Source organism: Centroberyx gerrardi, chromosome 2, assembly GCF_048128805.1.
Source record: "Centroberyx gerrardi isolate f3 chromosome 2, fCenGer3.hap1.cur.20231027, whole genome shotgun sequence".
In the NCBI taxonomy this organism is placed as follows: domain Eukaryota; kingdom Metazoa; phylum Chordata; class Actinopteri; order Beryciformes; family Berycidae; genus Centroberyx; species Centroberyx gerrardi.
Window position 1 is genome coordinate 12,270,147 of NC_135998.1, and position 71,659 is coordinate 12,341,805.

The window sequence follows — 71,659 nt, forward strand, 5'->3', positions numbered from 1 at the left end:
TGCACCGACCCACGGTGCTGAATGCTCAGCTCAAAGGTAAGGCTAGCTAAAGACCATTCTCCATACGGTATAACAAGGCCGACGTCTCCGGCGACGTCTTTACCGATGAGTAAACGATCCGACCGTTACAACATAACGTTACGACTTGGCATTAAGAAAGTTAGCTAGCTGGTCACAAAGAGAAGCAGATTACAAGCTTTACTGGACGGTTTGCTAGCGGATAGCAAACAACACACCACCAGCTATTTCAAACACCATACAGCTGGCCTGTATACGTAACCAACGTGAGCCGCTGTTATTTTTTTTTTTTGGCCAGCAGCTACCCAAGAGCTAACGTAACCGTAGCCTCCTTGCTAACATTAGCCTGGAATGCTAACACCGCCGGCGCCTGAGAGCTGTGTGTCAGTCAAAATTTTAACCGAAAAAAAAAAAAAAGCTTCGTATTTCATGAACTTACCCATGTCAGGAGACTCTCGCACAGTTCCATTCGGTCCAGGGACTCCGAAGTACTCATCGTAACTTAACGTAGACTGACTTTGTGCTGGGAACGGATCCTGGGGAAGTCACAGTCCGCTTCATACACTTCAGGGAGCTCTCTGGCTGTCTGTCTCTCGGCCAATAGTCGGGTTCGCTGCTTCACAGTCCGGCGTATGCCAGAGAGGCGGACTGGGTGGGCGGAGTCTGCAGTCCATTTAAAGGCGAACTCCATTGAAAAAAAAAAAGTGGATTTTCCGGCTTGTTAGTTAAGAGACATTTGAGGTGTGACCATAGTGTATATGACCATTATATATGTAGAAACCTATGGGTATGACAGGACATGACACATGGAATTTATGAACTAACTCTATTTGCAAAGGAAAAAAAGGGAAAAAAAACTTAATCTGATTCTTGAAAAGGCATATTTTATTGAAAATGATCTACCATGTCACACATGCATACACACAAAATAGCTTGCCGTTCAACTCTCAACTGGTTACCTACAGCTAAAGTCAACATCAACGCAATACGTAACAGGATCCATTTGCTCTAAAAGCCAGTCTACATAATTCCCTGTGTGTGGTGGCGGATATCTTTATTTGACATACTAATAGTTACACCTCCTGTAAGTCAAATCTAGTCTGCTCTTTTCATAGATCTTGCTATTCACCTTCCATTTCACACTCTGGATCTTACATTTTTAACTCTGTGATCATACCTTTTACATTTACATTTTAGGCATTTAGCTGATTCTGTTATGCAGAGCGACATACACTAAGTGCAACAGTAGAATACGCTTAAATTCCAACATCACAAAAATTGCAAGCAACCAATAAAGGACTACAAGGTCCAGAGCCAGGGTACCCTGACAATACTCCTTTGTCAATATATTTCAATAGCTTTTATCACATTAGTTGGTCAACTTACATTTGTTTGCACTGTAGCCTAGCATTAACATAGGCTACCATAAAGACTGGCACTGTAGACACAGAGAAATGTGTATAAAACACATTTTTTAGAATATATAATGGCAAAGACGATTGAATCATATTTATTACTGCTTATAGGCAACTGAATTTTTAACACTCCAACTGACTTTCAGTAAAAGCAGAAGTGGTCTGCTCTGCTAAGAGTATTTAGTTCAAGTTCAAGTTCAAGTCCTTTATTGTCAAATGTGCAGAAACGCAGGGTTATCTGTACAATGAAATGCTTAGGGCGTGGCTCAGGTCAAACAACGTAAACAACCAGAAGTACAGTACTAGAATAAAAGAATAAAAAGAGAAATACAAAATAGGAAATCTTTATTTACAGGGTGTCTGTGAATTCCACCAAGTTAAATGTAAGAATTTCAAAGACCTAGGTCTATTTAATGCCAGTTAGAAAGAAATGTAAGACCAATATGTTCCAATGAAGTAAACGTGAAAATGAAAACACCTGTAGAACCATCAGAATATAATGCCTGCAAATGATGGGCTGATTTCTCACTAGAAAACACAACATTTCTAAGGCCTCTAAAACTGAAGACATAAATGCTATATTTAATAATATATAATAATATTATATTATATATTATTATAATATTTGTATTCGAGACATTTTAAGGCCTTCAATTTAGATAATATAGACATTTGAAGACTTTTTTCAAGCTCTACAGGCACCCTGTATTTATGCAGTGACAGGAAGTACGTACCACTTTAGTCTCTTGCTTTGCTATATTCTCTTTGGCACGTCAGTCTACGTAAGATTCAAAGCGCTGGGATTGGCTGACGCTCATCTGACAACTCTGACAGCTGTTCAGATTGCAGATAAACAGCAGTGTTATTCAGTGTGGAGGGTAAACTTTGCTGACCTTTGGCTGAAAAGGTTTGTCATTAGGCTTGTTACCACATTTTAGTCACAAACGCGAAGGCAAATTCAGACTAATGTCTTTTACAGTGGCTGTAAGTAACTTATAGGCAGAATATAAATAAATAAAAAATAAAGTTAATTTGATTGATTGATTGATAATTCCAATGCATTTTTATGTAAATAGCAAATACTTGAAACTTGATAGGCCAGGAAATATATGAATTATCCAGCCTACATATCCTGCAATTTACTAAAGTTGTTGGCCATTCTTTCCTAAGTTCCCTACACAAACAGGCACCCACAATCCTCATTTAGGATTTCACTCAATACATTTTCCATGTTGGAGTGAAAACGAAAGTGAGTGAGATACATAAGACTGGATTCAAGCGTAGGTATTTCACTTTTTTTTTTTTTGTGTTCCCTTTTGTTCCTCTTGTTTCCTAATGAGCTGTAACACCCAGGGGAGCAGTAGACTACCTGCCCACAGATTTGGTCCTTCCTTGGGCCAAATAATGCAAAATCAATTTGTTAGATAGGAAAAACACCCAAAAACTGTCAGTAAGAGACTTCTCTGTACTGTACATTGTGGCAGACGTTGGATCTGTGTGTCTGTATGTTGTTGTCAAAAGATCTTCATCTTTTTCAGAAAAAGAAAGTATTCAAACGTATGTTAACTTAAGTATTCAAAAAGTAAAGTATTCAAGTCATGGCACAAAGAAGGTGCACCTTTCACAAAAAACAGCCTTCTTGAGCCAGTGGTCTTCTGTGGAGGCTTTCCCCTTTGGGCAGACAGTTGCTCCAAAGTCAGTCTCGATTGTTTTGAAGTAAGTGGGCATTTTTGGAAGTCAACCTTTCTATCAGTTTTTTTTTGCAGCTAGTATTTCATCCAGACACAAAGATGTTTTTAGCAACAGTGTCATCATCCTCTCTTTCCAACGGGGATATCTCCAGCTGATTTGACTTTGCAACAGTTGAGTCTGCCTGTTCGTGCTCTTTGAGGCCCTTTGCTATAGGCTACTTGTGAGGTCTTGAATCTGGGATTTACTGTCCATGTCCCCATGTTCTGTATGGGCTTCAATACAGTTTTCCTCATGACACAGAAGTCTCCATCATAGTCTTCTTTAACAAGATGGAGCATTCTTCAAATCAATTAAAATCCAGGTGAGGTGGAGAAAAGGAAATGTCACAGGAATGATCACACTGCTTGAATAGTGAAGTGAAAATGAAATGGCCATTGAACATCAGGCAACCTTTCACCCAGGATGACAGATATTACTGAACTGAACTGTGCTGCATGTTCGAGAGAAAGTACACAACTGACTCTCTGCTGCAGAAGGACCTGCTTCCTCCAGTTGATGGTTCAAAGATTTTCTCACTAGCCGAGGGACCGCTAGACCCTCAGCTACTTTAATAAACATCTTCAAGTGAGCTGCTGGCTTCGGCTTTTTTTTGTGTGTTTACATGGCCCAACTTTGGAATTTTGTTATGCAATCCAACAAAGAAGGCCGGGAGGATTTTTCCAATACACTCAGTTGCTTCTGTCCTGTAACACCCTCCACTGTAATCTATAGGAGGAGGAGACAGAGAGAAAGTGAACATAGAGAATATAAATGATTTGTGTAGGTGTTTTGGTTTTTATGAGCATCATACACTGTACCTTTCTGCTGAACTGCAGGAGACATATGTATATATCTCCGGCTTTCCAGCGAGTACGGCCTCCATCTGATCAACGCAGAGGCACTTTGTGAAGAGCAGGACAATTTAAAACAATCATTGTATTGACCAAGATTTTAATGTTAAGGGAAAGTTAATCTATGGTGTTAAATACATTCAAACTTTTCCCCCCATTGACTCAATTAAGGTTTTTGCCCATCTCCGCTTACCAGCTCAATTAAAATCAGCTAAGCCAATTTCCTGACACCTTTACATGAACATGGACACGGAGATGATCTATCAAATCTACAACCAAACACTGAGCTAACATAAATTAAATGTTTCATTCCAAATGAATTTCAGTATGTAGTATTTGAAAAATATGCTTCCATCCCCAAAACTTTTGTAAATAGCTAAAAACTGTTAACTGTATTTTGATGTCTACTTTTATGCTAGAAATAATTAGTGTCATGTTTTCAAATGGAAATAGAAGGCACATGTTGGATGGGAATTCGTCAAATGTACATTGCACCAATGCAAATGTCACACACTGTTCCCACAGCTATTTTCCCAACAGGGCGAGACTCTCACTAAACAGGTTCTCAGCTTCATAGCAGCAGAAGCATTTATAACTACACTGCATTCACTGACTTCAGTCCAATTATCACAAGCAAAGGGATGTTGGTTGCCCAAATTTTACTTTACTTTTCACATCTGAGCAAATGTAACTAGAGTTAATTTGTAAAAACCAGTGGAGTAAGGATTGGAATAAAAACTTGTAAGGACTAAAATTTGCTAATATACTGAAAAATGAAGCAACTGAAAGAGGGTTGCAGGGAGTTGGAGCCTATCCCAGCATGCATTGGGTGGAAGACAGGTAAACGCCCTGGACAGGTTGCCAGTCCATCACAGGTATAAAGCCGATGATACACTTGTACACTGGCAAATGTTTATTTGGGGCAAAATTTGCCATTTGGAAAATATTTTGGCCTGAGGACTAACCTGACAAATTTCCTTGTCTCTGATTAGTTGATGACGAAACCCTGCCAGCAAAGCTTGCTCTCAATCAAGCTTGTCTAGATTTCAGACTGATACATTGTTTTCAGTGAGAAAATATTGCCTTAAAAATTTGCCTGTGTATCATTACCTTAACAAAGACAATCACATTCACGCCTACGGATAATTTAGAGTCTCCAATCCACCTGAGTTACATGTCTTTGGGATGAGGGAGGAAACTCATGCAAACACCTGGAGAAACATGCAAATCCACACAGAAAGAGCCGGGGATCAAACTCAAGTGCTTCTCACTGTGACAACTACTGAGCTGTAACAGCATGACACAGCAAGCGGAAACATTATAGTACTATTAGATAATGTTGACAATACCCTTTGCATTTAAAGTACATAATATGAACGTAGAAGTTGTCAGAATTAGTCCAATATAGGTTTTGTGTTTCATTGTTCAGATTTATCCATTTTGTGCCACTATCTGTATCGACTGTAAGGTGCAAAACAGCTGAATCAAGACTGTGAAAACAACTCACCACTTAAAGGAATAGTTCACCCAAAAATGAAAATTCTGTCATCATCTACTCAGCCTCATGCCAAATGAAACACAGGTGAAATGTGTTAGTCCATGTAACACACAGGGAGGTTGCCAGCACAACTTCGTAGCAGCCTTCTCCAAAACAACTGAAGTCAATGGGGACCAGGGGCCTGTACTACGAAGCAGGATTTGGGGTTAGCGAGGTAACTTCAGGTTTAACCCTGGCTTTTCGGTCTCACAAAGGTGGTTCACTTTTAACCGGGGTAGATCACCATGGTAACTTATGCTGCACGGCTAACCTGCTCCGGAGCAGGTTAAGTTCAGGGTATCGGATGAAAACGTATGAAAGGCCCGCCTTCTGACCAATCAGCTCTCTGGAAACAGGGAGTCACCATTCCTACAGGATCAGAGACAGGGAGTCACCATTCCTACAGGATCAGAAACTGAAAACTGTTATTTTTGAATGAACAGACAGTAAGAAGTGCTGTTCGCAGAGCGACGTGTTTACAGACCAGTAGAATCACGTTGTTTTCCATGATAACTTATTATATCGGAGATATAGCAGGTAGGCTATTTAATTGACCATATTATTAATGGATTAAAGTTACTGTTGCATATATTAATTGCGCTGACTTTATTTAATTGGATTCCCAACAGTGTTTGGTTCAATGTCGGCTATTCATATTCCATTACCGCAGCCCTGAAGAACAAGAGACCGACTTTATGAATAGAAGATCTTTTTACAGCCTCAATGTGTCCACAAACTATTTTATCAATGGAAAATATGCCCACTGTGTCCTAATGACGGGGCAGTTCCTCCAGTAATCCTCTAGCCTTGGAAGCAGAAACAACTTTTACTTTTCGTTATGTTTTGTAATGCTGACAGTTATTCATTATAAGAATTTGTTCTTCTTGAGAGAAGAACCCAATGTTAGTAGCTATCCATTTCTTTCCGATACCCATGTGTTGAAAATGTCAGCAGGAAATATTAGGGCTTATATCATCCTATAATTAGGTCTATTGTTTATGGCTTTTATAGTTTGATTAGCCTATTTTATTATTTTTGCCTATTTTTAGGCTATTACTTATTTTTATAGTTTTGCGCTTATATTCTATGTCCTTTTCCCCGCTGAATCATATTACTTTTGCTGCACAACTATCTAATTTCCCCACGGGGATCAATACTTTCATCTTATCTTATCCGAATTGTCTGATCTGGATCTGTCTGTTGCATGTGATTGGCTATTTGTTACAAACCCCGCCTCTTTCATGTGAACGCGCTCATAGCTGGATAGGTAAATCCTGGGTTGACAGAGCCAGTTGATAACCAGCTACGTGAGACCGGTTATCAGGATCGCCAATGTTAGGTTTAGTGAAGCCGGCTAACTCAAACATACCCTGACTTTGTTGAACTTGCTTCGTAGTATAGGCCCCTGTTCTTTAGAGTTCCAAAACAAAAACAGCCAAACAATCACACTGTGAATAGAAAGACCTATACACCATTATTTGTTGCAAATCAATCAGCTGTAGTTAAGATTTGCACTAAATTATGGTGTAAATATACTGTAGGTCTTTTTGGAACTCTGAAGAACTGGTCCCCACTGACTTCAGTTATTTTGGAGAAGGCTGCTATGGAGTTGTGCTGGCAACCTCCCTGTGTGTTATATGGACAAACTTCACCTGTGTTTCAACTGGCATGAGGGTGAGTAGATGATGACAGAATTTTCATATTCTTTTAAACAAATACTGACGTGTCTTTCTGAGCATTTTGAAACTGGTTTTGGACTGTAAATTCTGTAAATTGAAAGCTGCTATCAAATATCCATTCTGGATTGAAATACTTGAAGTTACTGTACTGAAGATGAACATTTTGAGATCAGATTGGTTCAGGGTCTGTAGGTCACGTACCTTGGAAGCAACTGGAGAAATCAAAATATTCCTGTAAATTTATTGAGAAGCAATTGTGCATCATGTGTGTATCTTCCTCAGTAGTTTTGGTGTCTTTTGGTCACGAGATGCACAAGCAATTGAAAAGAATAAGGTATTATCATACAAATATTTACATAAAAATGTAGTTTGTCACTAAACTAAACGCAGCAGCACAGCATATAAACTTAATTTTTGGATAAAATTAAAACTGAATTAAAACTTACTTACAAGCAAATGAAAAAGTAAGACACAGTTCCAAATATTAACTGAAGCACTTAAAAAGCTTTGGGGTGTTCATGGTGTTGTTCATCCTTGGACTTTGAAATGAATTAGGATTGGAAGATCCTAATCATGTGTCAAATACCCAAACTCAAAATATCTCTAGTCTGGTAAGGTCTACACCTCGAGTTAATTAGTGAACATTCATAACCTGAGCTCGTCTACATTCAACATAACTTATGATTACTCTTCTTTTGGTTTTGGTTTTCTGATCCTGGTGGGCATGTCCTTTGTTACATTTTGTATTTCCAAAATACTGACCTGTTTGGAGGCAGTTTTTGTTTTTTTATTTCCTGAATCAAAATCTATTAATTGAAAAGTCAACAAGCAACTTACTGGTCGTCCTGTGCAAGTTATCAGATTTGTTCAATAAATACAAAATGATCCAGGTGATTTTCCCCCACTAGCAATGTGCATCAAGTCCTTGCAAATATGCACAGCATTGTCAACACGGTTACATAAATCAGTGCATCATTACCCCTTGCAGGGCATCGTAGTGGCTGCACGGCCCTGAGCATCTGCTTATTTTGCGTAATGGACCAGGCTGGCGGTGACAGCGATAACAACGGCTCCTGTAAAATAGGTTTTTTTTTTGTGTGTTGGAGAACGACCTTGATGAAGCAGGCTGCCATGGTTGAATTCATATAGTGGAGACACTGCCATTAATATACTGTAGTACTTTAAAAGTCCCTTGAAAGTGAAAACGCTCCTTATGATGATATGCATATTTAACATATGAATGACCCCAGTAAATCCGACTTTAGGGAAGCCATGGCTGCAAAGTGCAATTAAGATTTTTAGTCAATGTCCAACACAGACTGCTACAGACTGAACCTTGGTTTAAATTGTAATACATCAGGTTTTTATTTATTCATTGTAAGAATTTAAAATTTAAAGCTCTGCTGTTTCATCTGCACATATATGCTAGGCTGTAAAGAGAGACTGGTAGCAATGCTCGCTAAATATTTCCCACAGGTAGCTGAATGGGCCATAAGGATCTACATGGATTACTGTAATGTTGGTACGAAGTGGAAATCCAAAACATACCTTATGTTTTGTAGTCTCTTAGCATTGGAATTGTTATGATTCAATCTATGCACAATTAGCAGTGAATTCTATTTACAAAATCAACACATACGATTCAAAGTATTTCGCTAACCCCTGTCAAATCACAACATGACACCCCAGGCCACTAAATAAACCCATTTGAGAGAACCGGCATTATCAATCAACTGTCCTACAACCATTTACTCAGTCTCTCCGTGTCCATAACGTGTCGACACCTCGGATGCAGAGTCCACTCTTCCAGAGTTTCTTTGCATGATAAGAGCAAACCAGAGCCCCGTTTTTTTAACTGAGCACCTAGCCGTTCAGTCTCTGCGTAACCACCTCTCTGTACATGATAGAGATGTAAACGAAGAGGAGCAGGATGACGAAGAAGTCATCCATGAATCCCAGGAGGCCGAAAAGCGCCTCAGGGAGGAAGTCGAGCGGCGAGGCCAGGTAGGTGATCGCACCGACGAGGCAGAGAAGAATCCGGATCCTGAACATCCAGAACAGGCCGCCCACTGAAAACATCTCCCTGAAGGCGTGACGGAGCAGGGTGGGCACGTCCCGCAGCCGGTCCATCAGCTGGAGGGGCAGAGGAGAGACGGGGAGAAAAACGTTTATTATGGGAATGTCTGTCCTGTATTATATTGCGCAACACAAGTCAGTATCTCATACTGCATACTTTTAAACACAATTTTGGAGACATTACTGGAGATATGCATGTCATTTTATCATGCAATCATACATGTCTTGTCCCATGTTTCCTTGTTCATGAAAAGCTGAGGTAAACAAGAAATTTCTCCTATTATGATCATACTGGAGAGCAAAGTAATGGATACTTTTTGAACACATATTGTAAAACATAGACATGCAAAATATATTTAAATATGCATGTGGTATACAGTAAGTCAAATTAACCTTTAAATACTGCTGCCTAAATGTATAAAAAGCTATAGCATGCTCACAGATCTTGGCTGTCCTGAGAACCTGCAGTTGTAATCGTTGATGTCTCTCAGGATTAGCTGGGGCTCGGCCTCCCCGTCCTGCACCCTCTGAGGAGCGGCGTGCTCATGGAAGAGAGGGAACAGCAATGTCACCTGGACAAGGAAAGAAACAGACAAATTACAATCATGACAATACTAGCAATACTAATAAGAACTGTTAATCATAAGACTTGCATCAATAATACATCAACAATAATATTTTCCCAAATAAGTAGGGTAAAAAAAATGTAAACTGAAGCAGAATAGTATTTCAGCCCTACAGCTTGAAACTCAGCAAATTGCCCATTGAGATCACTTCCTTTATCTCTACAGGGATATTTGGCAGCAAGGGACACTGACAGCTACTACCAAAAAAAAAAAGTTTGGATGATATTCCTAGTATTCTATGTCCAACAATTGCTCACCATTTGTCTGCAGATGGGGCAGTTAATAGCACCCAGCCAGGTGCCATACCTCCAATAGGCTATAATGCAGGAACCTGCAGAGCAAGACGAATAACACTGTACTTTATAGGAGAAATAAGTACAAATACAAGATTGGTTAATTCTATCAAACTAGGACATGTATTCCTGAATTATGCTCAGCTTAATTTGCGTACTTGCGAATCAATTCAACTGAATTCTGCCTCATATTTCTGCTTATTATTGTTTGACCCAAACTTTGTCAGCTAACTACTTAAAGTTAAAACCATTCTAACTCCCCTCTAATTAGCACCGGGTATGAACTTTTTTAAGGAAAAAAAAAACAAACAAACACAAATCAACTCAACTTTTGCCAAAAAGGAGAGCTGACGAAATAGATTATCATCAAGAAGTGATGGTTACAAAGTTGCTAACAGAGGGGTGAAGATGTCTCCAGCAGTGATGAGCGTCTCCAATTTGTCTTTACATTTCACAATGTGGACAATCTTTCTTTGCTTATTGCATATTACTAGCAGCTATACAACAGTCTCACCACAGAAGAGGTGTCCACAGTTGGTCTCTACAGGCAGAACAGCCTGCTGTAAACACACAGGACAAGACATGTCTGTGTAATACTGCTGCCTGGCCTCGGATTGAGGATTTTCATCCTGCCAAAAAGGAACAGAATGCATACATATCAAAAATTGATATGAGGGTTATCATATAGCAGCAAGTTATGAAATGACATAAAAGGACATGACATGTATTCATAGCACTATAGTATAAGCTTTGTTGGAGGGATCTCATCTTAACATAAAGGGGGGGACAAAACAATTGTATTATGTATAAAGGGTAACACCAGTCATCACTCCTGCAACACCTCAAAGTAGGGATAGGAATCGAGAACCGGTTCCAGTTGAGAACCGGTTCCAAATTGTCTGATCCATCGGAATCGTATGCCTCCGAGGTTATCAATTCCTTTTATCGATGCTGGCATGTTTTTCTGACAGTTGCGCATGCGCATTGCAAAAACTCATGCGTCATGACGTCAAACTCTGCCTCTACGCTGCTGGAAACTTGCAACAAGGAGTCATGGTGGAGAGGAAGAAACGGTCCAAAGTGTGGCTTCATTTCACGAAGAAAGATGACAACAGTGCTACTTGTAACGTCTGTAAAATGATCATTTCTGTGTTCACACATAGCGTTTTTTGATGTGGAAAAAGCGCTGCCTGGAACGCTTTTTGTGAGGAGAAATAAAAAGCGGATCACGGCAACGTCACCTGACGTTAGCTGAGCCATAGAGATATAACAGTAGAGGGGACATGTCATAGAGAATTCCTATTCTGGAATGGGACCATATGGCAGCCATCTTACCTGGGTACACTTCTCAGCTGACTGTCATTGGAATCAATGGTGAAAGTGGCTTATGCTGCCATTATAATGCTAATTTTTTTATTGAGACATCACTACTACTTTTTATTTAGCTCACTGTATGCAAGACAACTGTGACTGTCTAAAATGGTACCAAACATGAGCATTTTTTGTAGTCTGTAGATAAAAATAGCTAAACTATGTTAAGTAATTATGTTTTAAATCATAAAGATTATCTTCTAGAAGTATTTTAATAGTGCATTTACTTTACAGAAACTATGAATCCTATTTTCAAGAAGACTTTATAATTCTCAGATTTCTTTGGTACTCTTTGGTACTGACTAGTTGTATTAAGAGTATATATGAAAATCTGCTTATTTTTAATGTAAAACCCCCAAATGATCTGTTGTTGTAACAACAGACAGATGTTGGCAGCAATTAAATATCGACATCACTGAAACACACCTAACAATACACCCAGATAAAATATACAATAAAAGGCAAATGTAATGCCATTAAGTGGTTAGTGTGACAGCTTTAAGCCAATTTAAGCAGGTAATAATGGACATAGGCCCTTGTAATGTTTCTGTTGTGTAGTTATACACCAAACGAACGACTTACTGAACAGCAACATGGTTTATTAACCGATGTTTGTACACGCACAGTTATCTGTCTCGCTGACTGTGTTACATCTCTATGAGCTGAGCAGCTGCTAGCTCACTAACCAGCTGGTTAGCACTTCTAGCAGACAGGACAGTGTTGTGCAACAAGCAAAGGCTTACCAGATATTTCCAATACATGTCCAGTATAATCCCACACTGCCTTTATGATCGCTGTTGCGGTAACGGAAATTCACTTATTACAACGACCCGTTTCTCCACCGGCACTTTCACTTTCTCCGTATTTGTTGTTGCTATGGGAAACGGCCAGCGTCTCTGTCATCGCGATTAGTCGGCTGGAAAAGGCGGTTCACGTCACCCGGCGCTTTTCTGAAAAGTTGAACATTTCTCAACTTTTGAAAGCGCTCCGCTCTGACGAAAGAAACGCCGCTGCAGCGCTTTTCGGGAGCGGCTGCCTTTTGATGCGCCTTGCGGCCGCTTCCCATTACTTTTAATGAGAAAAGGGTGCTGGCGGTTGGGGAAAAAACGCTGTGTGTGAACGCAGCCTTAAGGGTGGAAACACCAGCAATATGTTGAAACATCTTAGGGTAACCATCTAAAGATCTAATTTGTTTTCCAAGTTATATCATTTTAAGAAAAGGAGCATTGTAATTTTTTTTAACATGTTCAAATGTTATTAGGCAGACATTCTACACTGTGTTCAGACTCAAGAGATAATAAAACAGCTGCGTTGACGCTGAAAACCTGTGTAGGCCTACTTTTTTTTTCCACACAGAAAATTGATCGGGAATCGATAAGGGAATCGATAAAGAACCGGACCGATAAGCAGAATCGATAATGGCATTGGTATCAATAAAATCTTATCAATTCCCATCCCTACCTCAAAGTGCATTATCTCATTTATACCATGGTCAATCAATCCATATTTTCCTAGAGTGAAATGTCTAGAATTTGTTCACAATTAATTTTAAGAAAGACGGTCCTTTCACAACTTTCTGTGGCTGTTGAGCAACATGCACAGATCTGCTGCTTGCTTCAGCCTTCCAGTACTTTCTAGGCCAAACACTTAACAGATATCCAAAAATCAAATACATACCACACATATAAACACAGACCTGCTGTGCGATCTCTTTCTTGTTGTAAGCCAGGTATTTCCTGGAAACTAGAATTTTTCCCTAACATACATTTAGCTACTGCAGTCACACATTTCACATTAAACTAGTAGTGACACAATATCACTGTTAGGTCAGCTTATGCAAAGGGCTTCATGGGATGATGACAGCATCCGAGTTGCATTGTGATTTTGAAACTGAGGACTCTTTCTTTGAAACTATTGTTTTTTGATGCCATAATCAGCATTTTGAAGACAATTTGAAAACCCATTTATTCAGCTGGCATATAGGCTAATAAAGTTAAAGCTCAAATGTTGCTGGCATCTCAATTCAGAATGGCAATCAAACAGTTGCATCTGAGCTGCTGCCTGGTTCTACTGCATGTTAACCAAATTTAACACCGCTCCAGCTAATCAGAAGTGAGTATTCTCTCAGGCCATGTTATAAGTAAGGGATAATACCAGATGCATGCTCCAAAATTTGAATGGACGCTCAGTCTGCCTCTCCCTCTATAGTGAGACGTGTCTGTGTGGGTGTGAAGTGTGAGGTGTGTGTTGCACACAAGACAAACAGGGAGGCGCTGAAGCAGGGATACATAATAAAAATTAGGGATGCACCGATCCGATACTGATATCGGATATCGGTCCGATACTGACTCAAATAGCTGGATCGGGTATCGGTGACAATGGGGCCGATCTATTCAATTCAATTCTATGTTTATGTCTACGTGCGCATACTACGTCATGCGTCAGCAGCGCGCCGGTAGACCCGGCCATTTGCCTTCGGTCCGTCCGGTGGCTCCTCCGGTCCAGCAGCTCCGGAGGATCCCGGAGGATCCCGCCTGCCGCGCGCAGCGTCTCCCGCACTGAATTCTCGCTCGTGGGGCGCGAGCCTCCCGCAGCTAGCATCCAGGCTAACAAGCTAACCTGGCGCCCAACCCTCATAACAGAGCCGGGGTCGGGGTGAGCTGACCGGGGGTCGGGGTGAGCTGACCGGGGGTCGGTGCTGATGCTCGGTAGTTAAAAACACACCTGCATGAATACTTTGTCTCGGTTATATGTTTAAACTCTCCCGGGTCACCGCGCGGCCGAGCAGGCTGCCATTTAACCTGTGAGGTAAAGTAGTTTTCCACCAATTATACAATCGGCGCGTCCAGCCAGACTCCATTCATAAATCCAAGGTTTACGGGGACTCGGCTGTAGGTCAACGTTGTTTCCTGCCACAACACGATTTAAAGCGTTTTCCGTGTTCGTCAGGTACTGCTGCTCCATTCCGCCGACACATAGTCAGACTAACATACCTTGATTTTTTTTGTGAGGGCTGTTTCATAAAGCAAGATTACCAGTTAAGCCAGAGTTATTTCAGTAATTTAGGTTTATTCTGCATATTTTGAATGTTTTGTTTTTACCAAGTTACTTGTTTATACTACTTGTGTGAATTGTGATTTAATTTATCAAGTTTGTTTGCACTAGTTTGTGACTTAATTGTGATTTAATGTTTACATTTTGTTCTCATTTGATGCAGTTGTATTGTTTTATACTGGAATTTTAATTCCTGACCAATTTGTTGCTGCATTTAAAAGGTTTACACTTGAATTGTAATTCCTGTTAATTTTGAAGATGTTTTACCAAGTTGCTGGAGCACGATTATTTATTATTTTAATAATAAATAACAATTGAGTACATTTATATCTATGTATTTATTTGTTACATTTTGTTTTACAAAGTTAGGAAAGCAATGTTAAAGTCAAGAATGATCCCAGTCTCTTCCACACAGTGAGGCATAGCCTACAGTTTATTAATTAAACACTGGTATCGGATCGGTACTCGGTATCGGCCGATACCCAAAGCCCAGTTATCGGTATCGGTATCGGTATCTGGACTGAAAAAGTCGGATCGGTGCATCCCTAATAAAAATATTACTATTGTGGTCTGTTTAAATAATCAAAGATTGTAGCAAAGCAGATACACACATACACTTCCACTATGTTTGTCTAGAAAGGCCTGAGTTGTAATGGCTGCTTACCTGCTCCGTCTGGAGCTGCTGGCGGACGGCTCGAACATGCTCCTGATTCTCAGGATGAATGTTCTGCTGATCTTCTCTGCAAAGGTCAAATGTCAGATACTGAGTTCAACAAAACAGTCAAAAGGGACTGTTGTCAAAAGACAACTTTGGTGATAGCTATTCTAGGAACCTCCTTCATCCTGCATTTATCCTGTGCTAGTAGTGCAGGATTTTCAAAACAATCTGTCTCACAGGTGTAGCAGCAGCACAACAAGCAAATAAAATGTTTGACCCTGCATGTAGCGGCAGGTATCATCTGAAAGATTTGATACTGACAAGAATTTCACCTGGATGAGCTTACCCAGAACACTACCAAATCTGTCTTCTATCACTGGAAAAAAATATTTTCTGTCTGCATGCATTTCTGTTTGGCAATCTGTTCAGTATGTTTGTCATTGTTCTTTTTTTTCCCTCTTTTTTCTTTTCTTTTTTATATACTGTATATGTGTATATTTTCCTCCCCCTCTTCCTACTTTACTGTCAAGAGAGGGATGGAGAGTGTATGTAAGAGGAAGGGAGGGAGGTGGAAGACCCAGGTATGGGTTTTGTGTTCTACCAGTTTGTATTATATTGCAAAAACCTGAAAATAAAATATATCTTTAAAAAAAATTAAAAGGTGTGTCTCTCCAGATGAAAATGACAGAAACCATCATGTCACCCTACTGTTGTTATGTTAGCGCAGCCCAGAGTCTGTGATGCTGTTTTACATCAATTTAAAGCTGAATTCATGCCGTACCTGCAGAGTAGCGTCAGCAGGCCTCCCAGGAAGGTGATGCTGAGCACAACGACAAACAGCACCTGGTTGCTGACCCCCTCAATGAGGGTGTCCTCATCTTGGATCAGGTAGTCCAATTCCCCACAATGACTGTCCTCCATCACACACACTCATAGCCTACAACACTGGAGAACAAAAACATATAGATTTAGCCCAAACAGAATGGCAGTGTATGAAAAAGCTTGTCAACAAGGTGACCTTAAAGTCCACATTCAATAATGTGCCTTTTATGTTAATAAATAGCTGGATTATGCACATGGTGTAATGAAGATAAACTCAGTACATCATTATTCAAAAGCACAAAATGTATTATTGTACAATAGATCATTAAGTGATACGTTGCATGGGGAAGTCCATGCAGTTCTCTATGGTTGGAGATACAGATCGATACTGTGTATTTTGTGTATTTTGTGTATTTTGTACCTGCTATCCAAATAAAAGACATGTATCTACAGAGGTTGCAACACCAAGGGCTCTGAAACTACTTCAAAAGTCTAACGGTTAAGTCTTCCTTTCTTGAAAGAAAATTTTAGTATGAAAAAATATCAAACAAAATGCTGTTTAGTGTTTGGAAATTTTGCATTTGGCCTGGAAACATTAGCACATTGGACATTCAGGGAGGAACAGTGAGTAGGGAGTAGTGCCCTTGAGCCAGGCACTGGGCTGCTGTGTTGTTGAGCCTGCCCTGGAGGGGTGCAAGAGAAAGAAAACTGTCCTACAGGGATCAATAAAATGTCACATTATTATTATCATTCTATCATTAAAAAGTGCTGGGAAATACTGGGGCTGGGAGACTTCAGGTGCAGCTTGTTCTTTTTACACTTCAGTGTAATTTGGGTATAAATTATTCTGTATGTATGCAGTTCAAGATTCAGGATTATAGAACTAGCATTGATCATCATGCGCCTGCTATCAATTTTAAAGACTAAATTTGATGACCGTTTCTCCCAACTAATTTTAGATTTTCCATTGAACTCTACGGCCAAAATCATACATAAAGTTCATCACTGGGCCTTGCCACTTCACAAACAATCCAATGAATTTAAAATGAACGATTTAAATCCACTTTGTCAGCTGCACAATGAGGAACAAAATGATTTACCACTGTGTTGTGTTTGATGAAGTTAGCAAGGGTCCTTACTTGTAAGCTGCAAACAGTGACTTGTAGCAATTTAGGCAAGTTCTCTATAATTTCCTTATATTTGTTTAAGTAGATTCAAGGTATGAGAACAACTATTTCAATTTAAGCTGGCATCATTATAGACTTGTTTCACTTGTATGACGTTACGTCAAATGTTAATTACATTATCGTTAAATACCTTGACTTGTCATCTGTCACAACTCTAGCTACCGAGCAAGCTAGCTAACGGTAACTGTTGACCACTTTACTGTAAGGTACTCTATAAACACCAACCTAATGTCGACATAGCAAATACCCAAAGATCTGTTTTGTTTCTGTTTCGTTCCCGATCTCCTCGCACATTAAAAACTAGTACTGGTGTTTGCCATAAGCTTACAGTATCGCTTTCTGCTAGCGTTAGCCTAGACTCGCGAATGCGCTGCCATTCATTTATCGATACCACTAATGGTGCATTGGTTGCCACTAAAAGCTACTCGATCAGCTAACGGCAGTGTTATGAAACACTGCTAACATATCAAACACTGTAATTCTACATCCAAACGCAACTGGGTCCATTAGCTCTCATGAATCATAAACATACCTTATTGACTTGCAAACCAACGTCTTGAGTTTCCCTTGCGCTGTGTATCCAAAGAGTATAAGCGACAGACAAGATAGTGATCCAGCTGGCCGTGACGACATCGCAACACGTAGGAGGAAGGGAAGGAAGTCCAGACGGTCCGGACAGTCGGATGCTTGTTTCCAGTCTAATTTTTACACAATAATAATAATAATGATAATAATAATAATAATAATGATAATAATATTAATAAAAAAATAGAAATTAAAATTTTAAAAAAATAGAAAAAATAAACAGCCAGTCTAAATACTGCAGTCATTTCCCAATTTGTATAGGCTATATTCGATTTTGAATTATAACATTATAGGCTATTAAACCAATAAGATGTGGACCGCATCTTATTAGTATTAAGTTGCCACAACCTGCGAGTGACTAATACACACACACTGCTCACTGCATATCTCTTACCGCACCTACTAGAAAATCATTACCTCATCTCTAACCTCTAGTTGAGGCAATAGCGACATCTAGTGGACACACACTGAACAACATCTTCCCCGTTTAGTTCTAATCTACAGTATTTTGAAGAAACTGTAACTAGAAGGTGAAAGTACAAGCAATTAAAACTGCCTTTCTGTAAAAATTAATTTACTACCAATTACATAATGATGTGTTTATAAAGCAATATAAAAACTGAAATGCAATAAATCACTACATTAGTTTAATGCACAAATCTAATCAAGTGAGTACTGATGATAATCTGAAGGGCTAAAATGTTTGTTTGTGGGGGTTTCTTTTCCCTCCTGATGGTGTTTGGACATACTTAAGAAAGGAAATCTTCATGAAACATTTATTTGTGTTCTTTGTTACGAACTTCATATAATAGCATGGTGAGGTGAGAGGAAAGCACCATCTGCTCTGTCAACATGGAAGTTCATTTCAAGGAGAATGTAATTACCACAGTCCTAATGCTAATTTAAAATAGCCAACAGCACATCCGTAATGAGAATGCTGGCTTTGTTCAGAGCTTTTCATTAAGTCTTTGTTTATCCGGGGAAAGTTTTGCGGAGCGGGCAAGGTCTTTTCCAGCAACATCCTGCTTCGATGTCAAACACATTCAGATCTGCTCAGTTCAATCACAGTCTTACAAATGACAAAAGGCAACCTGGCATTGTAGGCACTTTTCAGATTACTAGGTAAATTGCTCAATACAAATTCCTAAAATGATCATTCTATTTCTATTTTTTTTAGCCTATCCATGCAGCTTGAGGCCACTTCCCCTCCAGTGCATGTGTGTGTGTGTGTGTGTGTGAGTGAATGAGAGAGAAAGAGAGATACACAGAAAGAGAGAGGGATAGCGAGATGCCAGCTACATGTAACTCCTGTATTTTGATTTTAACATTACACATTCCTGTGTTCACTGCAGTATTTCATATTATTGCAGTTTATATCTTATAACTTCATTGCAATGTGTTATTTGCTTCCTGTTTGGGCCTCCAGCCTGTGAGGAAGACTTACTTGGGTCTTGGGGGGGGGAGAGAATCAGGTTTAAACTGTGCCAGGTAACTGAGGTAGAACAAAAGTCACAGACAAACAATGAAGATGGCGATAGATTGTGAGTTGTTGTGAGTTGATTGTGAGTATTAAAAGAGGGTTTTCTATCATCTCAGGCCCAAGTACAACAGCAAAATTTGTACTAGGCTATCTATCTATCTATCTATCTATCTATCTATCTATCTATCTATCTATCTATCTATCTATCTATCTATCTATCTATCTATCATTTAAAGATATTGTGAATAGGCTACTCGGTTCACTCTCTATATCAGTAGGTGGCAGTATACACTTATCTATCAGTTGTTTGTCGACCGCAATAAAACAAACGAAGAAGCAGTAGCAGCAGCACAGCACTTGTTAGTTTGTTTGTTTTTTAGTTTTACGGGAAACATGGTTAATAAATATAATCTAGTAAGAGTTCAAGAGTCTAGATCATCCAAGTCTCTACCCACACTCCAGCCCAGTAGATGTCAACCGCCTCAAAACTAAAGAAGAAGAAGCCGTAGCAGCAGCGGTAGGTGGCGGTAGCGGAGTTTAGCGTGTAAACCGCCCTCTTCAAAACAAGAAGAAGAAGATAAACAAGACGTGTGAGGGCTTCCGCGGTACATAAAATATAATTTCCGACGTGGGAGAGGGGGTTTACAAAATCCTGAGACGGGAGAGGCAAAATGCCTCGCTACGCACAGCTAGTGATGGGCCCGGCGGGCAGCGGCAAGGTAAGCTAGCCGGGCGGAAGGCTAAAAGCTAGCGGCCGTCTGCTATCCAGCCTCTAAGTTTACTAACGTTAACTTAAAGCTGCTGAAGTGCCTTGCTGTTCGGCTACGAGTCTCCCTATCTCCCTTGCTTTCTGCAGAGACTAGCCCTACTTTAATGGCTCATATTATATTTTGCTGATTTGTTTTTCCTCACAAGCGCGAGTTACATAAACAGAAATAATGATACGTTAGTGGACAGCAGAGGATACACTTCAACACAAGTTTATACGTGAGGGGATGGGATTCATTTTCTGAAATGTTGGTTGATTGATGATTAATTTCTTGTTGCATGTATTGGCAAATATGGTGTGTTTTTAACCTGTAATGTCAATAAAGCACATTGAATTGAGTTGAGTTGACTAGCGTTACACTAGCAGTTTTGTTTAACTGCTCTGTCCCTTTCTTTAAATTTCAGAGTACCTACTGCTCCACTCTGATCCAGCATGCAGAGGCCATAAACCGGTCCGTCCAGGTGGTGAATCTGGACCCAGCTGCTGAACACTTTGACTATCCTGTCATGGCAGGTGAGAAGATAGAAACTACCAGCTGTTAGTCTGACAGCCAGGTTTTGCACTTGCACTCTGTACCAATCACATGTGCCTTTGACTGATGCTGTCCGATGTATCCTCATTGTGTTTATTGTGTTATTTTAAATCGTGTCTGCAAACCAAGTTTCCCCTTAAGGGAGAATAAAAGTTAATGTTACTTTTTTAAGTCTTTGAAGCTGTTAGTTCATCACGTTATCAGGAGTTTGATATCAATTTGTTCCATCAATAAGGTAGAAACAGTAGCAGCATCATTTCGTCATGATGTATAACCAGTAGAAGTATACTGAGAAGGATTGGGGGTCAATTCATGAATGAACTCATCAATCCCAATTCAACTGAGGAATTGGAATTTGACAAAACCTACAAGAAACAGAATTGCAATTGAATTGGAATTTCAGTTAGTTGAATTTAATTCAGTTAAATTATGTGAAATTCCATGTTTTTTTTTTCTTGCCATATATTTGAGATTACACAGTGTTATAGATTATCAATACTGAATATAATAAAATGTTAAAAGTACCGTTCAGATGGTATTTGATGCATAACATGTAACCGCAGTACATACATTATGATTGAATGTATTTGATTTGTTTAACTGTCTTTTATTTGATTCATAATGGTTGATTTATAATGTTTAGCGAGTCAAGACAACCTCTCTTAGAAGTGGAATGTCATGGAATCTAATGGAATTCAATTCTGTTTCATGTCATTCCAATTCAAAAGTTTCCTTAGAGCTGGGTGACATTCCAATTCCAATTCAGTTCCTGGAATTGGAATTAACCATGCATTCTCAATTCAATTCATGAATGGTCCCAACCCTGATATTGAGTACACAGTTACACACAGTTACACAGATACAGGTTTTCTAGACTTGCTACTCTGTCTACACAGTATATGATAATACCCTATGGTGATCCTGCTAATTTACCCTTTGTATGATACATGTTTCTGTGTCCTCAGACATCCGTGAGCTCATCCAGGTGGACGATGTGATGGAGGACGACTCTCTCAGGTTCGGCCCTAACGGAGGCCTGGTCTTCTGCATGGAGTACTTTACCAACAACTTTGACTGGCTGGAGGAGAGCCTGGGTCACGTGGAGGATGATTACATACTGTTTGACTGCCCAGGTAAGTCCCAGTACAAGGCCGTGTGATGAAGGTGTACAGAATTTACCCGCCTCTTCCTGTGAGAGTACTGGGTTTGCTCAGTATCTGACAGTTGACCAGGTGCGATTTGATGGGTGATAAAAGGGGATGACTGGAAAAGTAATTGAATTTTAAAATAGTATTTTCCAGGCCTGGGGAAGTGATGAAAAATAATAAAAGGAAGAAAAGTTTTAGAAAAGTCCTGAAATTTTATTTGTGAAGTTAATGATTTTTTTTTTTCTTGATTACTGTCAAATGTCACAAACAGCTGTGGCTGGTTCTGAAACAGTCTAGACCTGTTGGAGGAAAATATTGTTGGTTGCTGACTGTTTTGTTGGCAGAGTTAAAATTATACTAGATTCCTTGATTTTAAAGTGGAAAAAAAACAACAAATTCTTAAAGTTAGGGTAGTTGATGGTTAGTAGGTAGGTAGGTAGTTTTTAGTTCAGTCTCATTAAAATTTGGTCATGGAAATTTGAAAAGGGGTCATGGAAAAGTTTTGGAAATTCATCAGTGAAAAGATGTGGGAACACTAATGTGATTATGTTTGCCATTGTATTGAGTATTGCACTGATGATGGTTGTGATGATTATGAGTTACAACGATAACGGTAGTTGTATTTCCATCAGAACTATAGGTAAGGCTTTGTTCCATATTTGCAGCCACCACTTCAAAGTTTTGGAAATTTGGCAGCAGCATGGCGCCTACAAAACACTTTTTTCACAGACGACTTGATTTTGCAGGTCAGATCGAACTTTACACACACCTGCCTGTAATGAGGCAGCTGGTGGAGCAGCTGCAGCAGTGGGAGTTCAGGGTGTGTGGCGTCTTCCTGGTAGACTCCCAGTTCATGGTGGAGACGTTTAAGGTAACTGTCCATCTCTACAAAACCTTCATTCATTTATCTGACACACTCACTTTTGCTCCTAAATATATTGTATTAGTGTGTTATAGTGGAGTGTAGATATTGTAATGACGTTCTAAAATTTGTAACGACAACAAAGCTTAAGTCTTGTCTCCTCCTTCCCTGACTACAGTTCATCTCAGGAGTCATGGCGGCCCTGAGTGCCATGGTGTCATTAGAAATCCCTCAGGTAAACATTATGACCAAGATGGACCTGCTGAGTCCCAAGGCCAAGAAGGAAATTGAAAAGTAAGTTTGGTTTGAGTGTAGTTTTTAATGTTTGCCACATGTCCATGTGTGTCTTCATACGCTACTCTTGAGTTCACATGAAACAGAAACAGAAATCTACCCATTAAGGCTGGATCCCTATTATTGTAGCTACTGAGACCCAAATAAGGGAAATTAAATTCACACACACTGATGCTTTAGTTTGCATTATGGTTGAAACAATATGTCAGATAAATAATTTTGTGAATATTTTTCTTAACACGATAAAGACATTTGCCTTTATTTGTATTTATCTCTTACCTGCACTTAGGTATCTATGTGTTTTTTCATTTTATACGATGTTTGCAACTGCTTTTTATAATGCAATATACTGGATGTCCCTGTATGTTGTTGACTGTTTGACTGCTGGAATGAGTGACTGAGTTACTCAGCAGCAATGTTTATGTTTTGCTGTCTTTTCCCACTAGGTACCTGGACCCAGACATGTACACAATGATGGAAGATAACTCCGACTCCATCAGAAGCAAGAAGTTCAAGAAGTTGACTAAAGCCATCTGTGGTCTGGTAAGTGAAATCCTTACAGTCTGTCTGCAGATGGTTTTGGGAAACGTTCCACTGATCGAAACTGAACAGAAGCTATTCCCATCAGCAATGCGATTTATTGGAAGTTCCTGCTTTTTGGACTCGATACTTGCATCAATTTTTTGACAGATTTCTAATTTTTCTGCTTTTCTCCCCCTTTCTGACTGAATGACTGTCTGTCTGTCTGTCTCCAGATTGATGACTACAGCATGGTGAGATTCCTGCCTTTTGACCGCACCGATGAGGAAGGGATCAACATAGTACTGCAACACATTGACTTCTCTATACAGTATGGAGAGGATCTGGAGTTCAAGGAGCCAAAGGTGAAAATAAAAAGAATAAAATATAATGTCATGTAATATAGCGTAAGGTCATGTAATATATTTTTATTTTATTTTATCCAAAGACGTTATCTTGCATTTGAAGCACACATATTCACCGTTAATTCACTTCTGTCTCCCATCCTTTCTTTTTTCCACAGGAGCTTGATGAAGAGCCTAGTAACACAAATTATGATGAATTCTTTCAAGACAAAGTGGACGGCTAAGGTGTGATGTGACTCCAGAGGATGCTGAGGAAAAGAGACTTTGTGTGGGACACGTGAAAGTCAAAGAAAAAAAACATCTGAGGTTGATGAAGAACCTAGGAACCCAAATTCGATAGGCTAAACACTTTCAAGTCCACGCGGAAAGTTGAGATGCGATGTGATTCCACGGATGCCGAGAAAGAGACTTTGTGTGGGGCACGTGTGCGCTGAGAGAGGGGAAGAAAGCATTCATTGCTGACTCTGAATATCTGCGTCATAATATTTATTTTCATAAGTTTTTTGTTTTTTGCCTGTTGTTCTGATGACTCAAGACGTGTGATTTCAGACCATTCAACTCTGATTATTTTAACAGACAACATTTGAAGTTTGAAGAGCTGTTATGCAAATGCAGTTATTAATGCTATATTTTTAAATAAAAAAATGAAACAAAAACACAAATTGCCTGGAATGTACCTTACATGTACTACAGAAGACGATTGGGGCCACATGAATAAATTATTTGAGTTCTGACTTTTTTCTCAGAATTCTGACTTTTACAGTCTATAGTCTGTACAGGGGGTAAAAAACGGTTTGTTGTCGCCTCCTTGTGGTCACTACAGCGCATAACACCTGTCCACTTCCTGACTAGCTCCGTAGGGTGGGACAGGCGGAAACAGCGTCCTGCAGCGCTGACATTTTTCTTTCGCCGAGCAGTAGGACAGATATTTATCAATCAAGATGCCGGTGAGTAAAAACCCCAAAATACCGACAAGCATAACCAGCTTTTTCTTGCGAAGGTTGTGAGTAAAATTTGCACCGAAACTCCCCTCGGTGATGGAGGGGCCTCCGAGGAAGAATGACGAGTCTTGTGGCTAGCCGAGTTAGCATGCTAGCTCGGAATTAAGTGATGATGGAACTGCCAGAAAAACATACAAATACGTGCTTTCATACCTTCAAAAACGGTCATTTTACGGCTAATAATGGCATCATTCGGCGATGTGATAGCATAACATGGGTGACAACAGTCTTAGGTGTTATTCATACTGTGATTTTGCTAGCCAGGTAACGTTACTCAGTACGAAAATATGTGACAGCAACTTACTTGGTCTCCTCTCCTCTCCTCTCCAGGCGTACCACTCCAGCTATGTGGGTTCTGAGACCAAACCGGTGGGGAACATGGCTTTGCTTCCCCTCAAAACCCAGTTCAAGGGACCAGCTCCGAAACAGAGTACGGTTAAGTTATATTATGTCTTTGTTTTTGCTTCTTCTGATGTGCCGTGACAGCAAAGTTTTCCAGGAAGTCCTCCTCTTGTTCATAGACATTAAATAATTGTCAGTTACTTTAAACGATGTAGTTATTTACCCTCTTCAATCAGCTTTTCCAGGGTTCATTCCCTGTTGTGACACGTTACTCAGCTGCAGATGCATGTCGCTTCCATATAAGGTCTGGTGTGTGCCTCCTCAATTTTAGCCTCTTTAAGGCAGACTGTCATAATTGTCATCTGTCATTTTCAAATTCTGCATGAATTGTATGTACTGTATTAGATTTTGTGGACATGGGGCACAATGTCAAGGTTTAGGATTAATGTCTTTTAAAAGTTGGAGCTAAGTGTTTGTTCTTCTGTGTGTTGGCAGATGAATAATTTCACACACCTGAGTACTCAGCCTTGTTTTCTGTCATTGCAGCCGCAGACTCAGATATCATCGATGAGGCTATCTACTACTTCAAAGCCAATGTCTTCTTTAAGAACTATGAAATCAAGGTGAGAAATGTATTGTCACTTGTGTTGGTCTCCGATGCATGGCAGCTCGCATGCTTGCTCTATTTGAGTCCGAATGACAAAAGTGTTTTAGGGAAGTGAATGTCTACATGCATAAACCTAAAAAGATTAGTACTGACGTAGGATGTTTGATCAGTTGTCAGTTCTTCTTTTACAGTCTGTTGACGGTGGAACCAGCCAAATATGTAAAAGTAAATCCAACCATAAACAAAACAGAGGTTTAGATTTTTTTCACTGACAGTTAAAATATTCAAGTGAGGGGCAAGTATGTCTTTTTCCTGTATTTAAAAAAAAAAAAAAAAAATTCTCGTAGACCTGCCTCTCTGTTTGTGCCTTGAGGCCGTTGTCTCTGCTCTCCCACATGCCCCGGCTTGCTTGTGTTCCCCTCAGCAATACAATCTTCTCATAGTTTCATAGCTTTTTAACTACACAGCCCAATACTGGTCAGGCCAGACTGGAACTGTACTGATCACAAGTCCACCTTTTGTAAATATCAATGCATTAGACAAAATACAGGATTTTTCTGGGTTATTTCAAGTATTGCAACCAGTGAGATGTGTGTGTGTGTTTGTGTGTGTTTTTCAGAACGAGGCGGACAGGACGCTGATCTATATCACACTGTACATATCTGAATGCCTAAAGAAGCTACAGAAGGTAAACTGCACAATTTGTTACAGGATTTACAGCGGGCAACATCTGTAATTTACACTGGCTTTATTGAAGTGACAGTGATAAGTGAAAGACATGTGCTAAAGCTGTGGTTCTCAACCAGAGGGTCAGGACCCACAAGGGGATTGCAAGATGATCTTTAGGGGCTCATCAGTTGATAATTGAAATGCAAAAAAAACTAGATTCCTCACATACTAATTTATTGTCATTTTTTAAAAATTGTATCATGATAATATGTTTACAGTTTAGGCCCTTAGCTGCTGAGAACAAGGCAAAGTTCAAGAATTGCCAGTAGTTTAACAATAAAGAAGTACAAGGAATCACAATATAGTGTTGTTAAGAATTATACACAAATATAGGGATAATTTGTTTAATGCCTAACTGAATGGGCATAAGTAAAACAGATGAGCTTGGTTTTTTCCTAGTGATCTCACCCTCTGTACTGGTGTTGTTTTGGTCTTTCCAGTGCAGCTCTAGGGGCCAGGGAGAGAAGGAGATGTACACTCTGGGCATCACCAACTTTCCCATCCCCGGAGAGCCCGGCTTCCCTCTCAATGCCATGTACGTCAAGCCTGGCAACAAGCAGGAGGAGGGTAAGAACCAACACTGCACACTACAGAGCAGAAAGGGCACATGGCCTGCTAAGTGCCGTCTGGGAGGTTTACCAAGACCTGAAAGAGTCTTATTCACAGTCTCTCAGGACCAGAGGTGGCAGAAGTACACAAATCCCTTACTCAAGTAAAAGTGCAAATACGCATCTAAAAATATACTCTGGTAAAAGTTGTACCATTTCAAATCCTTTACTCAAGTCCAAGTATAAAAGTACATGGGCTTAAATTTACTTAAAGTGTTAAAAGTAAAAGTAGTCTAAAAAAGGCATTTCTAATGTACTAAACTGGTTCTCTGTTGAATGTTCCTCTGAATCACAGTGGGGAAGAGTCTGCACCTCAAATCACTAATGTTAATTCTAGCAGCTAAATTCACTAATGTTAATTCTCTTCTCTCTTGTTGCTTCTCTCTTCATCGTGGTGCTTCTCTCCCTGTCCCTTTCCCTCCTTTTTTGGTGTCGCTTTGGTGAACAAGCAGCCAATCACATTTGGTTTTGATCAAGATGCAGGAGAAAAAAAAAATCAATTGATTTCCAGAGAGTAACAAGTCTGTTTTGAAAATGTAGTGAGTAGAAAGTATAGATTTTTCTTTTGAAATGTAGTGAGTAAAAGTGAAAAGTCTTAAGTGAAAGAAAAACTTGAGTAAAGTACAAATACTTGAAAATCTTACTTTGTGACTTGTACAGTAACAAAGTATTTTTATTCTGTTACTTCCCACCTCTGCTCAGGACATTACACTAAATTAGCAGTGAGCGTTAGCAGTTAAGTTTTAGCATGGAGTCCCACCAGTGCTGTTCCACTGCCCTGCACTGAATTGGCAACAGTTTCCTTTTCCCCTTCTTACACTGCGAGCAATGCTCTGCCTGAACGAACATCAAGCCCAAAATAGCCATGCTGACCTGGGCCCATAAGCATTAAATATCTGGGATTGGGAAGTGCTGATATATTGATGCTTGTGTGGCCGTGAGCCTCGGTCATTGTGCCAATATCAGTGCTATTATCCTTTGAAGCTTAGATAGATAAATAGATATGGGTGCTGATATTCATTCATGCCTAGAGATGATATGTTGAAGTTAAGACGTGTCCCTCTGAAGTAGCACATTCCCGTTTTGGCCTGGGAATGAACCCCATCGTTGTCTTTACTGTGTCTTCCCCTCACTATATGCCCCATGTCTCCTCTCTGTAAAGATAAGAACATGTTAAAGGTGCATGGTCAACAATTATTGCTATGCCTTAGGTCTTTTCCACCTTTTTAACTTTCAGTGTAGCAGTCATTAACTAAATACCAGATGTACTGCACTGTGCTACTTGTCTCGTAATACTCATGGTGTGAACTCTTAAAGACCCCATGAAACTGCATCTTTACTTCCTTGATTTGATGTATTTCCTGTTGAAACAGGATGTTGAGGTGGGACATAACACAGTGAGGGAGCATTCCGAAGTCTAAACCAATGGAATATCAGTTTGGGAGAGAAAGGCAGTTTTATTTGATGCTACTGGTGCAGCATGAGGTCACCATTAAAGATACTCTGTTTTCCAGGAAGTAAAAGTAATGTGAGTTCACTTCATGGGGACTTTAAACCAAACAGCAGTTGTTGATGTCGGGATGGTAGTGATGTTGGTGGCTGTGTTCCCTTTCCAGAGACCATGAGGGCGTACCTCCAGCAGATCCGCCAAGAGACCGGTTTGAGGCTATGTGACCGCGTGTTTGACCCCCAGACGGACAAACCCAGCAAGGTGAGACAGTCCCCACATTTTCCGAAAATAAAGCCTCTAAAGCTGTGATTGCACAGAGCGCTTGCACCAGGTATTTGGAAATTCGGATCTGGCTTCAAAATCTTAGTAAAGATGACAAGCAAGTATATAGCAGTGTCAAGTCATTCCTGCTCTGACCCACCTTTTGGCTTAGTAAAAGTCTTTCCAGATATCATAAACGTGGAAAATTGCCAGTAACCTTTATCCACAATATAATTATTGAGTCAGTATGTGCGAGGTGGTTTTACTCATGTGAAACACTGAGACTAACATGAAATTTGAGTTGAGCTATTTAGTTGCTGAATACTGGGTTCCTATTGGCCTTGAAAATAAAAATAAAACAAAGCCTTAAAAGCTTTTGAAAATGAATGGATGGCCTTGAAAGTACTTGATTTTTTTTATTATTTAAATATAGCACCCAAATTCATTAATATGCCTCAGCTCTCCATTCTGGCATCAACACTGAGGAAAACCCTGGGATGGAGATTTGTGTTGATTAAACCAGGACTTGTTGACTTGACAAAATCATGATCATCTACAATGTTTAATTGTGGCCAATGTCATGTCTTACCCCAAAACAAGTTTGAGGTCTTGAATCTCACCACACAAGACCTTAAAAGTCATTGTAAAATCCTTGAATTTGATGTTTAAGTGAAGTGTGGGAACCCTGTTAATAGTCAACAGCAAAAAGGGGGTTGCTGTCCATAACCTAAAAGTCTATGTCTAGCAAGGAAAACTGTTCAAAACAAGAGCAGATTCTTTACAGCCCCACGGCACATTTGTGGTGATGACATATAGTTCTTTTTCAATACAAGGACTGTGGGAGTTGTGTGAAATTAGCGGTGATAGTGCGAGGGGAAACCTATAGTAGGAACCATCTTTGCAGAGATGATCAGTCTGCAAGATAGTTTGTCATAAGAGATACATTGTTTCCTGCAGTGTAAGATGAAACGCTGTGTAAAAGTAACAAAAAAAAATGTCAGTGAAAATTGATCATGCTTCTATTTATCCCTGCTCCCTACCTGGCCAGTTGCTTGTGAGTGAGACTGCTCACCATTGGTCAGTTCATGCAGTGTAAAAATTACTGATTCACAAGGCGAATGGTCCCAGGTTACCACAACTACTCTTCATGCCTCTTACTCTGCAAGGATTTGAGCAATTGATGCACATTATGTATAAATACTCCCTCTCCTCTCAGCATTTGCTTGATGGAGCATTGTTTATCTTGCTCACCCAGTATATATTAACATCTTGATCGTCGGTTTGGGAGATAAGTTTTGTACTCTTGACTTGTGATTAAAAAATGATGTTGGTACCAAGATGCTTTTTTTTTTTTTTAAATGTAGCCATGGCTGGTTTAACTGAAAAGATTCCTCCTAACAGTGGTTTGTTTCTTTCAGTGGTGGATGTGCTTTGTCAAGAAGCAGTTCATGAACAAAAGCCTGTCAGCTCCTGGACAGTGAACGACTCAGGACCCCCGGTTTCTATTCTACACGTGCAAGACGGATGGATTTTTGTTTGTTTTTCCCTTTTTTGGGGGGTTGGGGTGGGGCGGGTTCTGCTTTTGTGTGGCTAAGATGATTTTATACTGAATATGAGTCCAAGGATGTGTCCTTGCTTGTCTGGTTGTTAATCATATTGAGCTGGTGCTTAATTCAATAAAGCAATCATGGAGATTGGAAATGCATGTGGCACTGTATTTTGTCCTTACTGCACCTTACGCTTAGAAACAAACTAAATGGCTAATCTAATGTTTAATTCTAATCAATCAAACTTTATATAGCACCTTTCATGCAAGATGGCAATACAAAGTGCTTAAAATGAGAAGATAGATACAACAATGAAAATCAGAATAATATATTCATAGTAATAAAAGTCAAATAAGACAGCTAATTGAAATAAAAGTAATGCATAAAATTGGGAGCATAGTGAAACTGAAACTTTCAGTTAATGACTGTTAAAGTAATGCTGAAGGAAATATGAAGTTGTATTCTAGTCTGTTGTATATCAGGTTTTTAAAAACTTTGAAGGCTAACTCATATGTATAATGTAGGCTATTTTTTATATTTGTACCTTTAATTAGCCTATACAAGTAATTTTAGATAGTTGTCTATTTAAAATGCCAAATAAGGACTAGGGTTGGAAATTAGCAGTAGCTACAAACTCCATGTGCATACATCTTTTATATTTCAATTGTGACGTGTAATTCTGTTAACTGAACTGTCCCTATCAAATAAACTACTAAATAAATAAAAGTAATGGGTAGAGAAATTCCACATCATCAGTCAAGAATATCCACACTGAGCTTTATTGCTTGTTCTCACAATCTAACATATTCATATGATCTCATCAATGGGTGAAATTGCACACCTGTAACTCAACCAAAAACATCCTTACTAAGAGCATAAAAAGTGCTATTTCAAACATTTTACTAAATCACTTGACCAGGAGACCCTTGAACTGTGGCTGGGCTTTGAAGCGCTACTGGACTATGGCAACACGCGCCGCCTCTCGCATGAGAAAGGCGGAAGCACTTTTCTCTCTGTACATGTGCAATGTTAAAATGTATGACAGTTTCTCCAAGGGAATACAAACGAGGTCAAACAACTTGCCTTCTATGATACAGTTAATATTTACATAGATAAAAATACTGTTGTAGCATTGATCTTCATTACAAAAAATATTTATTGGTGTTTCATGCTTCAATTCATAGCTTTTTTTGGTTTGTCCAAAAATCTTTTTTCTGGACTCAAAACAGAAGAGAAGCCTCCTGATGCAGACGTCACTGAAGAAAAGTTTCCTTTGCTTGCAGTGAAACAAATTTTTAAGGCAGCATTGTGTGATGGTTTCCCCTTAAGAGAAGGAGCACTTTCTCTGCAGAACATTTCGGAGGTGCAGGGACGAGGAAAAACATTGTTGGTCTCTCCATCTCTTTAATGACCGCAAATGCGCCAAACCCCAAAATTGCATAATTGATGACATAACTGTAGAGTGGATGGCTCAGTGTGGCAGGTTGAAAATAAAGGAATAAAAGCCCTTCAAAACAAGAGACATGCATCAAAATAATCGTAACCTAAATAAATAAAAAGTGAACTCAGGTGAGAAAATGGTGCATTATCAAAGGGGATATTTTCTCCACACATTCACCTGGCAGAAATCTGATGAGTATTTACATAACATGGAGAACAGTAGGCTGTATATTTTCATATCTTCCTATGAATTAAATATTGATGTTTAGTTGAAAATGCTTTGATTTTATCTTGGGGTTGGCAGACTTTTTTTTTTTTTTCTTTTCTTTTTTCAAACACAAATCATTCGAAGCAACTGACAAAAAGGTTGACTAGTCGCAAGAGCTTCTATGCTGAATTTTTACAAATAAAATGTCTCGCATTAGAGGGCCGTTGGTAAAAGGAAAACACAGCATGCACGGCTTATCCAATTACATCTTTCAGAGCAACGACCTCATTTCCATCATAGCTTTTTAGAGACAGCCAAAAGACTGTTCTGCTCTGCCACTGGTGAAAGTAAGCGTCACATGGATTTGGAGTAACAAATATTGCTAAAAAGTCAGCACAAATAAACCCCTTACACTGTCATTTTGTTGGTAAAGAAATGCAACAGACATATTGAAATTGGTGTGAACACATAGGTGGAAGAACTTTCATAATGTGCATCTACGCAGGAATGAATAGTGCCAGTTATCATTTTCTCTGTTCTCAAATAACCTGAATTCAGTCAATTTAACATGCTAAGTACAGTGTGTTGAAGAAGAGAGTTGAATAAAAACAAAAAAAAATTCAAAAGCTACATAATCTTTTCAACACCTGAAGATGTACTACGGGCCTATATAAGCGGATGTTAAACATTTGAAAGTAAAACAAAACTTCAGGCAGCGTGAATGCTGCTGCTCATTCAGCCGTATGCAGAAATATGAAGAATGGCTCTCAAACTGATACTAGCAGAGAAAAAAATATTTGACTGCTCAACAATGTCAAGATATTTTTTTTTTTTTTTTTTTTTAAACCACAGCCAATGGTACTAAAGTATTCATGGCTTAATAAACAGATTTCCTGTGTGTCTTATTCTTCTGTGGGTGGCTAGTAGACATTGCAAAAGTTCTGCCAAGTGGTCTTCCTAGCTGACTTAAGTGCAAACCCAAGTGCAATCCCTAGTTCAATCCCCTGTTGATTAGTTCCAACCTGAAAAACAAAACAAAACATCACTGCCATTTGGTTATATTCATGACAATACAAATAGTATTTCAGTAATATGTATAAAACCATGTATAATATTGTGACAAACGATCTGTATGTGATCAGCAGCACAACAGTTGCTCCTCATCTAGGTGATAACTTTCCTAGTAACAAAAAAAATGAGTATACAACCTCACAAACCTCAATCACGCACGGTCCTTCCCATTTCTTCCCCTTGCGAGGTTCGAACAGCTATAAATCCTGACAGGAGGCGGTACTTACTCTGGGCTGATGCCTGTAGTGAGGCTCTAGTCAAAAGCCATCTCTTGACTCTTCCGTACACAGCGTGCCACCTTTCTTTTGAACTCTCCTGTGGGATCCTCCCTCCACTCTTTCTGCAGGGCATGGCAAAGCACAACAGCGCCACATCAACAATTTTTGTACATATTCTAATTATGATTATGAGCTTCATAAAAGGACGCCCAATGTAAAAGGAATAATGTTTATTCAGTGTCATGGGGCACCATTTCTTAATTGGTTTACCTTCCCCTAGTAAACTACCAATGTTGTTTTGCAGTATAGCTCTGCCTAACCAGGCAAAATGTTCATAGTATTCTGTTACATATCCCCACGGCCATCTTGGTAGGAAAATAGCTGTGATTGTAATAAATTAACCGGTGATTATAATCAAATGACAGTGACAGACCATGAGCTGTGTATATGGTAAAGCACAATATTGGTAGGACATGCATGTGACATCATGGGAATACTATGAATAGCCACGAGGCCCGAGCCCTTTGTGGTTGGATTAGTCTATTATGGTTCTCATTGATGCACTGACTGAAGTGACCAAGTACACAATACATAGCTTTGACCAGCAAACACCTTTGGGTGTCCAGTGTGTGGAGTGTAAACTGAACCAATCACAGCCACACTATGGCTGACTAATAGATGTTTGGCTTCATCACTTGTCATCACTTTGTTACTTCTACACTGGCTTTCCTTTAAACCTTGACACACATTCTGATTTGCACACACACATACAGTATATGACATACATGTGGATAACAGATGATGAAGGGTTTGACTCTATGTGCTGATTCCTCAGGTTCAGGTTGAAATCCAGTCTGCCACATATGCACCAATGGTAGATACGGTCTGTCTGGTATTGGATCTAGCCCCAGCTTGAGAGTCTCCTAATGTAAGACTGAAGTGGCACTTACAGCTGCATCCACATTGGCGGGAGAGTCTCCATTGGGGTCTGCCAACATGGAGATAACACTGATCATGATGGTCTCCACTGTGTGGATCGGCAGCCAGCGCTCCTCAGGTTTCTCATAGCCGTACTTGTCCTCTCCAGGCTCATGCAGGATAGAGATGCACACATCGCCGTTTTTTGCCACTGATGGAAGAACAAAAAGGAAATTAATAAGGAGAAAGGAAAGGAAAATAGTACAGATATTACTGATAAACTTGTTTGTACCAAAGGTAGCAGATCGGACTTACGCATACCTGGTAAATCCTATTATCTCCCTGGATGCCATAATATTTTGAATTTTATTTATTTCCACACACATCAAGCATGTCAGGAGAAAATTTGTCCCTCAGTAAATTTGTTCTCATGCTATGCCACTAGACCTGTTTCTGAAAAGCAGGAAAGGCCAAAACTGACACATAATGGAGTAGCCAGTCCTTAATCTACACTGTAAACATCTTATGAATGTTCTTAGCATTTCCAATTTAAATTAATAGGTACCGCTAGCTGCAAGCTAACATCCCATCTTGTGGCGACTGGTGCCCACTGGCATGAATGACTGTTTCAATTTAGTGAAATGCCAGTAGAGAAACTTGTTTTCAGACATTATGACAGTAGCATGGTGAAGAAAATAAGCAACTAAATTTCTAAATGTCAGAATATAATCTCCCCAGAGATAGTCGAGCGGTTAAGTCTGCCGCTTCTGGAGCCACGTGTGTCCCTGCTGGCCCAGGGCTGCAATCCTGCCAGAGCTTTCTCTGTGTCTACCCCACTCTGTCTCACTTTCTACTCCCCAACCGTCTGAATAAATAAATAAAAAGCTAAAGGAGAGTTATTTCTCAAGCCAAAACTTTTGCTTATAAATATTGGTCATGCGGTACGGGAGTCTTGGTGTCAAAAACAGGATTTAACTGTCAAGCATGGTAAATATGGCCCCAAAAAATCCTAGGTAAGCCTCAGGCACACAGCTAGCTGGCCTGTACAAACTATATACAAGAAAGAAAGAAAGAAAGAAAGAAAGCTCACAAAATCTTTACTGATCACTACTGATCTCACCCAATACATGATGAATTCTACTTATTACCTTCTAGTTTAGCAAAGATTTTCAAATCAACAAATATACCACTTCCCTCCCCAATTTGTATCATTAAATTCGAAATTTAGTTAATTGGCCAACAACTTGGGATTTACTAAAATGTCCTTGAACTTTTGTTGAGGTGGGATAGCCAAGGCCACACCTCCACTGTATGCTGTATGTTTTTATAGTCTATGTTGTTGTTTGTACTGATTGTCTTGTCCGCTCTAGATAGCACAGAATAAATTGACTGATTCAGATTCATTAGAAACAAGGTGGCCCTTACCATTGGGATGCCAGAGTTCTGTGATGAACTTCATCTTGGGAGGCCTCAGAGGGTAGTCATGGGGAAAGGTCAGGTTGGCTTTGAAGAAACCTCCTTCACTGCAAATGAGAGACAGGATGTCAGTATGAGTGAGCAGAGATCTGAGCTAACAGGGAAGGTAAAATCTCTAGTCACATATTTCACTCACAACAGTGTATCTTGAGGTCCAATGACGACCACTTCCCACTGGTAGATGTCATCATCGTCTATAAGACCCGCAGAAAAGCCCTCCACTGGGTTCTTGTTGAGCTCTGAAATAAAAGATCCAATTACCCCCGTGTAATCAAACAAAACTGAAATCAACATGGCCTATATTTCATGCTTCAGACTATTCGTGGCCAGGGATTTTATCTAACATAACTTCCACTAGAAGTGGCCTCAATGTCAGTAGAAAGCCGGAGGAGACGTGTCTGGAGGAGGACTGACAACACTGAGCTGGTAGTTACATCTCTTTAACAGACAGACGGGCACATGTCATGTGTGTGACATGGCATGGGAATTTTGAAACGCTACCAGCAGTGATTAGCTACTGACACTAGCTGCTAGCTAGCTAGCCGAAATGAATGCCGCAACTTAGCTAACAGCCAGTCTAGCAAGCTATCTGTTCAAGCGGATTTTACTAAACATGTTCGCTTAAGTTGTACAGTATCTAGATCCCTGTTTAAAGAAACTTATGCCAGCCCACTGAGAAAACAACCACAACAAGACAGCTGTGGCTCAGTCTCAGCTGATTAGCCACCTAACAAATAAGCTGTAACTAGCTAACTTACCTGCTAGTTGTTTACGTAGTAACAGCGAGGATTGTTCAGTCATTTTAGCTCTGTGTAATTTAGGTTAATTCACGCCAACGGACTATCAACACGGTTAAACAAAAGCGGGTGGGTGAAGAAGGTAAAGCACGTCGTCCACGTTTCCTCCTGGGCCTTGCTGTTGGCTAACACACCAAATCTCAGCAACAACTCAAGTTACAAGAAATGAGGGTAGCGCTGCTGCTCTGAACCACTAGCTCAAACAAACAACCACGCATGCGCACTTAAGCGCAATGCTCCCGGGAACTTACGTGGGCTTTGCTCGGGGATGTTTTTGGATTCTTGCTGGACTGCACAGTACACGCTATGTTTAGGCAGTGAATGCATAGGATTTAATATGACTACAATACATATGTTTGTATTTGTTGAGACCCCTGACCGACTGCTACTGATTTGTTTTCATTTCAGTTAACAAGTTAGTATAGGCCTTTGTGACTCTGACGGTATTGCTGACTCTCAGAGACTGGGGACACGAGTTCAGATCAAATACTGGCGACTATTACAGCTTTTAGACATAATATTTTAAGATTTGTAATGGACCCTTTAAACAGTTTTGAGCCTGTTTGGTGGGTTTACGTGTGGCTTATAGGGTTAAATATTGGGTGGCCCTCATTTTAAATAATGAGGAAAACTTGAGGCAAAAATTATTTTGTTTACTAGTGTTTTAAAGGTGCAACTTGCAGACAACTGGGAATTGGGAAACTTCCTTTAATTCAAAACAGGCAACCACTGCAAGGATGCAAGAATTGGCGAAATAGCCTATGCTCTCGTTTTTTGGTGCCAGTTAAAATCCTGGCAGCTGCATTTTGGACTAGCTGTACAGTGGAGAGAAACGTTTTGCTAGAAACAGAGACAAAGAATTACAGTAATCGAAACGGTTTCCAAATTATTGGTGGACAGAAATGGTTTGATGTTTGTGAAGTTGATTTGACTAAGTTAAGTTGCTTCCTTTTACTGGAAACGGGAGCGGGCTTACACGCATCATCGAGTGCTCACTCACTGGTCTGTCAGAGAAACTACCTCCACTAAAGATGACAGTTACTTGTGAAATATAAGGACAATAAAAGAACTTCTACAACCTGGAAGCATATTAAAGTGTATCATTTGATTTGACAGACTTTCTCAGCACAGTAAACATGACTGTTGCAGCCACTGTAGCAAACCTGGTGTAAATTACAGTTGGTTGTTTGTCTTTGCCTGGCTTATGAATGAGTCCCCACCATGGCTTAACCTTTTGGGTGCTGCATACACAGTCTCAAAACGTGGTTTCCTATGATTTAATAGTGGCATGTTTCTGGACAAAAGCGTGTCATTAGACAACATCTATGAAACTAAATTTCTCAGAGTCCCAGGCTGAAAAGGTTTAAAGAAATTAAATTATATAAACATACCCCATAAATCAGCATAAGAAAGGTTCTCAATGCTTCTGAATCCTAATTTCAATCTTATTTTACAGGATCTCTTTAGACCTTTTCAGCCTGGGACTGTATATATTTTTGTGTTTTTTTCCTCATATATGCATGACTGTAGTGGTCTGTTCTCCTGTGTAATGTATGCTAATATCCCCTGGAGAGGAAGCAACACACTCAAGTTGCACTTGCACAACAGTCTTCAGCTACACAACAATCAACAGTGTTTTTGTGTTTTGTTCAGAGATTTGATCAGGACAACACACAAAGGTAGAACACAACGAGGGAAAGCAGGAATATCTATTAACAAAGAATGGAACTGTTGCATTCATAAAGCATAAGAATCCTGACAAAACACAAAGCTCACCTCTTGAACTCCTCCACTAGGCTTTTGTAAGTGAGAGTTGAGTTGCTGGTAGAAAAGGTATGCAGGTGCTTCAGCAGGAGACGGACCAACAGATAAATGCTCTTCTGCTTAAGCATTAGAAAAGTATCAGAAAGTGGCAGATCCCTATTCTCCAAGGGTTTGGAACACTTTCTGAAATGAACTTTCACATGTAATACAGTTTCAGCATGTTATACAAATATTTAACCTGCTACACATACAGAGAAGTTATTTATAACATCAGGCACCGATAACCTGCATGTTCCCAGACTGTCATACAATTCACTATAAATTCACCCTAATATACAGAGGATCTCAACTGTGGAATAACTTCACATTCACATTTCCAATGAATCCACATATTTTAACAATTTCAAATGTAAACTTGTCTGACCTGACTGGTGAACCAAGCTGCTGGAAGTATTGTCTCAGTGACTCAACGCAAAATTTCTTTCTCTCCCTCCTTCTTGCCCTTTTCACATATGCATGCGCTAACTCTCTCCCTCTCTCTCTCTCTCTTTCTCTCTCTCTCCCTCTCTCTCTCTTTCTCTCTCTCTCTCACACACACACACACACACACACACACACACACACACACACACACACACACACACCATTACACATAACACACATGCATTTGTACAGTGCATATGCCACCAGGACCTTTTTACAGAGACTTGACCTCAGATGTTCTACAAATATTATATTTGGAAATTTCTTAATTTCCCAAAAATGTCCACTATGATCTTGATGTTGTAATTTAGATCATGTTTTTCAACTCATTTTTTTTTCTCTTTTTAGGGGGGTTGTTTGTTTTGAGTGGAGATGTTTTTGTGAGCCTCTTCCAACCTGCCCAGATTATTGATTACATTCCTTCTTTTTACGTTTTTTTTTTTTTTAAATCTCTCTGATCGTTTTATCATTGTGCAAATTGACTTACAATGTAAACTTAAACGTAAGCTAGCTAGGAACATTAGGCATTCATTGAAATTGGCAGATTTGAGAGAAACAGGCTAGGTGTCAAGTTTGCAATGCTAATTAAGGTAACTAATTAGGTACCTTAATTAGTGTCACACCATCTTAATTAATTAAATAGGCACCTTCACAGGCATCCACAGCATCACTCACTTAATGTTACAAACTAACACTGGTGAGCAAGTCAAGCTGAAAGTGGCAGACATGGAGTTAATTGAACTGAACTTAATGACCTTATCTGAAACTTTCTTAACTCCAGTTCCCTTTCCAATCAACTGCCGCCTTCTTCTTCTTCTTCTTCCTCTTCTTCTTCTTCTTCTTCTTCTTCTTCTTCTTCTTCTTCTTCTTCTTCTTCTTCCCCTGCTTTATGCGAATCACTGAAAATTCCAAAAGTGAGGTTGCCAAGTGCCTTCATGCCAGCTTGGCCCACATGTCATACCTTCATCAGTTTTCTCATTACCCTTCTTCATTTTTCCCCTTTCTTTATCATCAATCCCAGCGCTGCTTTTACAATCACATCCATACTGGACATAGAATTGATCTGAAAGGAAAAGAAAGGGAAAACGAATAATAAGGAGAAATCTATTGAAGATGTGACAGGAAAGCATGAAAGCAGTCAGGGACCTTAAGTCTGGAATTTTTTATAAAATATAGATAAAGAAGAAGAAGAACAGAAAGAGGAGGAGGAGGAAGAAGGAATTCACTTTCATGAAGATGGCATCCTCCTGTTTTCAAAAGGTGCACTGCAGCCTGTGATAGCAAAACCTTTCAGTAGATGGCAGTGCGAGCCACATATTGAGCCGAAAGTGTGAGACATAAGTCCTCATACATGGATGAGTTAAAAATTACAACCTGCAACTTTAGTGGTTTGAATAGTTTGCTAGTTTCTTTAACATTTATATATCCAGGGAAGGCTGTTGAGCACACAATACTCTTTTCCACCATCTTGCTACACAAACACATCAGGAAGCAGCCTAGTGCAACCAGCAGTGACTACTGTAAAGATGAGTGAGATAAGAACGTCACTTTCCCCGATCCTTCCTTCACATCTGGGAAATTGCTCCAGCCATAAGTCCGCCTTTCTAACTTTTAATGCCACAGCCTCCGATGGTATTCTCCAAATCTAGATTACATTAGAGTGATTTTATTGTAGGAATAGGCTTATATTCTACTGTACACTCATATCTCAGTGTGAAAATTAATCTGTTGTATTTATTGTCCACCAACAGACAATAATTATTCCGTATAGTTATGACACCAGGAATTTACACTTTTTTTGAGTTTTAAAGGCCTATACAGCCTTGATTTGGGGCTAAAGTTGTGTAATAATGGGTATGGTCTTTCTTTGTAAGGAAAAACACAGAGGCAACTAATTTAAGTTAAAGTCTGTACTAAGAACTAACAGGTAACAGGTGCATTTTTCACCAGCACATGAGAGAAGATGCAATGAAAAGTTAGAAAGAACAAATTTTCCCAATTGAAATGTTGGGGACTTGTCATGATAATAAAATAATAATTTATATGATAAAAAAAATAACCGACAAATCTGATAATAAGGTATGAAACCACAAAATATGTTGATGTTTGTGACATTCTCTTGCCGGTGTATGTGTTTTATTTTCACATTGATATACCCTGCTTTAAATAATGGAGTATTAAATCCCCTTGGGACAGCTCAACACCCTACATGGCTGATTACATCCTGCTTTGATTTAGATGCACTCATCCTTCACAAACACCCTTGGAGTCCCCTGTTCTGCCCGGAAATTAGTGGGCCAGTCAAAATGATTAATAAATGGCTGGTAAATAATTCTAATTTCATCACTTTACAACAGACATATCACACTCGGGCATCCGATATCACCATGTCTTTCTTTATTGGAGCAGGATTAATGGTTAATGGTTTCACAGTATTCATTACGATCATGGAGGAAAATTGTCTTTTAGAGACTAAAACCACTGATGTTGTTTGGTTTTTCATGTCAGCCCCGTTCACAACAAGAGGCCAGTTGCAATTTAAGTGACTTGCTGGACTCCCAACTATAGCAAGATGGCAAATCTACAAATGATGCTTGTGTTTTCAATCTGGAATGCCATTAATCAATGCATCTCTTTTACTAAGGCGCATGAGTGTAGCTTGAAGGACCAAAAGAAATTACAACGAAAACTACCTTTTAATCAACATATAAGACACAGATTGGCTCCCCAACACAGGAACACTGTAAATACTGCAGAGGACCAGGGCAATACTTGACCTTATGGGTACTACTAATAACTTATAAAAACAAATTGACCTATGATTGATCACTCTGCATGGGCCCATGGGCGGTGGGCACCCTTGGGCTCATGGCCAGGATAGCTGTCCTGATTGTCCTCTCAGTGGGCGGCCTTGAATAAGAGGCATCATGATGATCAACATCATCAGTGTTCCTGTTTATTCACTCATACAGATACACAGCAAGCTGTGACACAGAGGCAAACACAAATTGCTTAACAGGATTAAAGGACAAAAACAGGATTGGTCTGGGTAATACAACATTTAAGGAGATCATCCATACAGGCAAAAGGGTTGAATGAGGTGCTGCATGGGAATGCATCCCTTGTAAAATGAATTATTTTAATATCCTCCTGAAAAACCAAGACATAGGCTGTGAAAGATTAACCTACATTTGGGTAAAATATGATTATCGCCTATCAAATCTGGTTTTAAAGGGAAAAGCCCTGCATGATCGGGGGGAGCACAACTTCCGTTTATTTCTCTTTTTATGTTTCAGATCAAATCCCTGCTAATGGAGAAGATGATATATTCTTACCCTAAAGCCAGTTAATAGCTGGAGTTTCCTATGGAAATTTGTTTCAGTGGATAATGATCGTTCAGATGCATTTCATTGTATTAGTTTTTCTTCTGTAAAAGGCCATTCTGAGTCTGTCTCTGAATAGTTAGATGCTCCTTCTACTATAAAATAGGCCCAATGATCAGTGAAATTCATAAAACTAATTTACCATTGATGCAGGGTACACACATGGGAAACTTTGACTCTGTTTAACATGTAGTCAGAGCTGTTTCATACAAAGACACATTGAACTTTTAAAGGCCTTGCTTCTTAGAGATTATTGTGTGAAGTGTTGTGTGAAGTGCTGTATATTTTATTTAAAAAGTGTTTCTGTGGGAGTATGTGAGATGAAGCCCGGCCTTATCTTATTCCCCTTTACAGAACGTATGTTTCGTCTCCTCTGGTTAGCAACAGGCACTCATGCTAATTAAACACTATGCAACGCAACATGAATCAGAAACAAGAGCTGGAGAACAAAACCCCAGTAATCCATGGAATTAATGATGAGAGGGAGACAACACCTAACAGCACATCTTTCTGTCCAGAGTTTAGGCTCCATGATGATGACAGTGGAATGAAAGTAAAAAATAATGGTGGACATAATAGAGTATAATGAGACTCAGGAGGTAGAAACAAGGTTTCTGATCATCTCTGTCTGGGAAGCTGAATTTTGATTTATTACACTCCCACTGTAATGAACACAGGTGGTGCAATCAGAGCAATAGGCCTCTCTCATCATGTATGTCAGTACTTGGTCTTATGAGTCTTAAATTAAAGGGATCTACTGTTGTTATACAAAAAGACATTCTTAGAAGATAATCGGTCTCAAATCTTTCTAATGTGAACTATTGGGCTGCTCTGTTTAAAGAGAAACAGGTAAGAGATGATGAGACAGTTGCAGACGTGCACACACACACACACACACACACACACACACAGACACACACACACACAGACACACACACACACACACACACACACAGACACACACACACACACACACACACACACTCATTACCACACACTTCTCCTATAATTTATTTTCCTACATTAGAGCTATTTTGAGACTTTGAGACAAACACACATGCACAATGGTTCACGTGCCTGCAAGCACGCACGCATGCACACACACACACACACACACACACACACACACACACACACACACACACACACACACACACACACACATAACACAAACCACCCCACCCCAAAACGCCAGATAGATATAGCTAATATAAATCTATCTTTTGGAACATAGAAAAATTAAATGGCATAAATCATATTCAATCAATCAGTCATAAATCATAAAATACAGGCAAGATAGCCAATCTTCACATGGACAAATGACTGGAATGAAATGAAAAGAACGAGAAAAAGCTGACGGTGTTACTGTAAGTTGCAACAAGCTGAACTACTCAAAAAACTTGGGCTATGCTCATTGGGATGGTGTTTGAATTGGCAGAAATGACTGTTGACTGTAGTTTTACATCATGGCGCCAATCTTAATCCACTTCAGTATTTCCCCAAATTTCATTTCTCAAGCATCATTGACCAACCATCTTATCTTTTGATAATCTTAGAAAATACAAACATTGGGATTAACTAGCTTAATCAGTGTAGTGAGCTGGTAAACATTATTGGAAATGAAACTTGCTGGTGCAGATTGTCCAGGTTGGAGAAGCGAGTTTGTGACCAGTTCAAATCCCTACATAAGTATAAGACAATATTGACTCCAGACCAGCTGGTGGTTGAAACGGAGAGCTCTGTTGCTAGGCCTCTTGCTGCTAATAATGAGTCCAAATGGGGTTTGTCAAAATGTCTCCAAAAAAGCCAGTCTCTGAAAACGATATGGCGACCAAATGACGTATTTCTATCCACAGCCTGGAAAGCAGCAGCACGGCACCATTTCTTCTACCAAACTCTACCCGGCTCTGTGAAATTGTTTACAGTCTGCTTCTGTTTGTGAGCCTATATGTATCTATCGCCCTTGTCTGGAGGGCTAAGCCTGGAGCCTGGCTACATGTCAGACCTTTTAACCCCATATGAGCCTCAGTGCAGCCTGAGATCTGCTGGCTGCTCCTCAGTCTAGACTGAAAACAAAAGGTGATCACTTCTCAAGACACACTTTTATAGACTGGCCTTTAAGTAATTGCTTTTCATGTTTTTAATCTTGTGTTGTTGTTGCCCTTCTTTTTGTATTACTATTTGTGTTTTGTGCTTTGTTTCTCTTGGTCTCTATTAAGCACTTTGTAAAGGCTGTTTTTTTTTTTTAGAAAAGTGCTGTATAAATGAAGTTTATGATGATGATGAGGATGAAGATGAGGATGATGATGATAATGATGATGAGGATGATGATTATTATTTGTTAAATTTCACTTAATGTGCACATCTGCATAGTGTAGTAAGAATATTAATAATTTATCATTATGTAATATCAGTGGTGTTATTAACACATAACACACAGATGGCGCTCATAATGGTCCAAACAGTCCAAATTTCAGATATGATGGTGCAGTTTCAAATCTGCTTCATGAAGAAGAGAAAAAGGAAGAAGAAGAAAGCAAATGTCCAAGCTGTTGATAGGATTATGTCATCTCTTCATATCCCTCCAAATTATACTTACACAGCCTCTAGAAATTAAGGGTTTCATTTCAATCTCTTTATCCATTTTGGATAAAAATGTTGCCACATGCAATTCATCAGGCAATATTTGAAAATCATAAATCAGTCTGTCCTGAAAGAATGACCTATTTTATGAGCAAATGTGTTAAGATGACTCCTAACTTCAATACTAACCCATAGGGTGCTTAACTTTCAGGTCAGCAGTCAATATGGGAGAGTGGGTGTCATTTTTTAAAATGGTGGGTATCTCATTATCGAACGAAACTCTTCAAACTTCACATTTCTCCTGAGAGGCCAGATTGCAGATGTTTTCGGTGCAGAGCCCCTGTAGCAATTTGGGGTCCACAGGGACCTGCAGTGACGGTAGACAGTCTGAAACACTGCCCACCCTCCAGGGCAGAGCTTTAATGGGCCCTCCTATCAGTGCTGGGAATCAAATCTGCAAATTTGTGTTTATTTGTCAGCCTGAGTTCTAGACTTTAGACCCTCTCCCCGCATGTCATTATCAATTATCCAGAAAGAGTTATAGTCTGCAGGAAAGATAGGCAGGAGGCTGAAATGCATCTTAAGTTCTAATGGCTTGGGTCTTATTTTAACTACTGAAGTTGAATTGGGCCTATCGATCGGGAGAGTTAAAATTCTGTGTGTGTCGTCAAGCTGCCCAGTCTTCATCCAAAGACCAAAAACATCTTAATTTGCTTTCTTGACATTCATACGCCGAATCTGACTGCTGCTGGATAACGAAACAAGACATCTGCTTGTGATCAAAGACGGGCTCAGTATCTGGCACAGTTAAGAAGAGCAATATTGCAATCTAACCCTCCTTTTACTGTGTCTGCTTTGCATGATGTGGTTATTCGCCTCCAGCCTTGTTTTGCTGTGGATTGAGGAGAGGACAAAATAAAGGCGACTGCTGCAATTTCATCCCTATTGGCCCCTTGGCAAATTGGCCCTTTATCAAATGGGGGCCTCATCTATCAGGCCAAAGACGGGTATTGAAATTGCCCCGCCGGCCACAAATCAGACCAATGGATCGGCCTTTATCTGAGACAAGGCCGTCATCACTCTGTAGTGGCTGGAAGGGGAGGAACCAGGCCGTTTAGGAGCCTATCCTGCATTTCTGTGCTGATGGATGTGGCCTGCTTGACCTCCCTGTGACCAGCAGCAGCTGGAGGTGGGCCAAACCGTTGCTTAACCTGGATCATTATCTGTGTGCATGTGTGTGTTTGATTCTCTCTCGCTCTCTCTCTGCGAAACTCTTACGTTGTACCACTCTCTCTGTCATTCGTTCGCCTCCCGCTCAACTCTGTCGGCCTTTCTCTCTTTCTCCTCCTCCATTACTGTGACTTCTCGCCCTAATTTCCCTGGCTTCCTAATCTTTCTGTCTGTCTGTCTGGTTGTCTGTCCGTATCTCTTTCTCCATCCCTCTTTTGCTCCTTCTCTCTCTCTCTCTCTCTCTCTCTCTCTCTCTCTCTCTCTCTTTCTGACACACACACACACACGCTCTCATTCTCTTTCCCCCTTGCCACTCTAATTCCACCCTCCCACTGCCCACATTCATTTTCTTTGGCCAATCAATGCAAATGGAGAAAGACTATAATAGAGGACAAGACAAATGGATGCTGTATTGTCAGCTGTGCCTCCCCAGTTCTAAACATTGTTCTGCCTGCTATGATTTATGAAAAGTTATAGTCAGGTAATACTTTAGCCTTGCCATATTCCGCACAAGCAACTATCTTTAATGGGAAGCTATCTAAACTGCCCGGATGGTATTATCTTACTGTATATTCTTGCTGCCAATATGAATAATATAAATGTTATTGCAAATGTTATTCCTTCTTATATTAGAGCTGGACCAAATACCATGCAGAGTGATGAAATGATGGCTCGTCCCTGACTGACTCCAATTGACATCCCGATCGATTTACCCATAGGTCAAAAGGCATGAAAAAATTTCCAGTCAACAAGTTTGATCACAGAAGTGCATAACAGCGATACAGGATGATCCTTCTGACCTATGATCTATCATTCACTGGCACCCTTCCTTGGCAGCTGGCTTCTTTACGCATCCTCTCTGATCAATTTCATGAGTTATGGGTTTAACTAAAAGACCATCCACAATCTAATCCTCTTCTTAATTATGTTTTAACTGCTCTGCTTTTATTTGATTAGATTCAATCACAGTGCAATTAACCCACCATGATTTTATTCATACTCAATCAGAGATAGGGATATTATCTTTATACGCAGATTCATTAACATAAACCTGCTTTGTGTCGTTGAGCTGATTCGGAAGCATCGGAGACCACAAAAGGCTTTTCCCCTGCACAGAAGAAATATGCATGTATCAGTTTCAGGTCGAATGGCATTCTGGTACTCCTTGTATTCTCTAACGTGGCAAACCCCGGCCATCTGGCGCTCCCTGCAGTTTAAAACAAACACTAAGAATTATCTGTGAAAACTATTTTTACCCAGGTCTGTCACGTATGAAGTAAGTACGCTGCATAATTCCACTGCTTGCCCTTGGTGCAGGGCGGAAAAGTGAAGCACGGTGAAATGCTAATCAAATTTACGAAAACCAATTCTGAATTCTGAAAGCCTTATCCCACCCCATCCCCTTGACTCTGTATGTGTGAGGTGTTATCAGTCCCTTGGGGAACGCGGGGAAACCTTGGCCTGCGCAGTGCTGGGGAAGGGAAAAGGGAAGTCTTCAGGGGGAAGAACACCCACACACACAATGGACGCCTGCAGAAAGTAAAACAGGTCAGGACTCCAGTGGTCTGATAAGGCAGAGGCCTCATGAATTAAAGAGTGGTGGAGGAAATATGACATTTTTCTTTTTCCATTCTGTCTATCGGGATTACTCACTTGCCAGTGAAATTACCTGGAGAGAAGCTGGTCCGATAATGGACTGCCAAAAAACGCGATTCACTCTAGTAATTTCTCCCTCCTCGTAAGGGCAGATTGGCATTGAAAATTCGAAACACCTTTACTGCCTTGTGGGAAATTTGAGAGACAGGGGAGTTACATTATCATAATAGATCATTTGTATCTACTTAAATACCCTTTTTTCCTATTGTGTAACAGAGCCTGTGCGTCCCCAAATCATCCCCCGTTGGAGGAATATTGGATTTACAAGTCTCATCACGCTTAGTACAAGGAGCCATCGTTCCTAAAAAATTCTATATGTTTACTTCTATTACAGAAAGGCTTCACAGTAACAGTAGAGTTTTCTCTTCTGAGCAACAGTGCTTTCCAAGTGACTGAACCCACTTACTCTTCAGACAAAAGGCCAAAAAGGATCCTGTCCTGTTGTTTTAGGGGGAAAAGACCTTTGTTCTTCTCCGTTCCCTCTCCAGAGAAGCAGATGATTGATAGGGAAGTTGTAATGGCAGAGGAGGGCAGGGATAGACAAGGCAGTGGGTCTTCTTTCTCTAATGATTGGTTTAAGTGAGTGCTGTAATGGGCTAGGGTGCCAGGGCCGGTGATTTACGGGACCTCTTCCTGTCGTCAAGCCTTTGAGCCAAGCTGTAGGGGCTGAGCAGAGAGTTCAGGCGTTCCTTTTGCAATAATATCTGCTTCATAGAGAATTAAACTATAACTCTTGCTCGTTCCCGCAAAGCAAAGTTTGGCTTCGCATACTTATCACAGAGTAAACACAAGAGGATCGGCCCGGTCCCAACCTAACCTTTAAGTGAGAGGGGTGGGTGGCGCCATGGAGGTGTACCGGCAAAATGATGAATGATCCTCACTGAAAAAGTTGAATACAATTTCTTGCCATGGGCCCCAAAGTTGAAAGTTTGAGACTTAAACGGTTTGGTGTCCCAAAAAAAGAACTCCACCCAAGTTTTATCGGATGCCTCTCAAGCAATATACATAAAACAGTTATTTCTCACTTTGAAAAAGGTCATAATGCCCTCCATGGAGTCTTTTGATAGGCAAACAAAGTGAGGGGGAGCCTGAGGGATGGAATCGTGGGTAAATAGCTCCTCTAATGGAGTCCTAATCTGTGGAGGCAATCTGGAGAGAGCTGCCCCTGGCTGTGCCAGTTGGGATGATGAGACAGAGGTGACAGTGTGGCAGTTATTATTAGTGGTATCATTGATCAGACAGCCGCAGCGGCCGGGTTGGAGAGGGATGATGGATTTGGTGGCTCCAGCCCAGCTAAGCCATGAATGCTGTCAGGGATGAGTCAGGGAGGGGCGGTATGTGTCCATGGAGAAGAAGAGACAGCGAGAAAGAAAGAAAGAAAGAGAGAGGGGGGGGATAGAGAGAGAGAGAAAGAGAGTCTGGGGTGTCATTTGTACTTCCATAGAAATTAAATGGAGTTTTGTTCATAGTTCAGAGATGATAGGCTCTTTTGGAAAGAAGGCATCCATCTCAGGCAATGAGATGTTCCAGATGAGGATTTAGGAAACCCGCGAGACTCTGATGAGTATCTTTTGAGTCTGACTTAACCTGGAGCTTTGCCAGTTTTGACCCATATAGCTTTTTTCCCCGATCTGTCTTTTCCCTCTGTTATGGTCCTCAGGGTGCTGGTCATAAAATTAATTCTGCTCAAACAATGTTTGTTCCGTCTAATTCTGGCATTCCTAAGGTAGCTTGCTCTTTCTGAGATAAAGAAAAATGGAATTGGGCCTAGGATGGAAAGACTGTACTTCATTGGGTGTTTTTGCTCATTTCATCTCAATAATTTCTTGCATGAATAATGACATACAGAGAGAATCCCAAAATGGAAAGAGAAAAAAACAGAAAATAGATAGTTAGAAAGAGTATGAGAGTGTGAGATAGAGGGAGAGAGAGAGAGGGAGAGAGAGAGAGAAAGAGAGAGGGAGAGAGAGAGATACCAGCTAACTCCTGTATATTGATTTTAACTTTAGAATGCATCAATTCCTGTGTTCACTGCAGTATTTCATATTTTACTTTATCTTACTCTGTATGTAATGCAGTTTATATCTAATGTAACTTCATTGCAATGTGTTATGTGCTTCATGTCTGGGCCTCCAGCCTGTGAGGAAGACTTACTTGGGTCTTCATCAGTAGTGATGGACGTCCCGTCCCCGTCCACAGCGAGGGTGTGGGCTGAGTCACCAGCCAGTTCAGGAAAAAGATTCAGAAAAGCAATTATTCTACTTCAAATATTACATTTCACCTATACATTTATTCCAATTTCAGTGAGTTTTTCTTTCTTATACTGCTGCTCTGTCATTCATGATATGTGATCAGTGTTTCTTACCTCCTGGAATTCCTTCAGGTTTCTCCTTCTTTGAAAGAGACTCAAACTTAAGCTTCCCCCATTTATGCTAGAGAAACTGGGGGTGGAAGTAAAGTGAAGAAGACAATGAATCTCTGAGGACAAGTTTTCATCATTAATGGCCGGCATTTCATGGCCGATACTGAATAATTTGTTCTAAAGGAACTTGATCCTCACTGTCTCAAAATGCAGGTTCACCAATGAATGTTGCTGAAGCATGGCACAAATGGTTGTTGTGAAGTCCAATTGAATGAGCTTTTTTTTGAAGGTCTTTACACAATGTTCAATAGCAGAGAGGTTTTTCCTTTTTTATCTGTTTTTATTTGAATTCAATATGAATAATTATATTTTCTGCTTTGTAGTTACCAAAGTTACAGCTTTAGTAGTTATAAATAATGTAGTTGCAAATCTAAGTCCATCATACTCACTCAGTACATTGAAAACAGGATCTCAGTGGCACAGATCCAGACCATAATATTGCTGTGTATCGACTGAAACTGCAACTAATCTATTTATGAATTTACAACTCCCTAGAGCATTACCTCTTGGCTGTTCAACTCTCGTTGCTTTGAGTGTGTTACTAAGGTTAAACATTTCCTTGGATTGATATTATCACAAAATACATTACTTTCTACTCAGTTGGTTGAAAGCTGGCCAGAAATGAGAAGATCACGATTACCCAGAATTCCATCCTGTTGGAAGAGTGGATGCTGTCCTTTATAAACCCAGCAGGATGATGACAGTTAAATGAAATGATAACCTAAACTGGGCTAGGATGAAAGTTAAACTAGGAGCATCTGCATTGTTAAGGGGAAACTGGCAAACAAAATGTTCTACACAGATGAGAAAGCAGTTCCAACAGTTTTAGAGAAGCCTGTCAAAAGCTTAGGAAGGTGGCATGATGCAAGCTTAAAAAATATCCTACAACACACACTGGTTCTTGCAGTTTACTATAACCATGATGTAGCTTATACCCTAAATTAATGTCAGCGATGAATAATAAAGACTGTTTCTGGTGATTTGATTGATAAGATAAATCAGCTTTCACTATACAATCTCCAAGCCATGAATTTATTATACTTACATTTTTTAAGTTCCGCTGAAAGGAACTATTCTCATACGGGCCAAAGTGTAATTTTTTTTCTCTCTCTCTCTTATTTCTCTTTCATAACAGAGTGTACAAAGTAATTTAACAGTCAAATAAATAAATAAATGTCAAACTCCTAAAATAAATTACAAGAGTACAACAAGAAGTCACTACAAGATAAAAAGGACAAGACAGAAGGTAAAGGGGGAATCTGGATCGGCTGTGTCCATCCGTCCATCAAATGTGTTAAGAACCTTAAATGACAAGGGCCAGATTCAGGAAATAAGGCAGGAGGTAGTATACTATATAGAGCATGGAGAGGTCAGGACTCCCAAGCAAGTTAAAACTGTATTAAAACAATTATGGGTATGTTGTTTCGACTAATGTTGCCCTTAACAGCATATGAGATACCTATATCAAAGTTAGAGGATCTAATTAGCTTGTTAGGAAATAGCTCGGAGTCCCACAGTGTCTTTGTATGGGAAAATTATTTTAGAAGTGCCTCTATCTAGCCAGAGAGAGGAGTTTTCAAATAAGATTGGAAATGACACTGACAAAGAGCTAACAGTGAGGAGTGAAGCGCCTACTGTATCAGCGGGGCGAAACTGTAACCCAGGAGAACACTGTCAGGTGAAAACCCTGTATCACCAAAATGTCAACTTTTCAGGAAGAAAAACAGCCTTGTTTTAGCTTGATCACAATGCATGTTTTACTTTATCCTGTGGATTTTCTTTTGGTTTCATAAGCTCAAGACGTCTGAGAATTTTCTCAACCCTCCCCACCCATGTAGTCCTTCAAATTAAGTGAAAACATGAAAATCACCAAAATTGGAGTTACATGGTTTTCACAGGACACAGCATAGGGCAGGTCTGTTTATGTCTATCTCTCTCTCTCTCTTTCTCTCTCTCTCTCACTCTCTCTCTCTCTCTTTCTCTCTCTCTCTCACTCTCTCTCTCTCTCTCTCTCTCTCTCTCTCTCTCTCTCTCTCTCTCTCTCTCTCTCGTTAATCAAATATCCCTCAAGGTTTGAAGAAAGAGTGTATTCATGATGCTACTGCCCACGTCTCAAAATGCCTTTTTTTCATGTCATATCTACATTGGCGTAAACCGACATAAGTAGAATTTCAAACTCAGCAAATAGAGAAACAGTGAAATAAATCAAACCTAATTCAGAGCATAACATCGCCTTAAGGCACCCAATAATCTTGCATCTCTCACAAATTATGTTACATCTTCTTTCCAAGTGGTTTGACAGATAGAGAATCGATTGTTTTGACAGTATCTAATAGACCACAGTTAGACATTTGCATTGGATAATATTGAGATGTGATCATTTTTGTTTCTTTTTTTCTTTTTAATCTGTAAGGGGATCCTTAATTAATAATTTGCACTATTTTTTGCAGCGAATGGTCTGGCAGAACCCATTTTTGAGCTTGGATAGTGCAAAAAAACCCCAGGTGGGGTTGTTTGATTATTAAGCGACCAATCACTATAGTCATGGGCAGTGCTGAGTCATGATGCAGTGATGCCACCCTTCCAAAATAATGTTGGGGGCAAATGGAACTAGCATGCACATCAGAGAAGAGCCCTTTTAATCTATGATTTGAATAAATTGTACGTGCTTGATTGAACTCTTCCTTGCAGATTTCCATCATAAAATAGGGAGCATTTTGCTGCTAGTGGGACAGCTAGCTTTGTTGTTGTTGTTGTATGTTGTTGGGGGATTTTGATAGAGGTAACACACAGTGAAGAGCGGAAGTGGAGGGAGCCGCCCAGCAATCGCCAGAGTTAATGGGAGGATTATCCAGCGGCCAACATCCACTAAACTAGACTACCCAGTGGGTAACATTTGAATTTATGGCTTTATTCCAGTGTATTAAACTGTATATTGATCTGTAGTATTCTAAATATACTGTGCTAGTACTTGGAAAATCCTCCTAATATGTGATGTAGGCTACTTATACGGACATAACAACATAATGTAGCCTAAGTAGAAAGTGTGCAAATATAATGTGTAAATATAGTGCTGACTGCTGACTTCATTTCCTGCTGTTTTCTTTACTGAAATTTAATTTGCCAATACACAGGATGTAACAGTCTCTTGTACCATAATCCAGGTCGAGCATTCATACAGAAGCCCAATTCAGACATCAACAGAATGATGCACTAACACACCAACTGTGACTATAGAGGACAACAGGCTACGTCATAAATCTACAGGACCCTCAGACAGGCAGCGCCATTCACCAGCCACCTAATCTAAATGTTACAGGGTTGAGTGTGTGAGTGCAGATATGTCATTGGGGTTTGCAAGTGGGCAAATCCCAACACAGATGTTTCGCTGAATTAGTCCCACAACACCTCTAGAGATCTCAACAGTGAGTTCTGGCACCCCAGAAACCCGTCTGTCAAAGCCAAAACACTGCTATAGTCACCTGTGCTTTGCTTCCATAGTTCCCAAAATGATCTACTAATTTTTAAACTCACTATTTGTAGCAATAAGCTGACCCTGCTGGCTTGGAACCATCCACTCAGCACTTCAGAAACCAAATTCTATCAGTGATTATAGGGAAGACTGATCTTCTGGCTTGAAACAGCCGGCTCAGCAGTTCAGAAACCAAACTGTATCAGCAAGCAATTATGTAAAGAGCTGAGAACAGTGTACGACTACTCTACTCACTCCTGCTACCACAGCTGTGCTACCATATATATAAATCCTGTGTTATGGTACATTCAGATTACATGCTACAAAGCAACAGAAAGTCATTAATTTTCAATGGAAGCCGGCGACACAAAGCTACAAACACCAACGCGTAAAATGTAGCAGCGTGTCGGGCGAGTTCAGCTACAAACTGAAGTTCAGCTGGTTTCTACTTTTTTACACGCTTTGATGATGCGGTGAAGGGTTAACCAATCTGAGAGGAGGGAGGGTTGGCTAGGCCAGTTATATTTACTTTATTATTATGTACTTGATTAATTATTTCAATTGACAAGAACAATTATTTGCTAAATTGCTGATGTATTTACTCCACAGCCATCTTTCTTTTCCCTGATGGCGCCTATCATACAAATGCAACGTCTTGGGTTTGAAATCGGCCTGTGTTTCTTTAGTACATCCCTTCTCCCCCATCTTTACAGTCTCTTTTCACTGTGAACTGTCTAATAAAAAACAGAAATGCCATGAAGATAATCTTTAAAAGGGCACTTCCCCAGAGATGCTAGGGGGGTCCAGGGCATGATGTTGGAAAAAAAACTAATTTCTGGTGAGTTTTGTACCAATCTAAAATTACAGGTATAACATTATATGCAATAAGAACTTTGAAATATCACCAATACCAAAGTATTTTGATAGCTTCCATTTTCCAGAAACTGAGAAAAATATGTTTCCATACGAGATAAGAAAGCGCTCAACCAGTATTAGTATGTCAAAGCCAGTGTTGATATTCAGTATTTGAAATTTCCACTTTCATCCACAAGTAGCACTGTTGTATCACTAAGAGTCAATGCTCAACTTTTTTTACCCTGATGAATTCCAGGTGAATCTGCACCAGGCTGCTGAAAGTGAAGAGGCATTTTGAGAATCACTTTATTGATAGTTTGGCATGCTGTTTTTTTAAAGTATGGCCCATATTCAGACCAAAAGTAATCACACAATTAATGGTGTTAAAAATGAGACAAGTAAAAGTGTTTACAGGCCTGATTAGTATGCAGTGCAGTTTGGCATCTCAGAAAGTTTTATTCCAGACATTTTATCTGTTCAGATTGGATAAGAGAAAGAGGGAAGTGCCTTACGATATTTTGGAGAGGATGAAAATATTCCTTAAATGGTCACTGCTGCCCAATGTAAGCTCTTGAAGAGAGGTGAGGCATGTGCACCAGGGGAGAAATATCCAATATATAGTGGAAATACTGTGGTATTAATGCCCTTTTAACTTATAACTCCTCAGGCGATCAGTGTTAATGATGTCCATTTAGAAACTATCTCTGTGTTTCAGTCTGAAAAGGGCACCCAGGACAAAAGGGCAGGGCCATTAGCCTCCCCTGCACCCCCCTGTGCACCTACGCCTATGTCACACGGGCATTTTTGGATTTTAGTCATTAGCATTTCCTCATCAATGTCTTAACAAACTTTAGCCTACCTTTAAACCAGAACAAGACAAGAAACTAAAAATGATAGTATGATAGCTTTTTTTTTTTGCCTTGGAACAGGTCACTGATCACTGCGGTTCAAGAATCCGCATGAAAAAAGAACCATTTTGGTCCTTTAATGGTCCAGAAATGAAGTATTCACACAGAAAACGCTGCAATGTTGCAGTTCAGAGCACAATGCCACATGAAGTTGCCTGAACAAGCCCACAGTACAATTTACTCTGATTCAGTTTTCAGTTTTGGAGGGATATTGGGATGACATGCTTATGAAGACCTGCGGACGTGTGTCTGCAGAATTCTGAATGTTAGCAGTTATGCAACACAGGAGAGATGACTCTTGCCAATATAAGAAATGCTGGTTAAATGCTTTATGCAAATATAAACATAAACATATGAAACACTATAAATGCAAGAGAATGTACATTTTATGTAGGATCTAACCTTTCATCACTGAAATAGCCTTTGTTTCAAAGACAGTATGGAATATTCCAGAATTGTATGCAAATACTTGTTCCAAAAATATGCTGAATCATTTGAACCAAAGTCACAAAATTACAAATCGCCTTAGTACTCAGTAGAACATGATATAGAGAACATAATGTCAGTAAAGAAAACTGAGAGAAACACTGTCACATCTTGTAACGCTTATGTTAGATACTGGAGGGAAAGTTAGTAATTAATTATGCATTACATTTATATTAGGGGTGTCACGATTCCGATTCTAAATCGAAAATCGATCGAAATGAGCGTTCGATTTCGACCTTCGAAACCACAAGCAGGTTCGCGATTCTCCCAGTATTTTTTTTCTCTCCACCCCTGCCTACTTGCACGCGTCTGAAGAAAAAAAAAAAAATTTCAATGATGACACAGCATAGCTGCTAGAGAGCGCCCGTTCTATATTTCACTATAGTGCCCAAGAGTGCCCGTCATTTTTAAATCATTTAAAATACTTCAAGTTGTCATCGATGAACCGGAACCGGAAAATACTGTATATCTGGTGACACTGAGACGTTTGATTTCCCCCGAGTTTAGTCGTCCTCCACCGGTAAAAATGACTTCGCCGGCTAAGCGTCACGCTTTTAAAACCTTCTGGAAGCTGTCAGATTGTGCTGTGAGACAGAACCTGACCTGGCGTATGTAGTGGAAAGTTACGAAGACATTGTGAGTTGAAGTCTTTTGATCGAAATCGCTTGTTCTTGCTCGGGACCTCTTGCAGCGGGACCTACCTGCTCTCACCGCCGCAGACGGATGCTGTTTTCCGGGAGGCAGTGCGCCGAAGAGTCGGTAGGAGGACTGGCTGGGTTGCAGCGACTTTTATCCATATAAGTTTGGCGACTATTATTGTCTGATCTTATTACTGTGTGGGCTGAAGCGCTGGAGGTTTTGTATGTATTTTGAAAGCTTATCGTTAGCCAAGATAGGAAGGATTTGTTTTGTTGCCATACTGTGAATGTTGACACTGAAGTAAGGAGACGCCCTGAATCGCCTTGCCATGTATTTTGTACCAAATTAAAGGGAAAGTTATGTTTTTTTAAATGGAAAAACTTTGAAAAAATTTGACCATATGGCCTTAGTGTGGTACATTCCAAAAAAAAATATGGCAGTTATATCACACTTGATACCATCTTTTTAAAGAAGAATTTGAAAATGTAAATGACAGTTGTCAGGGCATAAAACCAATGATCTGTTGATCTTTACAAATCAAGACTCGATAGTCTAACAATGGCATAGCCGTCAGTGCTGAAAAAAAAAAGTTTAAATCGAAAATCGAATCGAATCGTGACATTAAAATCGAAAGTCAAATCGAATCGTGGATTTGGAGAATCGTGACACCCCTAATTTATATGGTTTGTATTTATACTTGAATTGTTTCATTAAGTACTTACAAATGTATCATTGTGTATTACAATACTTTTACATAAGTTAGTACACAGGCTAAACCATTTGAAAAAGGCAGTGAAAAGTGAAGTGTTGCTACCGAAGGTAATCATGAAGGATGTTAAATAAAACATCTGATTATATCCCACTCCTGTGTTTGTGCCAGTCTAAGGCAGGAAACCTATTTCATCTTCCTCCCTCAAGAGCCTCTGTTTGCTATTCAGCAGGATGCACCTTGTAATGAATGAGACTCTTAATTGTCTTGAATCCTCCAAAGCCAAATTAATCATAAAATACACTCACATGTGGTCGTGTCACCATCGTGCTGCTGGCTGAACAATAGGCTGGCTTGGCCACTTGTGTGTCATGGTGATACCGTACGGGTGCATAGCATCGTGTTGGGTGATGAGCTGATGATGAGAGGGGAGAAGTGGCACCTCATCACCGACAACACATTCAGGACTGTGTCAGTTTTTCTGCAGGTCGAGCTGTTGGATATTTATCCTGGGTGAAGCAGAAACAAAAGACTTGACATAATGATCTAAGCGATGTTACTTGTACTCTGAAAAGACATAAAAAACAGCTTAGCCCTCTGCTGTTTTGTTGTTATTTAGCTGATAATAAACTAGTTTAGATAATGAACCAAATTGTATTCCAATAGATACATTGCATATAATATCATAACCTATAGCTCTGATACCTAAAACACTACTGCGGTATTTCATGATAATGTTCCCCATTATTCTATCTGTGGCAGAGCTAGCCTCCAACAGCAACATCCAGTGCATTTTTTTTTGCAGATTAAGCAGGCCTATATCCAAAATCATTTAATTTGCATCTAAAGAGAAGAGAGACACACCTCTAGATAAAGGATATTACTTCAATAGCAAACCCAAATCTCTGCTCCTCCATCCCAAAAAAGGACAAAAAAGATATTTACTGTTTGTTATGGAAAACCTCCTGGCAGACTGTACATGGTCAGTGCTTGAAGGATAGTGGTTTCCTGGTGAATGTGATTAGCTAGGGGCTTTATTACCCTCTGTAAAACACTCCAGACTTAATGTGCAATAGAGCTCTTTTTTTTCTTTATGCGCTGCTGCAGTGTGACCTGTCCTCTCCTCATTACAAACATGCTGGGCCTGCAGTTCAACACCTCTCCACTCTCCTGGCCTACACTCCCTTCTTCCTCCTCGCTGTCCCCAGCCTCCCCCCCCCCCCCCCCCCCCGCCTCCTACCTAGAGCTAACAGGGGTTAAGCGCTTTCATATGTCACTCTGACATATCCAGGGACTAGCAGGTAAACACTCTGGCAGGCACTTGCACCCGTTTGCTTCAGCTCTTAGACAGTTCAGCTGTTTTTGATGTCTTGATTAGGGAGGTGGACAGCAGCAAGGGCGGATATTTCATTTCACTGTTGGGGGGGACAATAAACAGAAAAATTTCTCAAGAGCAATTCCTGAAGGGGACACCAAAGGTGCCGCCAAAAGTACTGTTGTATTAAATGTATATAGAGGTCCATTATGAAACATTTCCATAAGCACTTCATTCCTTTCTTATGAAGATTTTATCAAATTGCCTTTGATATTACTGGGGTCTTTCTACTTGGCGTTTCGGTGCACTGAAAAATGATCGGATGTCTGTTTTTCTTTTCTCTGCCATTTTAACTGACTGGCTGGCTGACAGACACACACACACACACACACACACACACACACACACACACACACACACAGCATGCAGGTTATTTACAGTAGTAGGTGAGATGCAACACCCATTAACTGAACTAAAGCTAATATATGCCTAATTAGATTTAGTTTTCCCGAAAAAGTAGATCTCTAATGTTTTGCTGTGAATGTGTAAAAGTCCAGAACGCTATGAAGCCTGCCAGAAACTTACTTCAGGGTCTTTTTTAAGAATTAAGTCTTCATTTATTTCCAAAATTATAAACAAAATTACATAGTGGCAGCCATTTTACATGCAGTAAGAAAAAAAGAATATACTTAGAACCTAATTACGTAGAGTAAGTTAATCTTAAATAGCCTATTATATTATAGAAATATTACTGTTACCATCTACAAAAGATAATTTTGGTATGAAAACCCGCATTTTAATTTAACCAAGTATCCTGTATCATAAATACATGTCTGGCATTTGTAACAAACCAAACCGCTTGAAAATCGGTCGAAAATTCAGTGAGTTATGAGGATTTTAATTGTGGATAGACCTCCTGCCTCCATACACATACATGCATTAGGAGACGCGGCTGCTCCGTACCAACACGCTGACGCACAAGATTCAACCGCGAGGTAATGGAGCGAACAAAATGTAGTCTGGTTACAATTGTGAATGTGTTTTATTCTATTGAGTGGTAGAAGTAAAGAAAAATGTCTGACACATCCTTTGTTTTAAGTTAACCTTTGCGAAGTAGCTTCTTACTGGAGGTCTGCCACCACTGACACACTTCCAGAGATCCTCCACAGACACTCGTACCGAGGGCTAATGTGTGTGTGTGGGGGTTCGGGGAGGCAGGTAGGCAGTGGACCAAACCACTGTGAGGCATATGAGAGGGAGGGGGGGGGGGCGCAATCTTTAGAAACTTAAAAACGCATTGTTTTGTGTCTATAATTAGCACAAGTGCTTTCAGTGCATATTATTATATTATTTTAAATTATATAGTTATGTTTACAATGATATATTGAGGGGGACAACTCTCTGTTTTTCCCAGTGATAGATTTCCAGGCCTGCTTTGTTTCCATGTTGTCATGCATCCATTACAAAACTAGAAATGTCTTTGTGAGGGACAATATTGAGGTTCAAACCAACAAAGATCTGTTATTGCCAGCCTCATACTGTACAACTCAATTCTTGAAAAAGGGTAACAAAAAAATCTTCTTCTTCTTCTTGGCTGGGTGAGTCTCCACTCTGGTCTCTGATGTCACCACTTTCGCTGCTTTCTGGGGAAGAAAACAGAGAGGTCACCTCAACCCCAAACTCAAACAATGGCTCACCCAAGAAGGTTTAAAAGGATATGTTCGGCAATTTTGGACCTAATCAGTATAATTTGTCTCTTACATACCTGTAGTACTTATCTTTGTGGAGTAGTAGTGATTGAGCGGGGGAAGCTGCTCATTTGTGCTTCCACGTGCTTGCTCTGTCCATGGTGCTGTCCTGGGGCAGAGGGAGGGTGCTGTCCATGGTGCTGCAGGCTTGTCAGTACTGTGTTGGGGCCTCCAGCCAGGTGCTGACTTCAGGCTGCCTTGTGCCTGCTCATAGCCTTTTAGACAACTTAAAATGAATCTGTTCTGGGTAAAACCCCCTAGATCTTAGTTGTTATGGAAAGAGTGAAATCTTGTAACATGAGAAGGACTCAGACAGAAACATTGTAAAAGTACCTATGTAAACCATTAAATATATTTATATGATTTTGAAAATCAGATAGTTCAGTCAGTTATTTTCACTATTTTCAGCCCTTTATTTAAACTGTCTGCATTGCAACATGGGTTGGACCAATTATTGTTCGGACAATCAAGTTGCTTCTAGTGCAAAATCCAGCAATCTGAGAGAAGTTCTTGAATCCATTGCAAATATTAACAGAATAGAATAGAATAAAATAGAATAGAATAATATATGCAGTTTAATGTGATACTTTCATTGATCCTCATAGATAAATCCTTGTATATGCATTTTAAGCATGGATGACCCGTGAATCAAACTGCTCCCCCTTGTAGTGTTAGTGATATAGTGCAAGATAGATATTACTCATTACCATTGGAGCTGAAAAGTAATTGAAAAGGTAATTGATTCCATTTTTGCAAGTGCATTTCTGACCAGCACCGGAGGTTACAGGCAGGGTCTGCTGCTGTTAGTTAGCCTCTAAGTGGCTCTGCGTGGATCACAGAGCCCTTTAGTGAGCGCTGGAGGTGCAGCGGCTGCAATGCAATCTGTTGCTGTCCATCCCACTTAACCAGGGGTTGAGGTGCAGGGAGCTGCTGTGGGGAGCTGCTGCCTGGTGCTGCTGCAGAGGGGAGGATTACTGAGACACTGAGGGACTTTGTTGTGTATCTTTGGCTCCTGAATGCATACTAATCCCCATGTCACAAGGCTGGAAAAGGAGATCTCTTGACCTTTGGTAACCTCACACACACACACTCACACACACACACACACACACACACACACACACACACACACACACACACACACACACACACGTACTACCACAATCAAAAATGTTGTTTTTTTTATTTATTGAGAGATTTTCTTCTTCTCATTTAATTTTTATTAGTTTCAAATGCTGTGTGCATCATAATGTGTGATTACAAAACAAATAACGCTCCTTCCCTTATATTATATTGTCTAATTGTTGAAAAGTTGTTAACATACTTGTCGGTAGCTGTCCTCTTAGTTTGAGAAACGTTGTCAGTCTGTGTCTGACGTGCCATGCACGCTAATATAAGACAGATAATTATCCGCTACCCTCTGATGTTATAAAAGTGCTAATGACAGAGTTTCCTTTAATGACCCTGTGAATGACTTCATGACAATGATTCATCAAGCGCTCTTTAATTGAACCTGACTGTTAGTCATCATCTCTAGCTGTATGGAATCTGTCTGGAAATATAATTCACTGACTGGAAGATTACACATTAATTCAAAAGGTGATGGGTACTTTGTCTCCCAAAAATGACACCTTTGCAAGTCTGGTTAATTAATGCAGTTTCTTTAATTTCTTGACAAAGGTAGGCGCCCCTCAGGTGTATACATATTCATTAAACTCAAATGAGGTGATCACATAAAATTGTGGAAGCCACGAGGATAAGTTTATTTTTATTTAATAAGATAAACACGTTTTGTTCTTCGTGAGTTACATAGCTCTAAATTACTGTTCTGCTTGAATCTGTGGGGTTTTGAGAGAACAGTAATATCACAGGAAAACCAGGTGGAAACTATTATCACGCCTCTACCTGATCTCTCACCATTGAGTAGCATGTACCGCTGCTCCATGATAACCACAAATCTCCAGGCGTAATCACTAAGATAATGGAGAATCATTTCCTCTGAAGAGCTGCCACTCTTAATAATTCCTTCAATTCAGAAATAAGCTATTCGGTGAATGGAACACCTAAGAGATAGTCACTTTTTTAGGCAGCGATGGTAATGATCAACCTATCTTTTACGAGATAAAATAATCACTTTTTTTTTTCTGGTGCACATTATATCTAATGGCTGTGTAGGTGGTCATGAACTTTGCTGCTGGTTCATGTCACCACATCAAATTGGCCACTCTTTCAGCATTAGCTACTTTACAGTGTATAATGGCTGCTGATGACAGTTCAGCCTTGATCTGAGCTCTTTCCCTGAATGCCTGTTGTCGGTAATGGCTGAGGGAGCAGTGCAGCGGGCAAGTAAAGACCACGGCAGGTTACACATCAGTCTTCCCTGGTGGGGGAAAGGTCTCGCTCGGAGACTGATAAATGTTAATTACTCCACCCTGACACCGGCCGACAGAGGCCGGAGAATACAATGCAGACAGCAAGCAGAGGGCAAATTACTGCTGGAGAGTGGGGCTGGATATCAGCATTGTTGCATGTGTGGATATGTGTTTGTGTATGATTATGTGTTTGTCAGAGAGAGAGAGGTGTGTAAGCAGTAAGGGTGTGCATAGGAAACTTGCCTCCACAGTTTTGTAAATACAATAACATTTCATAAGCTGGTCTTATTGCTCAGCAAGCCACCCCATCCTCAAAAAAAGTAATTACAATTGACATGACAGCATGATTTCCCATATATTATGATATAAATATTCAAACAAGACCCAGTCTTAAACTGGATTTAATTAATTACAATATCCACATTTTCTGCAACACTTTCTGAAACTGATCCTGGAGTGGTTTCCAGGAGTAAACCAGGACCAAAATCAACCAAGTTGGGGTGCACACTGTTCATTAACAACTCATTCTGTTATCCAAAGACAGAATGTTATTACCATGTTGTATTATTATTACACTTCTTATTTTGATGGTGTTTCAATGGAGTCTAAAGGCATTTTATAAAAGGTGTCTGGACCACTTGGACAGAGTATTTGCTTACAGCCCACTGTAATGCTACAGCTTTGTATAGCTGTACCATTATTTGGGTCATTACTCTCTTTTTGAGCTGACCTCCCTTTTTTTTTTTACAATCCTGGTATTCATTTTTTCAATTTTTCTCCCTGTATTTTATCTTCAAGTTGTGGTTTGTCATCCTTAATGTGTACCAATAAAGTACCAATCATAAAGAAATGGAGCAGGAGCGTGTGGTCAGGGCATATTCACAACATACCCAACAAAACTTAAAACACTTTTCGTTTCCACTGGAAACGTGAACATTTTGCAATAGGACAACAAGAGAGGTTTTCATGTGGAGTAGCAGCTTATTCTCCATACATTTGTCCTCATTAATAAATACAGATCAGCTAAGAGCCTCGCTCCTAGTCTGACCAAAGGGGTACAAATGTAATTCAGCTAATCAATACTTCAATGGCTTTGCCTGTAAGAGAACACATGCTCTGTGTGTGAACCAGCTGCTGTAATACTAATCAGAGATAAGCTAGTATCACAAGTGGAGAGATCTTCTCTTCAAATGATCTCAGAGAGGCTGATATAGCCAGCCGATGAGAGTATGCAAACATCTGTGTGTTTGTGTGTGTGTGTGTGTGTGTGTGTGTGTGTGAGAGAGAGAGAGAGAGAGAGAGAGAGAGAGAGAGAGAGAGAGAAGACAACATCGACACAAATGCACAAACGATTTAAATGAGTTCGAAATAGAGACATATACAGGTTTAGAGTGATGTTAAAAAATACCACCTACTACTCTGGTATTTTAGTCAGATGAAATATTACCAAAATATTTTTTTATTACAAATGTAACCAATTTTGTGAAAAGGTATCATGTGGTGCCATGGAGGTTGTCGTCAGTCTCTTTAGCAGCACAAGAGAATTTCCTTTTACCTCTTTTCATAAACTGTGCAGGCGAGGACTCTGGCTTTCTTGGGAGCTTTGTAATGTCTTCAATGTGATCCACTGAACTTGCATGCAGACATGGACAACTAATAGCATGTGTTAAATATGCAACACACAGGGTTGGGCAGGCTACTGTTACTAGTTACCTCATTAAAATAGTAATCAGTAACATAATCTAAGGGATTACCCAAACTCAGTAATGTATTCTAGTCACTTTCAGACTACTTTGCCATATTTGAGGTATAATGGTACAAATAAGAAAAAGTGGAAAAAGTTCAGGAAATGTATTTTCTTCTGTGCCACATTTAAAAAAAACGTAGAACACAATTTGTCATTATTTAAATGGCCTTGTGAGTTTCTCCTTTCACCCTAAAAGCATTTCCAGAAGTAATCCTCTCATTTTCCACAAGTATCTGGAATCAGAATACATTACGTTCTTATTATTTTGAATGCAGTCTAGTCCGTTGCTACCCAACGCTGGCAACACAAGGGTCACCTGCTCCTCCTCTCAGAATAGGGCAATGGGAATCTCAATTAATTAACCGTCTCAATTAATCCGAGAGTAAATTTATGAATCAGTTCTAATCAGCGGGTTGCAGATTTTGCACAGCACAATGAACCGCTATGTTTCCTAATGACACAATAAGATCAGTGAGATAGTTTAGCATGCTTGACAACATGTTTACCTCAACGCTGCTTCTCTCGTACCTTTCTGTCTGAGCAACATTCAACATCCCTCTGTCTCTGATTGACCTCCTTAGCCCCTCTTGTGCTTTGAAGAATATTTAAAAGGTGCATCACATTGTGAAGGAAAACATGTGTTTCACAACGACATCTTATCTTTTATTCATAACGTCATCAGCAAACATAGTGCGCTGTATAGGCCTTAATACAAACAGTCATTGTCTATTCGCCTTTCTGCTTAGGTTCTACTTTTATTCATTGAAACATTACTGTATAATTGGTATAAAGAACCCAGTGCGCTTCTGCAAGGCTTGAACAATGAAGAGGACTAGGTGTTTCACTCTGGACTTAGAATGAGACTAACCAGACTGACCTGATTAGAGAGATTTAAAATGATTTGAAATTATTTTATAACCTTGTCACTATGCGGAGCAGCAAACAAAAACAAAACAAAAAGAGAAAACTATAATGCAGTCCAGAATAGACTGTCTATGGATAAAGAGAAAAGGGAACACTCTCAAATCAGCCAAAATGTCAGCCTGTTTCCATAGACAGACTATTCTGGACTATCTGGGTTAAGAAGTTGTCTGCATTACTGTGTTATTGTTCATTTTCTGGTTTTGTTTTTGCTGCCCCCATTGTAAGAAGGGCATGAAATCATTTTAAATCATTTTAAATCTCTCTAATCAGGTCAATCAGGTCAGCTTCTGGAAATGATCCTTAATAACCATGCACATTTGTGTGAGTGTGTGCATGTGTGTGTGTGCGTGTGCGTGTGCGCGTGTGTGTGTGTGTGGTATGTGTGTGTATGAGAGAGAGAGGCAGAGAAAAGGGAGAGAGAAATGGTTTAATGATACCGGTACTTGTCTCACTGTCTCACTCATTTCATTTTCTCTCAAGACGAAGCAGGTGGCTTCAATGTCTGATGGCTCCACTGCATCATGACGAAAAGCATATGTTTAACTGCTAAATCTTTTTTGTATTAACTTATCAACAAACAGTGCAGCTGGGTTTCCAGCAAACCCCGTCTGTTCAATCAATATTGATTGAGGAAGAACACTTTGATTAATACTGCATTCAAAGGAGAAATCGAGTCCTCGCACTGTACTACTCCCATTTGCACATTTATTTACCAGTTACCGGCTATATTGTGACATTTTGAGCCATCATGCTCTTCATCAGACGTGAAAGGCAATGACACCGCCTTCATTAAAAGAGAGGTCAGATAATCAGTCACCTGGTCAAAGAAACATCATCAATCATAGTGCATATACATCAACACATTCAAATATACTATACTCAATAAAACATTGTGACATTTCATGATACAGTATTTACAATATTTACAATATATATCATTGCAAAATATCGAGCCTGTCCTCCCCCAAAAAACGACCCCATAGGTTGTTTGTACAAGCAGCTTATTACGACCTATAGTTATGTTTTAAAGTTAAGCGACCTCTAGCGGTCGTGTAAATAACGACAATGTGCTACGTTGGTCTTTGTCTACGTTACGTGACTGTCACGTTTCTCTCTCAACATTGAAATAACACAGTGGAAAGTAAGGGTGTTGTGGGATTCCCAGCATTTCCAAATTTAACCATGACCAAACCATTTTCCTAACCTTAACCAAGTTGTTTTCATTTCACGTATTTTTGTGAGATCACGTTCGTTGGAAACGCTCCTGTGGGTCGTTTTCATTTAGTTGGAAACGCTCCTGTGGGTCGTTTTCATTTAGTTGGAAACACTCCTGTGGGTCGTATTAGAGGGTAGGAACAAACGACCTATGTGGTCGTATGGGTTGGAGGACTTGTTGAAAATATCATGCAAAGTAAAGCACCACACTCACAATGTATACACAGTTATCCACCAACTTGAGTCAGACATGACACATCAGTAGGCTACATTTGGTCTAAGCAACCGTCACAATGACGTCCTCCTCATTTGATACTGAGCATGACTCAGAAACAGGTGCCAACTCTTACTCAAGTGTTTTTTTTTTGGACACAGCACATCAGACAAGATGAGGCAAAAGAGAAAAAAAAAAAAAAAGTGCAGGTGAGGGAAAGGCTCATCCAGTAAAGGATCCATATCCTACTCACAGGAGGGACCAGAGGTGCTGGATGTTATCAACTTATCAACTAAGACCATATCTGATATTAACTTAGGCTAAAAAAAAATAGGCTACTGCTGTAGATTTTCATACATTTTAAGAGAGAAAAACAGGCCTTTTGTTCTATTTTTTTTTTTGTTTGGATATTTTTCAAGGCAGCAACCATGAGACACCAGGAATGTTGACTGGTTGAGACAAAGCCACACCAAGCCTACCTGCTGCACCACACACACACTTCAGAGGTAAAAACACATTTATTCCCCCTGAACAGAAACGCATCCTTAGACACATATTGCCGGCTAATAGATAGAGATATGTCCCTACTTCTTGGCAAAAAGAGGGAATATATATATGGTTGCTAACAATTTAACCAAAACACAAAGGGAGGAACTCAAGCCCATTAAGGAGGATCTGTGGTGATCCAAGATGCCGCTGTCATCCTTGACCGTTCAGTTTAAGACTGGGAAATTTAAAAGACAGTTAAGCAATATTGCTTTCTCTTGGAAATTGGATCATAATCCTACGTTGAATTTCGAACGCCAGATACAAAGCAAACTTGGCTTGTTCCTTGAGAGGGGTGAAATATCTAAAGCAGAACAAACGTTTATGACTGTAGAATTTCCAGTTACACCTCTCCTTTACACCCTTCCTAAAATTCATAAGCCCTATGTAGAAATACATCCAGAGAGACCCATAGTAGCAGCTATTGGGTCTTCAACAGAGAATATATCAGCTTTTGTTGATCACTTTCTCCAACCACATGTCATATCCCTTCCCTCATACATCAGGGAGTTCATGGAGTTCATTAAAACGATCCAGTTCATCCAACTTCCAGACAGTTTGTAGTGGCTATGGACATTGAATCCCTGTACATTAATGTATCTTTTTTAAAGATAATTCTTTTTGGCATTTTGGCCTTTATTTGACAGTTCAAAGTAGAGATAGATAGGAAAGATTAGGAGAGAGAGGGGGATGACATGTGACAAAGGTTTCAGGCCAAACCAAGAAGTTTTCCTCAGTCAACACCCAGATTGCAATCCCAGCGCCCAATGCATTGTGGAGCTTACTGAGATTGTTCTTACAACTAATTATAGTTTATGTGGTTTGGATTTCTGCCTGCAGGTGTCAAGCACGAGCATGGGATAAAACATGGCTCCCAGTTTTGCCTCCCTCTGCTGCGGCCTCTGTGAACATGAAGTCATCCTGAATAATCAATGAAACCCCTTTCTACCATTCATTCTCCACTACCGGTGCGGAGGTATATTGATGACGTGTTTTTTTCAAATGGACAGTTTCTCAAACTCAACTGATGGAGTTCATTAATAGTAACAGCGAACATTCACCATTGAGCATGACAAACACAAGATGAACTTCTTGGACAACTTAGCAAGGACAACAACAAGCTGCAGCACCAGTCTCTACCGCAAGACCACAGACAAGAATCCTCTGTTACATGGACAGTTTTATCATCCTACAACTCTTAAAAGGAGTCTCTCCATTTCCCAATTAAATCGCATTCACTGGATCTGTAGCTCTGGTAAGCACTTTATAACACAAGCTGCTGATTTAGAGCAACGCTTTCAACAAAGAAAGAACAAACAACAATGGATGACATGAGCACTCAGTCAATCAATCAATCAGTCAAAGGCCTCCGGCAGATTGTCTCGAGTCAGTTGCATTATTCAATAGTCACCTCTTGGTAAAAAGATTAGAATCTATTATTTGACAATGCTGGAAATATTATTTGAAAACCTGACCCTGCACTTGGCACATGCTTTGCTCAACCGCCTCGTATCGTGTTGAAGAGACCTCCCAATTTTTACAGAGCATTCCTCAAGGCAATTAAAGATGTGCAAACGGCCAACAATGTAATTCTATTACACAAAATTACATATAAATCAGCTACCTTCAACCACCCACGCACGGACAAGACTTACAAGATCAAGGGTGTGATTACTTGCAATATTAATAACATAATTTACATTGCTTAATAGCCCATGCGGCCTCGCCTACATCGGCAAAACCCCCAGACCACTTGAAACGAGATCTGCAATAAGGAAACAGATCTGCAATAAGGAACCGTGATTGTAAAAGCCCAGTAGCTGCTCATTTTACACAAGCACATCATAATGTTTCCTCCGTCAGATACCTGGGCGTTGAACTGGTCAAATATCCCCATTGTGTGTGTGTGTGTGTGTGTTGTGCGTGTGTGTCTTTCTTTTGATAACTTGGCCTGATCATACTTTCTCTATTCTGTCTCATTTAAATGCTATTTATTGCGAGTTGTGGCTCTTTACTTGCCATTGTAAATACTGTAAATGACCCATAATACTGTAAATACAATGTTCTATCGAGTATAGTATATTTTAATGTGTTGATTTATATGCACTATGATTGGTGATGCTGCTTTGACCAGGTGACTTACCATGTGACCTGTCTCAAAGGCTTTTAACGGAGGCGTCACATGAAGCATCACAATATAGCTGGAAATTGGTGAATAAATGTGCAAATGGGAGTAGTATAGTGTGTGTGCGGACTCTACTTTTTATTTATTACTTTTTCATTTGTCCGGCACCTGTGAAATACTTGGACGTGTGTGCCTTTGGGTATTTTTTAATACTGCACTCAACCCTTTTACTAAGTTGCCTTCCACTTTATGACCTGTGTTCCTCAGTGTGTTGTGACCCATATAACTGATGTATGGGTCACTGGTGCAGCGGATGCTTCTGCTTAGCCCACCGCTGCTTATTAACATGTAACTTTGGAGCTGCCCCTAGTAAGTCACACTCGACTCCGCTGTGGAAAAGTCACTTGTGATGTTTAACAAGCCGTTTCGCTGTACACTGACATGGTGTATATGCTCTGGACCTTTAGAGTTCAACAACAAGCACTGAACATCACGACTTATATGGCTGCCCTTTGAACTATTTGAGAGAGAGAGAGAGAGGGAGAGAGAGAGAGAGAGAGAGAGAGAGAGAGAGAGAGAGGGAGAGAGAGAGGGAGAGAGAGAGAGAGAGAGAGAGAGAGAGAGAGAGAGAACATCGACACAAATGCACAAACGATTCGAAATAGAGACATACGGTATACAGGGTTAGAGTGATGTTAAAAAATACCACCTACTACTCTGGTATTTTAGTCAGATGAAATATTACCATCAATCATCAACAAGTTATCAAATGTAACCAATTTTGTTAAAAGTTATCTCATTCTATAAGCTTCTCTCTAGTCTTCAAGCAGAGCGGCTGTCCAGAAGCACGCCGCCCCGCTGACCCGTCCCAGAGGGAAACCAGGAGACGCTCAGAGCATCAAGTAAAATCCCATGGGACTCTGCCCACCAGGAGGTAGACGCCAGTTAAGGTTTTACAGCCTGAATGTGTGTGTGCAGGGTCACACTGGGTCCACCTTCCCCCCCTTCTTCTGCCAACAATTACATTTTCTGGAGTGGTGCATCACTTCACACTGGCATCAGATAATCTGTCTTAACTCTGTCTTTTGCCTGTTTCATCAGTAGCGTATTAAACACCCACTGTGGGAACAGTGGTGAAACAGTCTACAGAATGACTTCAAACCTGGGAAATCCACTGCAGCTTCTAAAAATCAGTATAAAACAGCTTGATGTCCGTTATTACAACAGATGCATTACATTGGAAATGGGCGATTTGTTGCCCTGAACTTCTCACCCTGGTGCCGGACAGACATGGGGTGCAAAATATGACATTTCCTTTGATCGTGGTCAGGTGTGGTTTTCCTGGGACTTGGTTATCTGCCGAATACATAGTCGACATAGGATATGTATTCCTGATGTGTATGTTTGTGAGACAGAGAGAGGTGGACACAGAGAGAGAGAGAGAGAGAAAGACAGAGACAGAGACAGAGACACAGAGAGAAAGATAGAGAGACAGAGACACATTCTTGTATGTATATTTTTGTGAGACAGAGAGGTGGACAGAGTGTGATATATATTTATAGCTTGTTAGAGAGAGAGAGAGAGAGACAGAGAGAGAGATAGAGAGAGAGAGACAGAGAAAGACAGAGACAGAGAGAGAGAGACAGAGAGAGAAAAAAGAGAGACACGCACACACATTTCACATTATTTTGTGTCAGCTTAAATTCTTAGATCACCAACATTGCAAGCAACCACTAATAATGAGGGCAAAAGTCAGAGCCATAGCGCCCTCACAATATTCCTGTGACCCTAGAATGATCAAGTAAGAGAAAAGCATCAGGAAAAGAAAAAGAAGAGCTAAGGAGAAAGGCAGAATGGACATATTTTTTGATGAGAGCAAGTTAAAGTGAGTAGAGGCAGATATGGGAGAGGGGATACAGTATAATGAGAGGCTGATGATAGGTACTTCTTGAAGAGATGAGTTTTCAGCCAGCGATGGAAGATGGAGAATGACTTTGCTGTTCTGATTGCTCTACTATTTTAGATCTGGGCAACATTTAATAACTTTAGTCCACTTATGTGATATGACAAATCATCTGATAGCTCTTCAAAGCACCAATTTAATATTATTTATACAATAATGTACAAGTAATAACATGTTCCAGGACACATAATAACCACATATTTTGATTTTTGAGCTCAGAAGAAAAATTACAAAAGGCAGGCAAAGGATCCAGAAAGTAATCAAAGCCAGCCAGTGTCATTGAGGTCAGTTTGAACTCAATATATAACAGACTATACAGTGATAAAAAGTTCAGTTCATATTTTACGTTCTCTCC

At 39.9% G+C, this 71,659-nt stretch overlaps 5 protein-coding genes across 10 annotated transcripts in view; 2 read left to right on the forward strand and 3 right to left on the reverse strand.

Annotated features, from left to right (window-relative positions):
• The window catches only part of hook3 (hook microtubule-tethering protein 3), a 47,297-nt gene extending 46,698 nt beyond the window's left edge, over nt 1-599 (reverse strand). For all 4 annotated transcript variants that reach the window (XR_013506849.1, XM_071913581.2, XM_078286661.1 and 1 more), the window contains exon 1: nt 458-599. Coding sequence is in view for 3 of the 4 variants with exons in the window: in XM_071913581.2 (XP_071769682.1) it covers nt 458-514 (57 nt within the window). In the remaining variant the exon portion in view is untranslated. The remainder of the gene's footprint in view (nt 1-457) is intronic.
• Nucleotides 600-8,567: 7,968 nt separating this feature from the next.
• rnf170 (ring finger protein 170) lies at nt 8,568-17,995 on the reverse strand. 3 transcript variants are annotated; one of them, XM_071913590.2, is made up of 7 exons: nt 17,851-17,995; nt 16,091-16,254; nt 15,316-15,391; nt 10,741-10,855; nt 10,191-10,264; nt 9,748-9,879; nt 8,568-9,364 (listed from the first exon to the last, which is right to left on the reverse strand). In XM_071913590.2, the coding sequence occupies exons 2-7, from the start codon at nt 16,228-16,230 to the stop codon at nt 9,095-9,097; spliced, it is 807 nt and encodes a 268-aa protein (XP_071769691.1). In that variant the 5' UTR covers nt 16,231-16,254; nt 17,851-17,995; the 3' UTR covers nt 8,568-9,094. The 3 variants fall into 3 exon arrangements, with proteins under 3 accessions (XP_071769691.1, XP_071769694.1, XP_071769693.1); XM_071913593.2 differs by lacking the exon at nt 17,851-17,995 and adding an exon at nt 17,544-17,824; XM_071913592.2 differs by lacking the exon at nt 17,851-17,995 and adding an exon at nt 17,449-17,824.
• Nucleotides 17,996-19,954: 1,959 nt separating this feature from the next.
• Nucleotides 19,955-24,517, forward strand: gpn3 (GPN-loop GTPase 3). Its single transcript, XM_071913589.2, has 8 exons — nt 19,955-20,102; nt 20,557-20,665; nt 21,650-21,817; nt 22,579-22,703; nt 22,873-22,988; nt 23,435-23,531; nt 23,744-23,872; nt 24,031-24,517. The coding sequence occupies exons 1-8, from the start codon at nt 20,055-20,057 to the stop codon at nt 24,094-24,096; spliced, it is 858 nt and encodes a 285-aa protein (XP_071769690.1). The 5' UTR covers nt 19,955-20,054; the 3' UTR covers nt 24,097-24,517.
• A 176-nt stretch (nt 24,518-24,693) lies between these two features.
• arpc3 (actin related protein 2/3 complex, subunit 3) lies at nt 24,694-30,575 on the forward strand. The gene is made up of 7 exons (XM_071913586.2): nt 24,694-24,819; nt 25,204-25,303; nt 25,762-25,838; nt 26,442-26,510; nt 26,992-27,118; nt 28,776-28,870; nt 30,289-30,575. Exons 1-7 carry the CDS (start codon nt 24,814-24,816, stop codon nt 30,349-30,351), a joined length of 537 nt encoding a protein of 178 aa, XP_071769687.1. The 5' UTR covers nt 24,694-24,813; the 3' UTR covers nt 30,352-30,575.
• A 605-nt stretch (nt 30,576-31,180) lies between these two features.
• ube2g1b (ubiquitin-conjugating enzyme E2G 1b (UBC7 homolog, yeast)) lies at nt 31,181-36,721 on the reverse strand. Its single transcript, XM_071913584.2, has 6 exons — nt 36,507-36,721; nt 35,885-35,987; nt 35,698-35,795; nt 34,305-34,483; nt 33,364-33,476; nt 31,181-33,087 (listed from the first exon to the last, which is right to left on the reverse strand). The coding sequence occupies exons 1-5, from the start codon at nt 36,547-36,549 to the stop codon at nt 33,390-33,392; spliced, it is 510 nt and encodes a 169-aa protein (XP_071769685.1). The 5' UTR covers nt 36,550-36,721; the 3' UTR covers nt 31,181-33,087; nt 33,364-33,389.
• Between the last annotated feature and the right edge of the window lie 34,938 nt (nt 36,722-71,659).

Bases quoted from the DNA above. Each gene is read 5' to 3' on its own strand.
- ube2g1b (XM_071913584.2), bottom strand. From the start codon at position 36,549: ATGACTGAACAATCCTCGCTGTTACTACGTAAACAACTAGCAG. The intron at 35,988-36,506 runs GTAAGTTAGCTA...CTTTTATTTCAG, and splicing joins ACTACGTAAACAACTAGCAG to AGCTCAACAAGAACCCAGTG. The intron at 34,484-35,697 runs GTAAGGGCCACC...TTCTTCCATCAG, and splicing joins AGAACTCTGGCATCCCAATG to TGGCAAAAAACGGCGATGTG.
- rnf170 (XM_071913590.2), bottom strand. From the start codon at position 16,230: ATGGAGGACAGTCATTGTGGGGAATTGGACTACCTGATCCAAGATGAG. The intron at 10,856-15,315 runs GTAAGCAGCCAT...CCTTTTTGGCAG, and splicing joins AGCAGCTCCAGACGGAGCAG to GATGAAAATCCTCAATCCGA. The intron at 9,365-9,747 runs GTGAGCATGCTA...CTGCCCCTCCAG, and splicing joins TCTCAGGACAGCCAAGATCT to CTGATGGACCGGCTGCGGGA.
- arpc3 (XM_071913586.2), top strand. The intron at 25,839-26,441 runs GTGAGAAATGTA...TGTGTTTTTCAG, and splicing joins TTAAGAACTATGAAATCAAG to AACGAGGCGGACAGGACGCT. The intron at 28,871-30,288 runs GTGAGACAGTCC...TGTTTCTTTCAG, and splicing joins AGACGGACAAACCCAGCAAG to TGGTGGATGTGCTTTGTCAA.
- gpn3 (XM_071913589.2), top strand. From the start codon at position 20,055: ATGCCTCGCTACGCACAGCTAGTGATGGGCCCGGCGGGCAGCGGCAAG. The intron at 23,532-23,743 runs GTAAGTGAAATC...GTCTGTCTCCAG, and splicing joins CTAAAGCCATCTGTGGTCTG to ATTGATGACTACAGCATGGT. The intron at 23,873-24,030 runs GTGAAAATAAAA...TTTTTTCCACAG, and splicing joins TGGAGTTCAAGGAGCCAAAG to GAGCTTGATGAAGAGCCTAG.